Source organism: Lytechinus pictus, chromosome 9 (genome assembly GCF_037042905.1).
Source record: "Lytechinus pictus isolate F3 Inbred chromosome 9, Lp3.0, whole genome shotgun sequence".
NCBI classification, from domain to species: Eukaryota; Metazoa; Echinodermata; class Echinoidea; order Temnopleuroida; family Toxopneustidae; genus Lytechinus; species Lytechinus pictus.
This window is the reverse complement of record NC_087253.1, coordinates 2,264,388-2,336,476: the sequence shown is the minus strand read 5'-3', so window position 1 is coordinate 2,336,476 and position 72,089 is coordinate 2,264,388. Positions and strand designations below refer to the sequence as shown.

The 72,089-nt window shown below is 37.3% G+C and overlaps 3 protein-coding genes and 1 long non-coding RNA gene across 5 annotated transcripts in view; 2 read left to right on the top strand and 2 right to left on the bottom strand.

The window, feature by feature from the left end:
- The window catches only part of LOC135155468 (uncharacterized), a 5,000-nt gene extending 15 nt beyond the window's left edge, over nucleotides 1–4,985 (bottom strand). The window contains exons 1-2 of the long non-coding RNA XR_010294621.1: nucleotides 3,716–4,985; nucleotides 1–1,022 (exon numbers count right to left, since the gene is read on the bottom strand). The exon at nucleotides 1–1,022 is cut by the window's left edge and continues 15 nt beyond it. This is a non-coding gene — a long non-coding RNA (uncharacterized LOC135155468). The remainder of the gene's footprint in view (nucleotides 1,023–3,715) is intronic.
- An 18,672-nt stretch (nucleotides 4,986–23,657) lies between these two features.
- On the bottom strand, nucleotides 23,658–44,422 carry LOC129268012 (gamma-butyrobetaine dioxygenase-like). 2 transcript variants are annotated; one of them, XM_064104466.1, is made up of 8 exons: nucleotides 44,169–44,422; nucleotides 40,228–40,500; nucleotides 38,849–39,004; nucleotides 36,383–36,528; nucleotides 32,473–32,578; nucleotides 30,843–31,042; nucleotides 26,066–26,232; nucleotides 23,658–25,322 (listed from the first exon to the last, which is right to left on the bottom strand). In XM_064104466.1, exons 2-8 carry the CDS (start codon nucleotides 40,489–40,491, stop codon nucleotides 25,141–25,143), a joined length of 1,221 nt encoding a protein of 406 aa, XP_063960536.1. In that variant the 5' UTR covers nucleotides 40,492–40,500; nucleotides 44,169–44,422; the 3' UTR covers nucleotides 23,658–25,140. The 2 variants fall into 2 exon arrangements, with proteins under 2 accessions (XP_063960536.1, XP_063960537.1); XM_064104467.1 differs by lacking the exon at nucleotides 44,169–44,422 and adding an exon at nucleotides 42,493–42,602.
- Nucleotides 44,423–54,622: 10,200 nt separating this feature from the next.
- On the top strand, nucleotides 54,623–64,803 carry LOC129268014 (uncharacterized). Its single transcript, XM_064105023.1, has 8 exons — nucleotides 54,623–54,629; nucleotides 54,881–54,950; nucleotides 56,459–56,511; nucleotides 57,080–57,208; nucleotides 59,840–60,030; nucleotides 60,623–60,700; nucleotides 63,048–63,264; nucleotides 63,967–64,803. The coding sequence occupies exons 1-8, from the start codon at nucleotides 54,623–54,625 to the stop codon at nucleotides 64,011–64,013; spliced, it is 792 nt and encodes a 263-aa protein (XP_063961093.1). The 3' UTR covers nucleotides 64,014–64,803.
- Nucleotides 64,804–68,984: 4,181 nt separating this feature from the next.
- LOC129268911 (uncharacterized) overlaps nucleotides 68,985–72,089 on the top strand; it is a 19,893-nt gene continuing 16,788 nt past the window's right edge. The window contains exon 1 of the mRNA XM_064104465.1: nucleotides 68,985–71,399. Within this exon, the coding sequence (XP_063960535.1) occupies nucleotides 71,213–71,399 (187 nt within the window). The 5' untranslated portion in view covers nucleotides 68,985–71,212. The remainder of the gene's footprint in view (nucleotides 71,400–72,089) is intronic.

Here is a 72,089-nt window from a genome sequence, read left to right as displayed (position 1 = left end):
ATCCGATTTATTGTATAGTGTTAATAATTGTATAATTATAATGCATCAACCTTGTTAAATGGCCATCTAAATGCAACAGTCATCGTCATATGTCTACGGAAAACCAAATTATCAAGATCAGTAGGCCTACACATGTATTTGACTCGTTTAATTGAAAAAAAATACGATTTTACCTAATTGTCTATAATTCTGAAGCCTATATATTCGTCTGCCACGAATACTTAATGAAGTGTTGTGTTTTGTGATAATTCTTGTGTCACTGGAAAAAAAATTGTTTTCATTTGTGTTTATAAATGATATGAAACTTAAAGCCTATCAAATAAATTCGATAGGAGATTTGGATATAAAAAAGTAAATGAATCAGACTAAAATAAACAAAACAAATCATTTAGATCCTTTATATCTTATAATCAAAACACCTTCCATGTCATTTAGCTCTTTTCAATTCAATACAACATTCAAATTCGTTCAAGCGAAAATGTGATTACTATTTATCTGTTTGTTTAAATCATCGGTGCTAGCAATTCCATTGCGAATCGATTTGTACTCCAGTCAGGCTAATCGTTCTTAGTAAAGCTTAACAATTCACATCAAAATTTGAATTTGATTTCATATCAGTGAATTTCACGTCAAACAATTTCAAATGAGTTTTATTCAATTATGATCATTCTATTCCATATCATTCAACGCATTTATTTCTGCTTTATCATTGTGTAAACATGCTGAATAAGAAAAAAAAACAAATAGATCGTTTAACTAGAAAAATTCCTTTGCCCTTTCAAAAAGGGCCCGAAAATAAAATCATTAAAATAAAGAATTAGACACTGTTCATAAAGGTTTGATGATACACCTGCGTTTGTTTTCGGGACACTGATACCCGAAGAGGTTCAAAGGAAGACTGCAAGTATGCGAGAAGCTTATTCCAGTAAATAAATACCTCATCTGGATTTCAACGAAGAAAAGGTGGAAATTTGAAGGTTTGATTTGTTGTGCTTGGTGTCGTGTTCTGCACTTCGTAATATCTGAAAAGAAGAAAAAGAGAGAAAGGGGAAACCCATACTAATAAAAGAAATGAATATGCCTAATTGGACGAAATTGCGTGCAAGCTTTGCTTGAAAGCAAGCGCTTAATACCATGTAACTACACGCAACCCCAAAGAAGTATTTGCTTGGATATTCAGTGTCTATTCTTTTTCTTTCGGAAAGATGGGCAAAAAAATGTATTTCTTTCGATTTATTTTTTCAAGCTAGTGTAATACCAAAGTTGTCAGAAGATCACCAACATTGTAACCATGTGAAATGATTAAAGTTGAGAACACATTCATTTCATAATTTGATGTAACATGATTTACTAGTTTGTATAAGAAAAAAATAACCGAGTAATTAGCCCACTTTTTCATTCCTCATACTAGGCAGATTCAAGTTTCAACAAATGGGGGGGGGGGGGGGAGTCGACTGGCGCCCATGTTTTTATGTATGCGGCGGCGCCTTTAAAGAATCGTGAAACATGATTATTTATCACGAAGGAAAATCAGTGAAGGGAGATACCTGTGTCGTTAAAGGTCGAGTCCACCCCAGAAAATTGTTGATTTTAATCGATAGAGAAAAATCAAACAAACATAACGCTGCAAATTTCATCGAAATCGGATGTATAATAAGAAAGTTATGACATTTCAAAGTTTCGCTTATTTTTCACAAAACAGTTAAATGCACAACTCAGCGATATGCAAATGAGAGAGTCGATGATGTCCATCACTCACTATTTCTTTTGTTTTTTATTGTTTGAATAACACAATATTTCAATTTTTACAGATTTGACAATAAGGACTAACTTAACTTAAGCATAAACTGTTATAATAATGGGAATTCCACATGTTCAGGGAGAAATAAAACTTTGTTTCACTTGACAAGGAGGAGAAAATGAGAATATTTCATATTTCATTTAATAAAATACAAAAGAAACAGTGAGTGGGTGACGTCATCAGTCTGCCAATTTGCAGACCGACCAGGATGTGCATATAACTGTTTTGTGAAATTAAGCGAAACTTTAAAATGTCGTAACTTTCTTATTTCACATCCGATTTTGATGAAATTTTCAATGTTTTGCTTGTTGGATTTTTCTTTTTGTTGGGGTGGACTTGTCCTTTAAATGAAAAAGTATTTGGTTTAAGGAATACAAAAGGGCACTTTTTCACAAAATAGATAAAAATAAACACACCCAAGGCCCAGAAATATAATACGAGGGCGAAGCGGGAGTCAACATATTTGGCCACTCTGGCATGAAACGGAGTTTAATGTATTAACTGATATCATGGCGGTATATCTATTTGACCATGGACCTACTACTTGACTGACGGAAATTGATTGATGCCTAAAATCACTGACCGCGGGAACGAGTGTAGGCCTAAAGAGGGAAACCTAAAATATAGAAGTACGAAAGGGGAGGTTCACCCTCCCAAAGGTTTGTTGTAAATAGAATGAAAACAAAATTGGTGAAGGTTTGAGGAAAATCCGTTTAAAGTTTAATAAAGTTATTCGAATTTTAAATTTTGGATTTGTGACGTCATAAACGAACAGCTGCCCCATACGTTATGCAATATAAAATATACAAATTTCCTTTTATCAAATTGTTCCCGTTGAGTTATTTCTGTTTTATTATAATGACTGGGTGTGAAATTGTTTGTCTATATAAAAAGTATAATAAAAAACATTTTATATTTTCTGAGAAAATAACATTTCTATTGATTTTTTATCATTCGCTGTGTAAAAATGCTGCTCGCATGATTATGATGTCATAAATAAACAAAAAATCAAGATTCTAATATTCTTTTTTTTATTCTTTGATGGATTTTTCTCAAACCTGCAATAATTTCTATTTTTTTACGAACTTTTCTTTAAAACTAGAAGGATTGGGTACAAATTATTTTTACTGCCAATATTTCTGGAATCCATAACTGTTTAAAAAATCGCTTCAAGTAATGCAGAGGACATAAACAATACTTGAAAGATTATTTGTTAGCTATTCACTTTACTTTTTATGTAAAATACGTGAAGAATATATTTTCATTTTATCAGGGTAAATTATGGCAGGATTATCGTATTCAAATTTAATTTGTATCTGAGATGGTATGAAACGATAACATTTCCATCGAAGGCTCTCACTTAATGGCTAAATTCCATCTGCACTCACATTGAATCAAGTATTCATCTGAAAAATTATGTTTAGGATTTGGGTGGTAATATTTCCAGTCAAATACCGAATTACCCCGCGGTTGTGTTTTTACGTGGACGAGATGTCATGGTAGCTACTTGCAATTTCCTACTGAACCAGTAATAGATTTCTTCCGCATTTCCCCCCCTTGTGATTTTGTTTTCATTCAGGACAGTGAATTCATGATTTGTCCTCAGGTTCTTAATATAATACATGTATGAATGGTACCCGTCCCATCAAGAAACCCATCGTAACACAGCTACATGTATGGTAATACAAAGCAGTGAAGCACAAAGATCATTCTACATACATATTTCTTTGTGTTCATTACAATGAATCGGGGAATTCCCAAGACCGCATTTCATTAGTCTTCGACCCAGGATCAAGATTGTATTATTATCTACATCGAACCTTGTCCAAAACACATAAACCGTGAAAAACAAAATCATTAAGACAAAAAATAAAAAGAAACCCGTGCACAATCATAGGACATACGTGTAATTACCGTAACTTTCTTCCAAATATACTTCTATGATAAGTGTAAACCTAGAAACAATAGATGATGTCTGATAACTGAACTGTAGATGAGACGATTGATCGCTTGATGCGAATTTGTATACGGACGATACGCCGAGGTGCCACACGTACACACACAGCTGAAGATCATGGATGATGTAAACAAATGTCGTCATTAGTCAAAATCCAAAGTCCAGCTTGTCATGCAAGGAAATAATAATGTCCCATTAATGCCATGGTTTTCCAAGCTAAGGATATTACCACCGATCGACCTTTCACTTAAAAATTGCACGTCCATACAAAATTCACATAACGTACGTCATCGGCTCAACATAGAAAGTCGATCCCGGGCACTCGATATAACTTGTACGGTTACACTTCGTAATTCCGAATGTTCGTAATTCCGAAACACGTAAATTGCCTATACCTTGATGTTCGTTAATTCGAAAACGAAATAAGATTCGTTGTTCCGAAGGTTCGTTAATCCGAAAACGAAATAAGGTTCGTTGTTCCGAAGGTTCGTTAATCCGAAAACGAAATATGGTTCGTTGTTCCGAAGGTTCGTTAATCATGTTAATCCGAAAACGAAATAAGGTTCTTTATTCCGAAATCCTAAGGTTCGTTAATCCGAAAAATGAAATCCGGGAAAGCAGAGGAAGGGAAAGTGTGGTGGTGGGGGGGATAAACACCGTTGCCGTTCAATTGTTATGAGGATGGAAAGGCAAGGGCGGCCGAATGAATTTTCGTTTTTAGTGTCAATTACTGTTAAAATGACATTATTGCGAGATGTTGCGAGCGTGAATCACAAGCTCAAACTTTAGGGCTCATTAAACCATTTAGGTCCATGAATTAACTAAAGAGTTAACACGAGCGCAAAGCGCGAGCTTAAATATACTGACCGGAAAAGAAACCCGTTAAGGACTGCATTGAATTGACGCGATGTCGACAGAGCGGTAGCACTCTTGAGTGAGCTCCTGAAAACATACTTTATTTTTGGTGGAAAATTACATGCCTACTTGGACCAAATATTGCCAAAATGGACGTTAGACAGAAAGAGTACAATCTACGGGGGCAACCAGGTAAAAAAGCCAACAATACTGGATCTAAAAGGAGGGAAACTGGTCAGAAAAACTTTGGAATCGCAAGCCACGATACGTATGACGCCATGTTGACTCGATCAAGGTGCCATGGCTGGCGCCAATTTCGCCGATACCTCCCGCATGCACGTCCAGCACCAGTACGGTACACGATGTAAATGGACCGCCGACCCCCAACGCGGTACCTACGGAATTAATGTCATTCATGAGCGACATTAGAGACATGTTTGCCAGCTTAACCTCTCAGGTAAATACCAAACTTGATACGGTTGTTAATGAGATAACGAATTTGAAAACTGAAATGGAAGCAACAAAAAAAGGTCATTTCTGACATAGAAAATAGCCTTACAAGTACATCTGGTCGTCTACTCGCCATTGAAAAAGACGACCTGCCCCAGCTACGTAATTACATAGACAAGAAGATTGAGGAGCTTAATAAGAAACTAACCCTTGGTGAAATTCATGATCGGAAACCTAATTTGTTGGTGTATGGAATGGCCCCCAAACCGACGAAAACATATATGACACAGTTCATCAAACAATTTGCTCTTCATGAACATTTCAAAGCAGGAACCTATGCAGATACCTCTTGTAAATGCCCACCGTCTGCCCTCAACCCCCCGAGGAGATCGTAATTCTAACCGCCAACACCCTGCGATTATCATCAGATTCGGCCGCATGATGGACAGAGACCGGCTTCTTCAGGCCTACGAACGACGACCGCGCCGGCAGCCGGACCCCCCTGGCAGCAGTGCATCGGACCCTCCTTCGCCTTTCAATCGGGTTTCCATCCGTACTGATTTGCCTCCCAGCATGGGTGTCGATCACGGGGGGATGGGGGGATATACCCCCAATATTTTAAGTGGGGGGGGGGGGGGGTGGCCTCTATTATCATCCCCCCCCCCAAATAATTAAGGGTATAAAAATTATAATAATGATGATGAAAAAATGAAAAGTTTGATCATGATGATTATAGTGGTGATTATAGTATGCCATCAATCAGTTTGCTTCCCTTGCAATATGTGTATATTGTTATTAAATAAAAACATTCTTTTTTTCAGGACTATAAAACAGGTGGGTGGAGGTTCAAGATGAAAAAGAATGAAATGTTTATGTATATGATATTTTTTAACACATGACATAAAAGGACCCCAACGAAAAACAACTTTTGTTGATAGGGTGTTCCATCCCACCAGTGGTGAATAAATTAATTTTAATAAATCAATTAATTCAAAAGGGTGGACAAATAAACGGTAGTAAAAGGATGGCAAGATAAATCGTCTAAGGAATGACCATACAGCTACTACAGTAATAGCTCTATGGAATGACGGAGAGCCCGATGGCGCGCGAAAAGCCACACAGTTTGTAATTTGTGCTAGTCTAAATTGGTCCGAATCTGCATGTTATCATCATGCATTAAGAAAAAATGAAAATATTTGGGGGGAACATATCGTTTTGCCCCCCTCCCAATAATTCCGCATGTGCAACTAAAAAATAAAATAAGATTGTAATGCTACACTGAAACCAGCAAGCGAGATTGAGATACCACTCGATTTTGATTTAAAATCGTGCTCAAAATGTCTGCTTTTCAGATTGGAATATAAAAAATTTCAGCTGGCGCTTTGCGCTCGCCTCTATTGTTCTTCTAGATACCCATCCTAATCATTGGTACCAAAAATGCTTAGAATATCAAGCTTTTACGTCAGAATATAAAGAAATTTTAGCTCGCTCTCTAGTGAGATACATGTATCTATGCTCCTCATGAGTTACTACAAACAAACCTAAACAGGTACATTTTTCCTGTTTTCATGTCATACTAAAAAATTTCAGCTCGCGCTTCGCGCTCGCATTGTTGGTGAGGGTGAGATATGTGTCGCTTTCTCATGAGTCATATTATATACATATACAAACATCTTAAAGATTCACGTATTGGCTTCTGTAAGGTAACAAAATAATGCTGAAGATAATGCTTTCATTGCCAATAAAGTTTTTTATTGTTTACTCGAATTTTCGACGGTCCTCCGTCTTCTTCAGGAAAATTCGTGTAAACAATTAAAACTTTATTGGCAATGAAACCATTATCTTCAGCATTATTTTATATATATATATATATATATATATATATGTATATATATATATATATATATATATATATATATGCATATATATATATAAAATATAGACCTATGTGTGTAGGGGTGTGTGGGTGAGTTTGTTTGTTTTGTATGATCGAGCGCCATTGGAACGTTGATTCATGATTTTGCCCCCCCCCTTAATCTGAAAAATGGATCGACACCCCGGTGTATACATCATGCTCAATAAACAGATCCCTATGTTCGAGCGACTTTGGAACGTTGATTCATGATTTTGCTCCCCCCCTAATCTGAAAAATGGATCGACACCCCTGTGTATACATCATGCTCAATAAACAGATCACTATGTACATGGTCCAGAAAATTTTTGTCATTTTTCTTTCGTATGAGTTTTGAATAGGCTTACTTGTAACACAAATTGAATTTTCAAAAAAAAAATATATAAGTACAGTACACTACAACAATGAAGGAATTTCCAAGATCACCATGCATATCAATTAGTCCCAAATGTCCTAACTTGTGATTTTAGTGGGGGTAATGTTGAAAGATCCCCATCCACAATAACTTTTGTGTCAATCATCCCCCCCCCCCCCCCAACCAAGAATACCGATCGACACCCATGTTGGTCACGCGTGTGTACAGCAATAAATTTGACTGCCCCCGGGAGGTAATAATGGTAGAGGTAAAAGTGACACAGGTAAAGATCATGACATGCTACATCAACAAGGAAAAGACAGAGCCCTTCCAGTTTATAATATCAGCCATCATTGGCGTAAGTAGGGGGCGGGGGCATGAGGGCACGTGCCCATCCCCCCTCATCGGCTGGCAAAAAAAAAAGGGGAATGGGAGAAAAGAGGGAGAAAGGGAGAGAAACGTAGTGGGAAAGAAAAAAAAATATTGTTCATTGTAATGCTTTATTATATTTTAAGCATGTTTTGTTATATTACATAAAAAACATTTTTTCATAACTATATGAAACATAATTTGCTCAGGGCCTATGTTTTCATTGTTCCTGGTGCTCGCACTGTCTGTTTAACGAGATATATAATCCTGTTGTACTAAAACCTCCCGTTTTCAGGTCAATAAACACCAAATATATTTCCTCGCACTTCGAATTATTTTTGTTTTATGAAGTGACATATGCTTCTTTTTCATGACTACTTAAAGTGATTGCCCCATTTGAAGGTCTTAAGATAAAACATTTCCCGTCCGTGCTTACGTTCGCATTAGTGGATTGGTGAGATATGTCTGCTCTTTATGAATCCCTAAAATCCTGGGCCTAATATCAGTCCTTAAAATGTCCCTATTTTTGATCTGAATATCAAAAATTTGCAGCTCGCGCTTTGCACTGGCAATATTTGAATAGTGAGATGCCTATGATAATCATGATTACAATGACTACAAAAAGTGCTTCATGTGTTTACATGTAATACTCACAAAATCAGCATGCGCTTGGCACTCGCATTAGATGACTATGGTGAGATATTTATACACTTAATGGATTCCTAAAATATAGTCCTTAGTATCATGATTACAAAAAAATGCTTATAATGTCCCTTTTTAGGTCTGAATATAAAAAAAATCAGGTCGCGCTTTTTGCTCGCATTATGTGATCAGTGACATACATATCCGTTTAATGGCACTTCCTTAAAATGTCTCTATTAGGTCAGTATATCGGGCAACTGAGCGCGTTTCGCGCGCTAACTAAGTGACTAAATTTTTGTGGCTGGTGCCCCCCCCCATGCCATGACCCACGTTACGCCACTGACAGCCATAATTATTGACCTTGAATGGACTCCTATCGACGAAATGAGCCTTATGGACTGATTAGATATTGTTTAATTTTTTTCATCATGTTAGTTCTATACTTTATCGTTGACATGATTAAACCCCAACATTTCCATACCAAAATGATTTTACATGTAATTAGTAAGTGGTGAAAGGATTTATCTTGGCCAATTCGTATAGTAGAACAGTGGATGTCAGGTTCTTAAACTAGTTTCTAACGGTAACGGTTACCGCATGAAATTGGAAATGTGTAGCGAATCAGGGATTTTATTTCTTATATAGGTACCATTCTATCGACCTGTTTTGAAGGGGAAGTTCACCCTGACAAATGGATTATGGTAAAAATAGCAGAAAAATATATTGGTGAAGGTTTGAGGAAAACCGATCAAAGATTAAGAAAGTTTGAAGTTTTTTATGTGTAACGTCATATACGAGCAGCTTCCCCGTATTTTATGCACCAAAATGTATACTTTTTATTTATTTAATCAGTGGTTCATGATTGCTATAAAAAAAAAAAAAAAACCCAAGAGCGGACGTTAAATAATTTGTATTTTGATATACTTAAGGTACAATAAAAACAATTTTCATTTTTTTGAAATGACACTTCACTTATATTTTTTATTACACCTTAATATGGGAAAAACTGCTCTGTCATTTTTACCTCTGCCATTTTTACCTCTGCCATTTTTACCTCTGCCATTTTTACCTCTGCCATTATTACCTCTGCCATTTTTACCTCTGCCATTTTTACACCGAGCCTAAATATACTACATATAAAAATACCCTCACTAAATTATTGCGGAGTGAAAAACGAAAATATTTCACAAATCAATTAATTCGTTTCAAACACGACATCAATAAAACATGGAAAACAATAAACACTGCATGCCATAAATAAACAAAGCATAAAAGCACGCATAAAAACAATAAAGCACAATAATGTTGAAATTCATGATTCTTTTCGTATAGGTGATATATTTAATCAATACTTTACACAAATTGGAAAAAGTCTTGCAGACAATATACCATTAACACAAAAGAAATTTACGGATTTCATTCACCAACCAAACCCTAATTCTTTATTTTTAGTACCAGTACATAGAAATGAAATAATAGATGTAGTGAATATAATAGACACACATTGACTTTATATGTCGTACAATTTCACGCAATATTGGTGTTATCAACAAAGTTGAGTTTTTTCTTCCAACTTCCTCCCTAAAAATGCTTTATTCAACATTAATTTTACCATATTTAAATTATGGAGCGATTGGGAAATACATACTCAACCTACCTAGATAGAATATTGCTTTTACAAAAGAAGGCATTGCGTGTTATTTTCAACTTGTCCTGGAGATCTCACACAGATGAGTTGTTTTTTAACAATAACATTCTAAAAATAAAAGCGCTGTACCAATATAACTTAGGTCAATTCATGTATCAGTTAAACAATGATATGTTACCACCCATATTTTATTCTTCATTTAACAAAAACAAAACTCTTCACAAATATCCCACACGTCAATCAGATGAGTTCCATTTACCACTACCCCGGACCATCCTTGCAAAATCAATTTTTACTTTTGAAGGCCCTAGACTCTGGGGAACTATTAATAATAGCATGAAAGAATCACCAATCCTTAATTCTTTCAAATATAAGTTCAAAAGAATTCTCCAAGATAACCATTGAATTTATCTCTTCATCACTCAAATTCTTTTTTTTTTTTTTAATCAAACATGATTATCATGTCACGTACATTTTTCCATCAGTCCATCTCTTTCGTTTTCCTGTTGATCGGCGAGGTCCGTCTGTGAGTTCTGGGGCTGGATTCTGGAGACCTTTAATCTCTCTTTCTTATTTCTTTTTCTATTTTAATTTCCCCTATTTCCTTTTAATTTAACTGGTTCATGCTCAAGTTGTTATTTTAAATTTTTATATGCTGTGCAACTGCAAGATTATTTATTAGGAGGCTGCACTCTACAAGCCCCGCTTTTTAGCAGCCTCCTCCATTTCCAACCTGATATGTAATAATCTTGAATATAATTTTTGTACAGGGATACTTGAAATATGTTATATTATTTATATGTCAAAATGTACAATACAAACTGTAATTGTTGAAAATGGAAATAAACGAAATGAAATGAAATTTAGTTACATCTTTAGGATACATACTTATTTTACCAATCGAATAATGCGAATGCGGAGCGTGAGCCGAAAAATTGTAATATTCCAGCCTGAAAATTAATCTAAAATGTATACTTTAATACTTTATTTTTGGGGTGCAAGTGCCCCCTGCCCCCTCCCCCCGGCGGATCCAACTTTCGCCAATGGGGGGGGGGGGCGAATTTTTTTAACCCATAATTTCCCCGACCGGCAGCTCATTTTTTGTTGTTGAAAATATGATGGGCAATATGTTTGTGATCTTCAAAACAAGATGCCTATGTAACTATACACAACAAAAAAAGTAAGTCCCCCCTAAATCAAATTGCTGTAACTTTTGAACGGAATTATTTTGAGATATGATATTTCTTAGGTGGTTTTTTACACTCATTAAGCAACTCCTAGGGGAAAATGAGATTGATCGGTTGAGTCATGCATGAGTAATTAAAGATTGAATTAAAAATGACCATTTTTAAAAGTCACAAGAGTCGTTTTTCAGATTGTGCAAATACAAAGTTGGGCAAAAGTTGTTGTTAGGTGAATTTTATGATGTTAAGGCTGTTTTACTATCCATCATTTAGCCACTCCACACACAATTTTGATATCGTATGTTCATGGTTGAGTGAGCACAATATTGCAGGGGCCGCAGAAGCGGGGGGGGGGGGGGGCTGGAGGCCCCCCCCCCACTTTTTTTCCAAAAACATGTACAAAAATGTAAAAATGACAATAGGATTGTGATTTTTTGCATGGTCAGCCCCCCCCCCCAAACTTTTGGCTAAGCCCCTCCCGCTCACTTTGAAAACCGTTCCGCGGCCCCTGTATTGTGACGTATCATCATAGGTGTCTTTGGTAGTATCCTCTACAACCTGTTAGGTCATATTAAAATTTGAAAATCTTGGCGGCTCCCCCGATTATAGGCCCCTCCCCCATTTTTAAATTCTGGATCCACCCCTGATTTGTCCATAAAATAAACTGATCATGAGAAATTGTTAGGAAAATAATACATTTATGCAGTATAAAGAGTATTCATTCCTAAGTTTTCGAATGTGCTCGCTCAACCATGAAAATGTTAAAAGTTCGGAAAGTGTGTGATGATAGAAATGATGGATGATAAAAACAACAGCAATTAAAGGCACATTTGAAACCGAATTTGCCCCCAATATTCACCTTATTACCCTTTAAAATGAGTCGGTGACATTGAAAATACCTATTTTCCCACTTTGATGCATGCTCACTCATCCATAAATAAACAACTCGATTTCATTTTGGCACAGAATTCTGCCCATAGGTTGATAAACATTACTGCCAAATGATATTGCTAAAGACAGCCTTGAAAAAAAGTTCCACCATATTGAGTAAGGGGTTACTTATTCTTAAACATATGCACCCATAATGTACACAAGTCTATGAGAGAGGAAGTCAACATTTTAACAAATATGTAATAAGGGTTTGTTTCATGGACGGTTTTTGTTACTTCTGCCAAAAGTTATTTCATGAAACTTCGCACATGGCTTCAGAGTAACACTATCAAAAAGGCGCGCACACCAAAATAACAATTCGATACGGCACAGAGTGGGGCCAAGGCCTTGAACTTCCTTCTCATTTGCATAATTTTTTAATATTGTGTGCTCAATGATGCATTAAACATCGGGATTTTCATAAAAATCAAATCAAATGAACCATGCAAGGATGTTTGTGACAGATATCCATAGTTACAAATTGCATTTTTTCCAATAACGTAAAAAAGAGCTAATCATATTCCACATGTTCATTCAGGCGTGAATGTTTAATTAAAGGCCTTTGAATCATTGAAGCATGTTAATTGGTCATGAACATAACGAAAAAGTTGATAAAAGATCAGTTTCAGTTACCAAAATGAAACGATACTTGCCTATGATATTTGAAAATCGTATTTTTTTGTTTTAAATAAATGTTCATTCAACCGTGAAACGATGAATATTGTTGAAGATACTCTTCCCAAAAATAACTGTCATAATATTCTATCATTTTTATTGATAAAAATGTGTAAAAAATCAAATTATAGCAAATTTGGACTTGTGTTTATTCAACCGTGAAATTTAGCCTAAAAAGTTGTATCGTCTTTTAGAAAGTACCTTTTACAAGCCTTCTGACTATTTATCATGATGAGAATGTGGAATCAGTTCCAATAAAATGGATTCAAAGTCATAAAATTTGGCTTGTGACTTTTGAAAAGTGACATTGGACAAAGCCAAAAAAGTGCACTTATATGCCAAAACGGGCATTTTGGTGCACCATGAGGTTATCATTTGTGTAAAGTTGTAAATTTTGACGTAATTAAGTTGAGCAAAGTTTTTTTTATTGATTTTTGATTGATAAGATAAATATTCAGGTTTTATTTTCGCGAGCAAGCGTAGCGAACAAGCGGTTTTGAAAAAAAACAAAGCTGAAGTTGTAAAACTCGCTTTTTGGTCAATAATATACCTAATTACTGTTTAAAGGGCATCCTTGCGAGATATTGCAAGCGAATCACGAGCTCAAACTTTGGAAATTTCATGTAGGCCTAATAAGACATAATAATAATGACAATAATAATAATAATATTGGTATTATCTACCAAGGGAAGCCACTTCAGTTCTGAAAACTGTTCTCCCAGCGGGCCCTGCTATTACCCCGGCTTTAGCTGGGCTGCCGAGGCGCCCAAAGGAAGGCATTTAAATAATTTCTTCCTACTGGGTACCCATTCACCTCACCCGGGTTGAGTGCAGCACGGTGTGGATAAATTTCTTGTTGAAGGAAATTACGCCATGGCTGGGATTCGACCTACGACCCTCTGTTTCATAGTCAGAAGACTACTCCACTTGTCCACAACGACCCATATAAAAAGTAAACATTCCGAGAATTTTTTGTAATCATGAAAAAAGATCATTGTTAACACTAGGCGTAACGATCAATACAATTTTATTAACATATAATTATATTCTTTATCACCATTATTATGATCATCGTTTGGGATTATCATGATCATCATTAGTATCATTTTTATTTTTATTACCAGCAGAAGCTCTTATTAAAAATTGCATCCCCTCCAATACCAATCCTATTATCTAGAGGTTACTCGCACGCGACCATTACATTTAATCCCCTGCATCTTTAAACCATTTGCTTGGGCAGCAATTGCTCAGATAAAATCGAAATTAAGCGCATGCTTGATCCGGCCGCCTATTCTTAATGCAATACATTTTTGGCCACAACACACACATAATGTATCATCGTTCGTTATTTTATTATTGCACAATATTATGTTTTCTTGTAAGGACAACACCGTTCTTTTTACCAAAATGAATTAATTTCATTATCGGAAATACGAACCTTATTTAATTTTCGGATTAACGAATTAACCTTCGGATTAACGAACCTTATTTCGTTTTCGGACTAACGAACCTTCGGATTAACGAACCTTATTTCGTTTTCGGACTAACGAACCTTCGGAATTACGAACCTCATTTCGTTTTCGGACTAACGAACCTTCGGAATTACGAACCTCATTTCATTTTCGGACTAACGAACCTTCGGAATTACGAACCTCATTTCGCTTTCGGATTAACGAACCTTCTGAATTACGAACCTCATTTTGTTTTCGGACTAACGAACCTTCGGAATTACGAACCTCATTTCGTTTTCGGATTAACGAACCTTCGGAATAACGAACCTTCGGAATATCCGAACCTTAGGAATAACGAAGCGTCGGAATTACGAATGTATGCGAACTTGTACAGGGCCCGCAAGGTTAACATGGTTAACGTTTTGGAAAAGCTGTAGGTAATGACCAAACGTTTTTTATCAATTACTCGTTTGTAAAAGTATTGTTCTATCCCATTAAATATTTGTTAACTTATATTAATTAGCTTATGGCAGGCCTAGTTAATGTATTCTTCTTCATAAATATATATTACATTATTTGTTCTGTCATTCAATTATAATCGAATAGATTCTTCCTACGCCTGCACAGAGGGTTATATATTTTACAGAATTTATGATTTTCCATACTCCATGCATGCACTTCGATTCAAATTTTCAAGTAAAGACCCCGGGTAAAGACTCTATCTAAATGATTGCAAGACTCGAAATGTTTTATTTTCAAGAGTATCGTGACTGATGTCTAATTAGTTTCCATTCACATCCCCTATATAATAACAATAATAACAATATAGGTATATTTACCCAGGGAAGCCACTTCAGTTCTGAAAACTGTTCTCCCAGCGGGCCCTGCTATTATTATTACCCGGCTTTAGCTGGGCTATCTAGGCGGTCAAAGCATTCAAGGAATTTCTTCCTTTACCGGGTACCCATGAGTGCAGCACAGTGTGGATAAATTTCTTGCTGAAAGAAATTACGTCATGGCTGGGATTCGAACCCACGACCCTCTGTTTTAAAGTCCGAGGACTAATCCACTGGGCCACAACGCTCCACTCATCATCCACTCCATCGTTTCAAACATTTGGAAAATTGAATCTGTCGGCCGAATTTGCTGTTTCCGGAGCTGAATTTATCCATTCATGCCTCGTCTCAGTTTATCAGGTAATCCAGGATCTTGTCTTACAAAGAGTTACGATTAATCCGATCAATCGTAATACTATGGAAATCCAGTATTGTCATAATATGTTCTACAAGAAATTAAAAAAATATATATTTGTAAATAAAAAAGAAGCACACTGAATTGTCAAGAAAAGCATGGATCTATGAATAGCCTACATCATAGAAAATATTTTAACAAACGCGCATTTCAGATGTTGACATTCCTGACTTTCCATATAGTTGTGATTGATTGGATCAATCGCAACTCTTTGTAAGGCGGGGCGCAGGTATCAATGACAATGAATAAAATCAGGATTCACCTTTTCCATGTTTTCTGGTAAATCAAAATTATGATAACAGGCAAGTAGGGGAAAGTGGGGGTAATGACGAACACCTTTCTGATCAGAGCGATAGCAAGAATGAAAGTGAGCCTTATTCCAAAACTAGTACATAATTTGATAAACACACCATATATTGACTCTAACAACGTCTTTTTTCAAAATCAAGCATTCCTTTAGAATTTATAGTACAAAACGCAAATTTTCGGGATTACCCCGTCCCCGCACTTCCGGGCCAGTAATCGCGAACGCCATTCGTGGAAACATTCAGAAAGTACAGATATGTAATTTGGATTCTTTTCGATTATTCTTTTATAATCGGAAGAGACAAGTCAACAGATCCCTGCATGGGAAGTCAGACAACATTCTGTGTTACGGCTATTATATCGTGACAGCAGAACCTCACCTCTCCTAGGAGATATTGAGATGTTCGGGATTACCCCGCGTTCGGGATTACCCCACTCTTCATTCTTCAATGAAGGAAATGTAAAAAAAGCGAAAATCTGTCATATGCATTTTTCCCGACTATTCTTTAATCGGAAGAGACCAGTCAACAGATCCGTGCATAATGAAAACTCAGATAACATTCTGTGTTTCGGCTATTATGCCGTGACAGCAGAACCTCGCCTCTCCTGGAGATATTAAGGTGTTCGGGATTACCCCGCGTTCGGGATTACCCCAATTTCCCCTAAAGAGCCAAATAAATCGAGGAGCAGAAGTTATTAAAGATCGATGGAATGTGTGCATAATTTTAAAAATTCAAATATAGGGTTGTGATAGATTTGATTTAACATGCAGTAAGTAAATGACCTGGGGGTGTCAAGCGCCCCAAGCCTCAATCTATTTTAGTTGCACTATGTTATCACGATATGTTATCATTTTTGTCGCTAGATGGTAGACTGGAAATTAGACAATTATCCTATTTCTATTTCACTCATAATCATAATGAGCATAGGAAGCAACTTAGAATGTGATTCTCGAAAATAAAAATATGAATACGTCTATGACGGCACCAAAAACAGTGATATTGTGTACGTCTAAAATCTGCCTTAATTAGTGGCGCATCAAAGAGGGGGTCGGTCCCGGGTCAGGATCACAATTTTTAACAGGACAAGTCTACCCCAACATAAAAGTTGATTGGAATAAAAAGAGAATAATCCAACAAGCATACTACATTTTTTTCTCAAAATCGGATGAAAAATAAGAATGACATTTTTAAGTTTCGCTTGTTTGTACAATACGGTTTATTGTGTACATATTGGTCAGTGTGCAAATGAGGGGACTTGTGACATCATCAATTCAATACAAAATATGATATACTTTGATTTTCAGCTCTTTGTCACTTGAAACATAATTTTATTCCTCCCTAAACATTTAACATTTTGTGGCTCAGTCAGGTTTGATATCATAGCTGTCAAAATTAAAATATTGTATAATTAAAAAAATAAAATGGAATATAAATATGAGTGAGCAACGTCATCTACTCCCTCATTTGCATATCACTGAGTTGTGCATATAACAATATTATGAAAAATAAGCGACACTTTAAAGTCATGGCTTTTATTTTACATCCGATATTGATGAAATTATAGCGTTATGCTTGTTTGATTTTTCTGTATTTATTCGAAATCAACATTTTTTTCTGGGATGGACATGATTTTTAACTATAGACTGGGACGCAATATGTTTCTGCTTCTAAATGAGAGATGAAAATATGAATATATCTTTATTGTATTTATATATGCTTTGATGCTCAGAAAATATGAAAATTTCTCATAGTGAAAATTATTTTTCTGTTTCTTCTTTTTCTTCTTCCTCTTCTCATTCCTCATGATTTAAAATGACTATAAAAACGACAGCTACGAATTTGAAATTCCAAACTCTGAATGATGAAGTGCTTAGTTAGAACTTACAGAGCTGATATAGTGACTGCACTTTGGAGTTCTGATTTTGTACATGTTCTAGTTCAAATTTGAATTACTAAATCAGAACTCCGAAGTGCAATCACTTCACGTACAATCTCTCAAAGCGCAAAATTAGCCCTTTTTTTTGTATAGCGTAATGGTAAAAAATTGTATAAAGTGTTTTATTCTCTCTTCTTCACCAATTACCAGACACTTTGGAGAAACAAATCCTTCGTTTTCTTCGTTTCCTAATCTTAATTCTTCTCTTGTTCAGCGAACTTTGGGCCCCTCCCCATCTGGAGTAAAGTACAATCAAGAACGTATCAGGAGCTCTTAGCGCAGTAGAATGTATTGTTGAATATTTTCTGTGCCCTAGATTTCAGTGTTGTCATGGTTGTTTACCATCGGTGGACCCGGTCACGGTGGGTAGACTTTGAATACAGTATAGGCACCTCACCCCCTACTGACCTGGGATGCAACATCAAGTCAACGACAAAAGCATGAACCAAACGAATACCCCTGTTGAATAGGCCTGACTTTACGAATATACAAAATGAATTTATGTCGCGCGAAAAAAAATGATATTGTCCCCTTTCAATAGCTACCAGACGCTCTGACTGACCAAGGGGAGTTCGAGGGCGGGGAACCCACTTCAGTGTGGACGTGTGGTGCTCTAATGAAAAAAAAATGACTGCCTCATTGTCCCTTGTGTCTTTAGAATCCTGGAGCCGCCACTGCTATGACTGTCCAAACGTGTAGGTAACGACAGGGCTAAGTGTAATATATAACCAGGTGAATTCGCCCGAATCACTTGATCCATAATTTATATTGTATTAAGTCTCTAAGGTTGGTCATCATGGCGCAGGATAAGAACCTTTTAACTGTGATTCTGGTCTGCTGTTTGCTTGTCGTGAGCATTGTCGCGTTGGTTCTCGGGATCGTCAGCCTAAACTCTCAAAGAGGAGGATGGAGTAGCACCATGACCGATACCCAACAGCCGATAAACATCTACACTCAGTCATCATCAGGTGAGTCGACCTATGGAGTCATTAAAGGGATGGTTCGGGCTGAAAATATTTATATCTAAATAAATAGAAAGAAATTCACATAGCAAATTGCTGAAAATTTCATCAAAATCGGATAACAAATAACCAAGTTATTGAATTTTAAAGTTTATCAAAATTTTGTGAAAACAGTTATATGCACATCGTCACGAATATTCACTAGGTGGGCTGATAATGTCACATCCCCACTTTCCTTTTTCTTACGTTATTATATAAAATCATAAATGTTTCATTTTTTCATACTTGTGTATTTGATGTGTCTCCATTATGATGAAATAAGTTGCGGCACTAAATAACTATAAATGCACTTAATCAGTTTTTCAATCCAATTGTTTAAGTTCTTGGTGGAAAATATTTGAATAAACCTAATTTCACGTAATAAAATAAAAAAGAACAAGTGGGATATGACATCATCAGCCCACCTAATGAATATTCATAAAGACATGCCAAGAACTGTTTTACTGGAATAATGCAAATCTTTAAAATTCAATAACTTTGTTATTTGTTATCCGATTTTGATCAAATTTTCAGCATTTTGCTTAGTGAATTTTACTCTTTTTATTGAGATAGAAATATCTCCAGCCAGGACCATCCCTTTAATTTGGGTTTTCTCGGAGGAGCGCTGGGTGTTTCAATTGAGGCCCAACTTTGATATTCATTAAAGACTTACCTTCTTATTAACCTCTTCTGAACTATATTATTGGAGTCCATTGGAATATAGACCTACTGACATGCTGATGAATAAATGAAATAAAGGATAATTGATAATATTTTTGGATGATGTTTGAAGGTGTGCATGGTGGCGGAAAATTAAGGTAGACCTTTTGGTAACATGGATAGAAATAGAGGTAGAAATTAGATGGAGAGGGGTGAGAAAGAGGACGGTTTCAAGGTAGGGCATTCTTTTTGGAAATTAGTATAGTCTTTTACAGTACCGTAAAACGCAAAGAAGCTTGAGTACTGTTGGAGAGACAAGAGAAGAGTCGACGTCTCAGGCAGGGTGTACGTCTCTTTCAAGGCGGACAGTTAAGATACCTTAAACGCCGAATTTTCTTCTCCTGTTCCTACTCTCAAACTCTACTCTGTGACTCAAGCCAGCCTTCCCTCATCTCTCAATTCGGAATACCCCCCCCCGTCCATCAGTTAAACAGTCGTGGCCGTACGCCGAGAGGTTTATCGTGGGGGGGGGGCAGCACGCGGAAACTTTTTCGAAAAAAAAAACTCAAAAGCGAGGAAGCGAAACGACCGAGATTGTTAGTGGGCACTTTTTTATTTTGAGAAGTGAAATTCAAGGATTTCGCGCATGATTTTTAGTTAATTTTTATGGAAAATTTTCGGTAAAAAATTTAAATTTTCGAAATTTCTGGGAGCAACTGAAATTTTGGTTATGTGATGTCACAGACGAGCGGCTTCTCCGTATTTCATGTGATATAATTTATTTCTAAAATGTTATTTTTCTTCAAAATTTGAAAGAGATTTTTATTTGTGAGGAGGTTATATCGTGAGACATATCTGGGACAAAGCGTTCTGCTCTAACGACTGAGAACACTATATGTATTCTATACCGTTTGAATTTTATTTGTTCCGGATAAAGGGTCAAGAAATGAAAGAAAAAACATACAATACAACATTCCCGATAAATATTTCAAGAAAAACAAAATAGAATGAAATGAAACATAAACACCCAAGGGCAATGAAAAGGAGGTAAAAAAGTGACTCCCGAAAAAGAATGTAGGGCCTAAGTACCTCAAGTACTGCCGACTGCCACATCCTTAATGCTTTATCAAGTGATGAAAAATTATCATTATCATTGTCGTTTTAGTTATAACTTGTGTTAGTGGAGAAGTAGCTGTTGCATTGTTTTATTGTAATTATTATTTGGCTGAATATAAATATATTTCCTGGTTATGATAGTCCTGACTATACAATCATGATCATATAATTATCCCAAGCCAGAGGCGTCGATCCTGGGGGGGGGCAGGGGGGGCGATCGCCCCACCAATGAAAATATTGGGGTGGGCAAACATATCATTTTGCCCCCCCCCCCAATAATTCCGGATATGCATTAAAAAAAAACAAGATTGTAATGTTCAGCAAGCGAGATTGAGATACACAACTCGTTCTTTATTTTCAAATAAATTTTCAGCTCGCGCTTCGCGCTCGCATCATTTCTGTAGCAAAAACCCATACTTTTCATGATTAAATTGGTGAATGTAAATGTCCCGTTTTCAGTTCTAAGCCTCAAAAGAACTGCTTCATTTTGCAATCATCTTTTCTTGGATATATAGCTTGTTCTTTATCAAAAACGTCCAGTAAACTGTCATTTTTTCAGATCGAAATATCAAAATTTTCAGCTCGCGCTTCGCGCTCGTATCATTTCTTTAGCAAAAACTCATACTTTTCATGATTAAATTGGTGAATGTAAATGTCCCGTTTTCAGTTTTAAGCCTCAAAAGAACTGCTTCAATTTGCAATCATCTTTTCTTGGATATATAGCTTGTTCTTTATCAAAAACGTCCAGTAAACTGTCATTTTTTCAGATCGAAATATCAAAATTTTCAGCTCGCGCTTCGCTCTCGCATCTATTCTCTTTTAGATACAAATCTTAATCATTGGTACCAAAAATGCTTAGAATATCAAGTTTTCAGCTCAGAATATAAAGAAATTTGAGCTCACTCTCGGCACTCGTACTATCTGTGTAGTGAGATACGTGTCTGTGTCTGTGTCTGTGTCTCATGAGTCATATATATATGTGTGTGATTGTGTGGGTGTGTGTGTGTGTATATATATATATATATATATATTATATATATATATATATATATATATTGTGTGTGTGTGTGTGTGTGTGGGTGGGTGTTTTGTACGATCGAGCGCCTTTGGAACGTTAATGATTTTGCCCCCCCCCCCCCCAATCTGAAAAATGGATCGACGCCCCTGTCATCAAGCTATATAACCCCCCCCCCCCCATCCCGGTCAGGAATGTTTCTGTTGAACAACACTGAAATCTTAACCAAGGTTTTTTTTAAATATGTCTTCATAGCTTTGAAAGTAGTCGTATATGGACCTGGAGATCATGAAACATGAAACAATCAAGTACGACTGATAATCTTGCATGAGTTTCAGGGCACATGATAAATGAACTCTGACCATGTTTGGGTATCAACATTGACATCTCAACGAAGGTTAAGTTTTCCAAATTATAATAGCATGGACGGAAATCCCACGGGGCAGGGGGACGCTTTTTGGATTGTGGGGACACCATATCAATCTCCCCCCCCCCCACTATTTGTGGAAGGAGCAAAAAAGGGGGATAAAAAATACAAAGGGAAACGAGAAGAGAGAAAAAAAAAAAATAAGAGGAGAGAAAGACGAGTGAATAACATAAGGTGAGGGGAAGAGATATTTCATGTAAATAATTTTTTTTTTTGCTCACGCTTCATGCTCACATTGCCTGTTCTATGAGATAAATATCTTGCTCAATACGCTTATATTGAGCATTAAATATCATGTTTTGAAATCAATATACAAAACGTTTCTCAGACATTAGCTATCATTATTTCGTTTGATTTACAAATTGATTTTTTTTTCTGTAAAATGTCCGTTTTATGTCCGAATATCAACATTTTCGCGCTAGCATAAGGAATCCGGCGGTCCAAAGAATGTTTATAGACACACCCTATCAGTCAATATCCGTATAATATACAGTATGTATATATATATATATATATAAGTACAATGCATTACCACTTTGCCTATATATATATGTATTTACAAGTTCTCGGCTGACTGTAGGTTCAACAGATTTATTGCTACTCAAAGTTTCACGCAACCTACGTGAGGTGCGATGCAGGCAACTGATAAAGCTTTTCAACAATACCATTGAACACCGTAGCACGCATGTAGTAAGCGCAGGATACCAGACTATATATATATATATATATATATATATATATATATATATAATGTGTGTGTGTGAGTGTGCGAGAACAATCGAAAACTCAATTGTGACCCCCCCCCCCACCTTTGAGGGGAGATTTCCGTCCATGCGCAATATTGCATGAAAACTATATTTATAAGAAGGGTAGTCAAGTATTACTGATCCTTTTGCACGCGTTTCGGGTCTCATTACCAAGTTAAAAGGTCATTTAGGGTCAATAAACTTTATATCACTTTATGTTTAGATGAATTGTGATTTTATGAATAATTATTCATCTCAGTTGTTTAAAGAGTCAACACGGATGCTCTATTGGATCGCATAATGCAGGCGTGTCTGCCAAATGGGTGTTTCATAAAGCTGTTCTTAAGTTAAGAGCGAATTTAAGAACGACTGGTGATCCTTTCTTACGTGCTAAACCATCGCCAATGAATATACCATTTACGCAAAGAAGGGATCACCAGTCGTTCTTAAAGTCGCTCTTAACTTACGAACAGCTTTATGAAACACCCACAAGATGCGTTCCACTTTTTATTTAAGGGCCCCGTCTTACAAAGAGTTACGATTGATTATATTAATCACAACTATGGACGGCCAGCAACGTCAACATCTAAAATGCAAATTTGTTCAAAATATTTTCTAAAGTCAGACATTCACCATTCTCTTGAAGATTCAGTGTGATTATTTTTGCTTACTAAGGAGATTTAGAAAATTTCCTGTAAAAAAATATGGTATGGATCGATTTACATAATTATAGTTGATATTGATTGGATCAATCGTAACTCTTTGTAAGACGGGGCCCCGGAAACCTTTTACCCTATTGCCTCTTCGGTTTCTGCACAATTTGATTCTGTCGTTGTGGATCATTTAGTAGCGTTACTTTGACATCTTGAACCATGTCTTGCGGGTTCGATCCTTAATTCCTCAATACATATATAATTTTGTTTTGCTCACATTGCAATTAATACTGCTAAGACTTAGAATTTTGTTTTAAATTATACTTTATTCCTTTAAATAGGAAATTATAATTTCAGATACAATCACATAAAGTCAAGTACAATAAAATATTGCATTTAAAACAACTAACAAACAAAATAATACAATTTTCGATGTGAATATCAGCATAAACAAATATGAAACTATCTCAAATCAACATAACGGCATATTTGAAATCATTTCTTAATGAGGAATGAAAATACGTACAATATGAATTTTAAATCAATCCTCATTTTGCACATAATCTTATACAGAAAAGAAAAGAAAAGAAAAGAAAGGAAAAGAAAAGAAAAATAAGATGATGTTTTTAAAAGTCAAGAACAAACCAGAAAAAAAAGTTTATTGGAACCAAGATGGAAAATTTAAAGAAGTATAGCATCGAAAACTCCATCAAAGTCGGATGCAAAATGATATAAATGACATGCCAAAGTTCCACCCGACTTCCACAAAACAGCCTCATGCACAAATTAGTGATACGCAAATTAGAAAGTCAGTGACGTCCCTCACCATTTCCTTTTGTTTTTCATTGTTTGAATTATACTAATAATTCAATTTTTCAATCAAACAACAAAGTATTAAAACAATGGTAATTCCTAATGTTCGGGGAGGAATTAAACTTTTGTTTAACATGGCAATCAGGAGAAAATAAAATATTTTATACAATGAAATAGAATAAAAACAGTTGAATGAGTGTGTGACGTTATCAGTCCCCTCATTTGCACAGGGATCTTGATGTGAACACAACTGCTTTGCGTAATGAAGGGAATCCCTAAAACGCATAACCTTCCCATTTCACATCCGACCCCGATGAAATACCTAGCGCTATCCTTGTTTTACCCCCCCCCCCTATTCAAACTAATCTCCAGTTGGGGCGGACTTGCCCTTTAACATTTAGATGAAGTAATAAACATTATTTTTTGTTTGTTTAAATAATATTTTACATGTTCCTCTGTAAATAAGATTTCACAGTTTCAGATACACCAAAAAGAAAAAATCACCAAAAAAGCCATGTAAAACAAAAAAATTGATGTAAAACAAAGAAATTAATGACATTAGGTCGATATTACTGTTAGCAGACACAAATGCCAGATCTATCTCAAATCAATATATCAATTAAAAAAAAAAAATTCTTGTGAAGGAAAATAAAAACAAAATATATATGTACATGCATTATTTAAAATGTCAAATTAATTTTCTTTTTGCACAAAAATGCACATTAAAAAATAGATATTTAAGAAATTCTTTAACGTAAATTAGAGGAAGTATATTTCACCTATACCTCCTCCCCCTCCCCCCCCCCACACACTCACCCTTACCCCTAACGTAAGAGGACGAAGGAAAAAATATATGATTTTCATAGCGCCATCTATCGGCCACGTAAAGGAAAGTTCGGATCAACAGAATTGGACCAATGAAGAGGAAGATATGCTAGGAGAGCAATTCAGTTTGTCGTTTGATTGAGTTTACATTGTGGAAGTCTTAGTGGATGGTGATGTCATCAAGTTCTTCGTCAAGGAGTCTGATAGCTGATTTAACGACATCCCATTGAAGGTAACCTCCTTCAAGGTGCCTGGTTTTCTTGCCCTCGTCATACCCCTGTGCCATTCGAAAGCTACTTCGACCATGCATTGCACGGTTATTGTTGAATATCACAACCTCGCCTGGAAAACACAGAGAAAAGAAAACAACGAATTGAACCACTATAGCCCATACTTTAACATACTTTTTATATGCGCATGCTTAGTCCGAAGGAATTACGCATGCGCAGATCGATTTTATTGAATCTACCGTCCTCTGCCTTCCGTCATGTGTTAACACATGTATCAGGATTGGATATGAAAATATATATGTGCGTGAGGGGGGGGGGGGGGGGGTCACAAATAGAATGCCTTAGCAATAATCTGAATGAACATTCATTGGGTTGTTTCAAATGACTTTAAATTAAAAAAAAAATACGGGAAAAGAAAGTCAAAAGCTTTGTGGAATTATCATGGCTTTGTTTTGGACCAAGAAGAACTGTGGCTTGATAGCAGACTGCACCAAACCTTTTAAAATCATTAGTTTATTCTACATTCGTATGAAATATATTTAATTTACCTGCCACCACCCTAATAGCGAGGCCAATGACTGCATGATAACTGAACACGTCCTTGATCAAAATGGCAGTTTTAATAATGATTAAAAAAAAAATACTGTACAACGCCATTTACGTATACTTTCGAATAAAGAGAGTTCACTCGAAAACAAGTTGGAGTCACAAGCGGCTGTGACGTTCACGTGAAACGCACGAACTTTGCGCGCGTGCGAAGAGAGACTGATGTGTGTTTGGTAATCGTAATGGTTTCAAACCCAATTACAAACAGAATCTGAAAAAGACACTGAAATAATAGAAACACTTAATTACCTTCCTTCAGCTTGAACTGTATCATGTTTTCTTTGTCGTTTAACTTCCTATCTAAATAGGCCAGACTTTTGTAGAAGTTTTTGACCTCCTCAACAGGTATGTTCATATAGGGTGCCCTGACAGCATTGTTATGTGATATAGCTTTGAATTCTCCTTTCTCATCGAGCCTTGAATCAACAAACATAACAGAAGAGAATGAAAGATAAATCAGATATTTAATTTACTAATAAAGCATAATTTAAACGAACGATTTTTATTGTACACCATTAAATGATTAGACGTTAATCACAATAATCTTATGGTCTATATTTTAATGACATTGTACCTCTACACAGAGCTGGCCGGATAAGGGCCGATGACAACGATCGCATGTGTGACATAAACAACTCTGCCCGACAGAGGGCAGCAATCCACAATGGCGTGACCACTTTTTCTTTCCCTCTACTAACTTCTTTAACTCTCCCTTCTATTAACTTTCTAAATTACTGCAATTACTCATCTGACATCCGAATAGCTTGTTAACTATAAAATCACGTTTAAACCATATGATCACTTTTAAGCCATAAAAACACAACTCAGCTATTGAGATATAAAGTTTAAACAATAACAGTAACAGTGATGCAAACTGGCCTTCACATAAATTCCACTAAAATTAAATGGGAGAATGCTCAACAGTAAAATGTTTAACTCTGCTAATAATCATTCTCATCTATCATTCAAAAAGCCTGTATCGCTATTACCAACTATAGTGTAGGCCTACATACCAGTTCACCAACATAAAATACATACAACTCAATTGGAATAATACCACAATAACTTTCTCCACCTATTATCCCATCAAAATACACAACATGTTATAAACAAATAACAGCTTACCATGGCAACCTTTTTTCTTCCTTTTTTGCATAATAGGGAACTGAATAAAAGCCAACTTTTTTAACAATGAACCAGCTATGTAAATACAGCAACTATACAAAATCAATTTCCACCTATGCAAAACATGAACCATATAAATCAGCCTAAGTTGTTTGTAAGAAGCGAAAGATAAAATATAAGTGTCTTAATCACCATAAACTAAAATGAAATGAATAACCCTTTCCTTCATACAAATCCTTGGAATAAAAACTGTGCAAGGGGCATGTAAACTGATACCCCTCAATCTCCAAATATGATTACAGTAATGAGTCCAAGACTCACCAAATGCTATAACATATATACAAGGAAAATAAAATCATCCATAAATCATACATAAACTGCCACTTTTGACATATAACAATGATGAACGAGTACAAATCACCAAAACATACACATATTTGTACATAACTCCCTATCTGTAACATGAAAGAAAATACACATAAATAATAAAACAACTGTCCACCCTAAACTTGTACAGCCGATAAATGACAAAGATAAAGGTATTAACTGATAAAGTAATATACAAAATGACCACTCTCAATAAAACCATCAGTCGAAAGGGAGATATGCAAGCAATTCACAATAAACAATACTGAAATAGCTAGCTTCATATAGCTGTGAAAGATAGCAATCCTGACCATACCAAAAAATAGTCACAAACAATTAAGGGCAATAAACTGGGGGGGGGGGGTACACCAATCAAAGCTTATCAATGCAAAATACATGTATCATACAACAATGCCATTGTCATGATATATAAAGTTCAAATGAATGAAACAATTTCACACACCCAAAATAATTTCAGCAAAAACAAAGGAAAAACAGGCATGCATTAAAACATACTCATACCCATGCATGGTAAGCATCTGTTAAAAATCTCACTACATTAATACAACAAATTAAAACGAGATCATACACATGTCACATAATTACAAGCAGCCATCAAATCAGTTTCTGTAATAAATCACACCACTAAATACTAAATATATATGCATATGAAAACCATATTCATATAGCGACTTTTAATTACCAGGGTTATTCTAAACCCAAAACGAAAAGTCCATACAAACATAAAAAATACATAAGGCCATCAATTATACACTAATATCAATAAAATCAAATTACAACCAAGAACAAAAATATCCATAATGACATCAAAATTAACGGAAACCAATTAAGCAGTCCATTAGTTGGAAAAACAAAAGCAACCAAATCCTGGGTAAAGGCTAAGAGTCCATAGTTCATCCATTATGGTACATGGGAATAGCATGGTCCAAATGTCCAGAGAATCAATCATGGGTAGCGATTATAGATGTAGTCCGGGGGGCGTCCATGAGGGGGTCCCAATCTCAAGCTGAAAGGGAGACCTGGCCGATTACGAGCGATCAATGGAAGGGGCAGGGCAAACCTTCTTACGTCAGACATCATGGACGTAATAGAGACCATCCTGGAGTGCACATGGGCAGGGATTGAGGCCAACAGTCCAAGGGTAGTAGTAGGAGTCCTATCAGGGGGGCGTCCTGGTGGGTACTCAACCTTCAAGGCACAGCGAAGGTTTGGTTCGCCATTGAAGTTGGTGACTAAGGAGCAATCCCCGGGCTTGTGAGTAGGGGACGCATCTGCCAGAGAATCACCAAGGCGGCACTGGTCGGTATCTGATGGTACTTGGGAGGACAGACCACCGGATTGAGGTTCCGGTTGGACTTTGGTGATTTCGCTATCAGGATGGACTTCAAGAGCAGTGGAGGTACCACCAAGGTTGTACGATCGGGGTATCTTAGGACAAACTGCATCCTGACGGGCATCCACAGCGACTTGGTTTCTGGTAATTATTGGCTTGACGTGAACGTGAGCCTCTTCATTGACGTTGCAGCTGGAGGAATTTGTCTCCACATTGGCCAGAAGATCAGTGTGAGGTACCTGAGATGTAATGCTATGTTCGCCAATGGGAGGAACGACTGACGAGACGACAACCGAATGCGCTCTATCGAGACGCGCAGGGGCCGGCGCTGGGCCATAGGTGTAAGAGGACTCATTAGCAATCGTGACCGAATGCCGAGAAGGACGGACAGAGACATCATTCACTTCTAAGAAAGGGATACCAGCTCGGGCTAACTCAGTATCAGTCTCGACGACTAGGCCTTCAAAGACGAATTTATTATCATCCCTTGTAAGTACGGCGTCTCTCCAACAATTACATAAGGCAGGCTTGAACTATCGACATAACACGTACCTGAGGACGTGTCAAAGATATCAGCACCAAGACTCAAAGCAGTTGAGTAACCTATGAAATTCTGTGATGACCCACTGACTAAGGTGACCCGGACACACTGCTGACCATGATACAGGTCAATAAATGGAAGTATCTTGACCTGCCTAGGCACCACAGATGAGTCAGCCACTGGACAATGTGGCAGAGAATGGTATCGTTGATGTAATCCATCGAACTTCGATGAATCGTCATTGTCATTAGTACTGCTGAGAGCAACTTCAAGAACTAGAGGCGACTCGTCTGACTTCGACGAGTCAACAAGGCAACCAAGAGGACTGTCCCAACGAACATGTGACTGACGACTGATTCCAGAAATATCTGGATCTGCGGTTAGAGCACTACCAGGAACTTTGTCACAATCAATACTTGACAAATTGTCAAAATCACTATCATAATCTAAATCACTGTCACAATCTGACAAATTCTTGTCAGACTCACGATTATACTTTTCGTAACAATCATTCACTGTGAGTTTTCTAGTGTATCCTAGTGTACTTGCTGCTTGGCGAGCTTGCGCAATGATATTATTCTCATGTTGAGGGAGGTATTCACAGTCACTGATGTGGTGGTGACTTGGGCGCTTAGCTGCTAAACATAAAGGGCAACTATCTAGATCAATAGGACCTAGACTAACATTTGGCCTACTGTAATTGATACTAGTATGTAAAACCTTAACTGAGGGAGGATGATTGTTAGGAATGGGATTGTCCCATATGGGCTCATCATCAAACTCAGACTCATTGTGATTGTAATCAAACTCACACTCATTGTGATTGTCAAACTCAACTAACTCAAACTCTGACTCTGAGATCTTTTCTCTACAATCACCATCATTTAACTTCTCAGCATAATCATCAAAATCATCATAATCATAATCAAGACTGTTATATTCATTCGCATTCTCAGTCACTCTTTCATTCTTTTGATTTGTATTAATGTGTAAGTTATAGTGATTAAATAAATCTACGTGAGGGCGGCCGCGGGTTGGGGCCTGGCACTGGGGGCGAGGTTGAGGGTGCAACCTCTGTGGGGGTAAAGCCATAGCTTAGGCTATACATGGGACTACAGCTACTGCGAGAGGTACGAGCCAAGACCGACAAATTAGGAAAGATTACCTATCACGACTAGTTTTGGCCGACCGACTGACTGCTAGTTTGAGCAAATGCCATCATAAACAGGCAATGACAGGGTAGATCCCAGCTGTCACCACACCATTAAATGATTAGACGTCAATCACAATAATCTTATGGTCTATATTTTAACGACATTGTACCTCTACACAGAGCTGGCCGGATAAGGGCCGATGACAACGATCGCATGTGTGACATAAACAACTCTGCCCGACAGAGGGCAGCAATCCACAATGGCGGTAATGCTACGCACAAAAGAAATGTACTCCAGACGAATACAATGTATCAGTTATTTTGAATACCATATCCTGGGGTAGTTTAGAGTCCGTTTCGTTCGTGTTAGTGTACTATTAATATCACAATGCGAACTATTTGTTATAGGCCTATGTAATGGTTTTTTGTGAAAGGTGTTAACATTTTAAATGCTTGGATTTGCCATGCTATATATTACGATACTTACTCGATGATCGGTCGGGCATGCTGGTAGTGATAGGGGATGAAGTCTTTCCCGCGCAACCGGAAGTCAACTTTGACCCGAGTGAGGGTGTCGTAAAACTCTGGATCGGATTCCTTGAGGTCGTTGGTGACTTTCATGGCGTCGCAGAACTGACTCTCACCTCCGATAGTCTCACATTGCTTGATGCAATGGAGCATTTGGATCTACAATTGGCCAAAATCGGGAGATTGGTATTTAAGTAGCAATTATGTGGACTTCTCTGCTGAAAAAAACATACCATTACATTCTTAATTTGCATGTATAGTTTCACTATTTTGAATGTACGAGTTAATATTCGTTTCAATTATTTTATCTGTTTTTGAAATATTTATGACTTTTGTCTTAAATGTTGGGTTAACGTTCAATATAAAGGCCGTTTGTTCTTTAATTCTTGGTCCCGCATTCTCGTCTATATGATTTTGGCATGTTTGTGACAATGTTTTACTTATTCACCTTATTTTTTTCCGTTTTATTATTATTATTTATAATAATAATAGGCATCTGTATAGTGCCATCTATCAAGAAACAATCTATTCCGCGGTGCATTGTTATTAGTATTACCCCGGCTTTAGTTCGAGCTGCCTTTCAGCGCTCGTGCATTCAAGGAATTAATCCTGCCAGGTACCCATTCACCTCACCCGGGTCGAGTGCGGCACAGTGTGGATAAATGTCTTGCTAAAGGAAAATACGCCATGGCTAAGATTCGAACCCACGACCCTCTCTTTGAAAGGCGAGAGTCAGAACCATTAGATCACGAGAATGTTAATCAATTGAATTATAAAAACAGTGTTTCACGGGATGTCACCAAGTGAGCTTACAGTGTGGAACATTCATTATCTTCACACTGCTAAACGTTATCAACCACCATATACACTTGTAAGTCCCAGGGAATGGTTCTCTGTAAATGGCCAAAGTAATTGGTCTCCAATAATTAAAAAGATTATTTCAAAAGGTGAGTTCTTCTTCTTCATACTGTCAAAATTTGATGCTATAAAGATAATTTAAATCGATATACGAAATCTTCTTTCAGATAACCTTTTTTTGTGGACTTGAAAGTTTCACCGAATTTGCACAGTGTATCACTATAAAGATTAAATGATCCCTCAGATATCAAACTTTCTTTTCTCCTCATTCTTTGAAGTTTTCATTGAATTTCTTTTAATGATCAATTTTGACAAGATATATGTTTAAACGTATTAAAGTTCATTTTGGGAGACAACCCGCCCTTTCACACGTAAAGATGTAATTTGAATGATGATTCCAGTAAAGTCTAATGACGAATTTTTAGCACGCGTAAAACCAAACTAGAACATGATTAGAATCACGAACGCCTGCAATCATCATTAAAATAGTGACTCAAAAATCACTTGTTTAACGGCTTTTATAAATCTTATCAGGGTAAATAACATCTTCACATAATCGTATATGTAAACACACTGATCTGTGAATACACCCCGATAGGGTTGTCTACTGAGAACCTTGGATTTAATTATAATAAGTTATCACAACCCCTTTAAAGTATCACTTTAAATTCCGTTATCTTGGCTACTGTTCCCGCATGCATGTTCACTTCAGTTAAATAACGACTACTTACAGAGGGAGGAATCTCATACAATGGAAGATCCACATGCAACCCAAGTTTCAACGTGGTGTAGGCAAGGTTACTTGAAGACGCAATCGCAAGGACTTCAAACGTTTTACTGGAAGAAAATAAGATATGAAACAATTAACAACCTATACAAAGTTTGAAGGTTGGACCTTTTTTTCCTTTTTTTGACAGCTATATCGAGTTGGTTTCCTGGCAAAAACTTTAAGAGTTACCAGTCATCCCCAACCAGCAATAAGTCATCTGGAAATGTTCTCTGTAAATAGTCAAAATAGTAATTTGGTCTTAAAAATCGAAAATCTGAAAATAAGCTCATCTGCAAGGTGATTCTTCGTCAAACTGTCAAAATTCCAAGTTGTGAAATTGAATAGAAAACAAGATGCATGACTTTCTTTGACACAAGTACTTGCCGACTGTTTTGAAGTTCTGAGATCCGAGTCGGCAATCGCACATAAGCAAATCTCATGCTTGATTGAACCCGAACTTCAGACGTTGTTTTCTACTAATATTTCCTATAGCTCGCGCTGAGTTCAGTCAAGTAATTGGTCTAATCATCATAGGAGTTGTTTGTTATTAGCCAGAAGCCTAATAAACGTTTTAAGCAGCATGCATGTTTTGTCTTGGTCTTCACTATAGATTGACGGCATTAATCCGTGCGGAATCGGATGAGAACTTGTTAAATAATGCGCACTGAAAGCAGTCAGAGATGTCTTTCCGCCCTTTCACACGGTAAAAAAAAATCGTAATTTGAATGATGGTTCCAGTGAAAAATAGGCTAATAACGAATTTTTAGCACGTGTGAAACCAAACTAGAATCACGAACGCTAATCACAATCACATGAATTCAAATTCTACTGCGGAGGTGAATTCCACTAAGTTTCACTCAAATTACGGTACGAATTTACGTGTGAAAGGCTTGACCTTCAAAACATCTTTGGGGGGGGGGGCGGAGCTGTGTCCGTTCAAGCACTTCCGTAGATAAAACAATTGTCATGCACTCGTATCCATGCAGTGCTTTGATTGACAAACCACCAAGGACACATACCGCCTTCGCTCGGGAATTCGAATTCAAATCACAGTTTTCGAGTAAGCGTGTGAAGGTCCGATGATTCTAAAGACAAATTGCAATCATCAATACAATGATGATTCAAGATTCACGTGTGAAAATGCCCAGGTTACAGACAATGGCAAAAAGACGCTGGTCACATGACGCAGCCTCGATTTTGGATTTTACTAGGAAGTTTTCGCATAGCGAAGTACGTATGATTGTAGAATAGAGGAAATGTAGGCCCAATAGAGTAACAAAGCGATGGCGTCAGTTGCCATGGTGCCATGGCGGCCTGGTTCTAAACAAATGAACCATAGGCCGTTTTATAGCTGTTGTTAGGAGAGACTTTAAGAACGACTGATGATCCTTTCTTTTGCGCTAAATAATCAACAATGCATATTTGATGGTGAACACCATTTACCACAAGAAAGGATCACCAGTCATTCTTAAAGTCTCTCTTAACTTACTAACAGTTTTATCTCCTTGGTTTTATGAAATGGCGCGCCGTTTAATGAAGCTGTGACTCTCAGCATGATTGTAACAACCAGGGACAAAACACATCGCCATTTTTGCAAATACAAATGTGTATAGACGAGCGTGCAGCTGCGACTCAGTTTAGAACCAGCCGGTTTGTTGTCATGACACCGTAACGTCACACTTCGGTACTCTATTATAAATGCTCGGTAAATGACAAAGAACAGCTGGTAGGTCTTTGTCGAAAATCGGTGAACCGGAACAGCAGTTTCGTCTTATATTTCAGAGCTGAAGAATTTCGCAAATATGTTGTTTGTCCAGAATAAAAAACTAAACTACAACGTTTTGATTTACAAATTTTTGACAAAGACTTCTCTATTTTCATTTGGCATGACGGGCATTTGACAATAAACTTTGTATATTAAAGAATCCCCCGTACGTCGCTTGGCGAAATCTGTATATGTCAGTCGTCCAGGCTAGAGGAGGCATGACCTCTTTTTTCTTCTTTACATCTACAATGTTTTTTTTTTGTATGGTTATTTGTCAATTCGAGGGCGCTGATTCCAAATCTGAATGATACCACTCGCGTAAATTTGCCCGTTTTCCGCATTGGCATAAATCCAAAAATGGCCGCCAATTTATGCAAATTACCCATGGAAATCACAAAACTGCACCCACATTGAATGTAGAGTTTCTGTAATTGTGGCCCAGGAGTGAAATAATGTCTCAAAACATACTTTTAAACATTTTTTTTTTCATATTAAAAATGGCTGCCATAGACCCCTGTATACTTACTCATAAACAATATAAGAATGGGCAAAAATAATTTTCAGAAACGTAAGCACTAAAATGCATAAAATTGTCATGTACGAGTGAAGAACTGACTGAAAACATGATTACTAATGAAATAATTATATCACCACATATGTCATGTATGTGATAAATGGTGCATTGTGATATTCCATATGGCTGCCATACATCCAAAATTACGTAATGAACAATTTGAGCGGGGATAAACAAAAATCGACAAAATTCTGTTTTGCTTAACTACAAAATGCCCAAAATTGTGATTTAAGAATGAAATAAACTGTCTGGAAACATGATTTCTAAAGAGATGTATCATTTCTTTTGCATGCTGTATTTTGAAGTTCAAAATAATCGTCATAGGAAATGAAATGCATGTAAGTTTGCGCCATTTAAAACAAAATTAGATAATCTGCGCATCATAATGCTATACAAATTATTATCATACTGTCCAAAAAACATGATTACTAACGAAATAAATCACTCATAGATCACAATTACATAGCTTTTAGTGCTCACCCTTGTGAAAATTATTTTCCCCCTTCATATTGTACATAAGATAGTGTACATGGGTCTCTGTCGGCCATTTTGAATATCAAGAAAATTATTACTTTGTAAAAAATTCATTGTTTCACCCAGTGGGTCACAAATTCAGGCATTTTATAGTCAAAGTGTGTGCATGTTTGTGATTTCCATTAGTAATCTTCATATTTTGGCGGCCAAAGTGGATCATTTTGGGCCGATTTGCATAAAATGTTCAATGTCACTTGAATGATATTATTCAGATTTAAAATCAGCACCCTCGAATTAACAGGAAACCATAAAAAATATTGTAAATTTAGAAAATCAAGGTTCGGTCCATTTACTATGGGCCTAGCCTGGACTAGTATGTGTATGTGGTAAAGTCATTCGCGATTCCTATGTCGGGCATATGTGTTCGGTGCTAATCATGTCATCGATGTATGTTTTATTCATACCACGAAGGGGGGGGGGGCAATTTTAAAATATTATGTTTCAAAAATTAACATTGATGTAGCGCACTTAAAGGTCAAGTCCACCCCAGTATTTTTTTTAACAAGTGCACACCTAATTACTAATAATGCACATAGCATTTCCATTTATTTGAAAGCAGGATAAAAGAGCAATGTAGATTAAATACCTTGCTCACGGGCATAGGTGACGCGGTCGGGGATGGAACCCCGGACTTTACATGTATAGCCAGGCGCCTTAGACAACTCGGCCACGGCAATGTTGAATTGAATCGATGATAAAAAATATTTCATATATTGAAAAACAAAAGATATCGTGGGGGATTTTTATCTTTTTATTCAAGTCAACTTTTTATTGGGGTAGACTTGTCCTTTGAAAATGTGACCCTGTATTATTTCAAGTCACATCGCATCGGTCGTTTGAAGTCAAACTCGTCCGTGTGATCGTGACGCAGTTGGGTAATCATTACACTAAATTACCTTCGGAGATAACCGGTATCGTGCTATCTTCGTTGTCTGTTGTCTATTCCAATGTCTGTTTGGTTGTATTGATTTTTATTGTTTTTTTGTTTGTTTGACTCACCCATACATAGTAGTCCTTAGGTGACCCACGCGTTTACCAATCTCTTCAGTTACCCCCTGTTCCTTTGGTGCTCCAGTCAACACGGCAATACCACTCACGATTAGACTCCTCAAACAGTCCCGTAGGACTCTTGAGTCTTCCATTACCTGTGGCCAACGGTAAAAAGAAGGATAGTATGAAAAGGGGTTGGAGCAAGAATAAGAGAAAGAGTAAAGATTGGTCGTGTGGTCTAATATTTAGATCATTGGACTCACACCCGTAAGGTTGTGAGTTCGAATCCCCAATTCTGACATTGTCTCTACTTTGATAAAAGATCCGAGAGTAATTTATGTCGTCTATTCTGGTAAGCCACACTGAGTCAATTACTGATTGATTAGACGAAAAACGTTTCATAGGTAATTGGTTATATACCAGCTTGGCATTATACCAGCAAAATGATGTGCTGCCGAGTTCTGTTACCATAACAGCATGGGCGGAAATCCCAGGGGGACAGAGGGGACGCAATATCAAATGTCCCCCTACACTGTAAAAACTGTGGTGTTAAAACTGACACCAATTGGTGTTTATAGAGGACCACACCCTGAGGTGTTAAAATAACACCCTAGAGATTGAACATAACACCAAAGAGTGTAAATGTAACAACCATAGGTGTTGTAATAACACCTATAGGTGTAAAACTAACACCACCAATCTAACACCGGTGTAAAATAACTGGTGTGGTCCTCCATGTACACCGGTTAACACCACAGTTTTTGCTATGTACTATATCTAATATTTTATGATGGCAAGAAATTCATCATTCAAAATCGACATGGTCGAAATAAAACATGTATTTTAGGACGAGTTGACCTTACTTTTGGGGTGATAAACTTTTTTTTTTTTGCTTGTCAAATTTTCCAGCCCCTTGTCCCCCATACCTTTGGGGGAAGATTTCCGCCCCTGCATAACAGTAACAGAAACATAAAACATCTTGACTATGGTTTCCTAAAGAGGAGCTGGGAGGTTGTTCAAGTTTGCATTACTTTCCGTACCCTGCCGGTCGGTGCAAATTAGTTTGGTTTCATTTTTCTCTGTGCTTTGTATTAACTCTTGTAATAAACTTGTAATTTTATTTCTTACAATGCATTCATGTTTTCGCTTTTTTTATCTGTAAAAAAATGTACAATCAGCACATCTTATCTAATACTAAGAATCCATCTAGAAAATAAAGTATGGTTATGATTTATTGTCATTTTCTTACAAGTAATAATATAATAATAGGCAACTGTGGTTAAAGCTTAAGTCTGTGTGAATACGAGCTTTTATACATCATCATTTTTTCCGAGATACAAGAATTGAATGCTAACAATACATACATTCAAATTCAAGTTAAATAATATAGCGAACTTTTTATAAACTCCTCAAAAAAAGTTTGGAAATCTGACTTTGATCGATAATCACTCCTCGGTATAAGTAAATATCAACGTATAATTGAAATCAATGAATATATAATTTTATTGTCTTTAAAATGATACCCTACATGATATGATTATGGTTCACATGGAGGTGCAGTGCCTTGAAATGTGGGGCAAGGTCAAAATTCAAAAGTTGCAAAATTACACAATATTGAAAGTCACTGTTCTTTTTTCCGTGGTGATGAGTGAGTTTCTCAGCGGCTTCTTTTGACTTTGATCGATGATCCCTCCTCTGTTTCAGTAAATATCAATAAGTAATTAATATGATTGAATAGATCATTTGATTCTCTTTAAGATGATACCCTACATGATGTGATTATGGTTCACATGGAGGTGCAGTGCCTTGAAATGTGGGGAAAGGTCAAAATTAAAAAGTTGCAAAATGACACAATATGAAAGTCACTCTTCTTTTTTTCTGTGATGATGAGTGAGTTTCTCAGCGGTTTCTTTTAATTGTTTTATGCACCTTAACATCAACATTAACATGGAATCAAAGACACCTCTGCACAAGCAAACACATAACAAACAAATATTCGTGGGTATTTTAAACCACGACTCAAACTCTAATTTTATCTTTAAAGGTATGGAATTCACCGTTATTAGTGGGCGCGTCGTGGTATAGTGGTTCTTACTCTCGCCTTTCAAACAGAGGGCCATGGGTTCGAATCCTAGTCATAGTGTTTTTTCCTCCAGCAAGACATTTATCCACACTGTGCTGCACTCGACCCAGGTGAGGTGGATGGGTACCCGGCAGGATTAATTCCTTGCATGCACTGAGCGCCGGTGATGGCAGCTCGAGCTAAAGCCGGGGTAGTAATAGCAGCGCTTTGTATCCTCTGGTAAAAAGCGCTTTATAAATCCAGCTATTATTATTATTATTTTTATTATCATTCTGCCCTTGTCTATTCTTCCCGCCATTTCTGTTTGTACAGTGTATTGTTAGTTTAACAAAGGCTTAGCTCTAAACCATGAAAACGCAAGTACGAAAATAAAACAATTTGAAAATACTCACTTTCTTATAATCGAACTTTGGAAGTTGGTTGATCATTTCCGAACCCCAAGGCTTGGGCTTGATATCTTTCACTGAGTCATACTGTACCTTGTCAAAGCGATTGTGATAGAGCCAACGGGATGGAAACGGACTCACATGTTTATCAGGCCAATATATCTGGATGAAAATGACATGTAGAAAATTGAACATTTATACAAAGAAAAGTGTACATGTTCACTAAATTTGGCCTTTTTATTGATTAATCATGTTTTCATTTTTCACTTAAATGAACTTGTTCTATAATTCATCTACTTATTCTTTTTTGTATTGATTTAGTTTCCCTTCTGACGTTCAAGCATTAAATCAATATAATTATGTAAACAAAGGAAATAGTAAATGTAAGCATTAAATAGGCCTCACGCTCGTATGGTAGACGATAAACGATAAAGACAGAGTTGCAATCTAAGTTAATTTCGAATATCTTAAAATGATACAAACCTTTTTTTTCTTGATGGATATTAGTTTTTTATGCTTTTGTGCTGACACCCCCCACTTCCAAAGTTATAGCAAATCTCGATCATATATTCTTAAAGGAAAATGAAACCTTTGAAACAAGATAGCCTGTGTTAAAACACAGAAATAGAAGAGACAGATCACCAAAAAATGAGAAAAATTGAATAAATAATAGGTAAGTTATGAGCATTTGAAGTTTAGATCATTATCATAATGTAGATCCTCGAGTTAGCAATGTGACAAAGATGTGTGATGTCACATGTGAACAACTCTCCCCATTATTTTTTTATATATTTCTCTTAAACTGCCTCTTTTATCACATCTATCAGTAGATCATGTATTCTTTCTATAAGAGGGCATGTAATACAGGTTTTTAAAAAATACATTATGGATAAAGAGTTTGTATCACCATTAAAAAAAGAGCAAAATGTGACATTTTAGGGGTATTTTATAGTCCCTCACAGCATAGCATAGCTCTATGCTCACAGGAAAAGTTGTTCACATGTGACATCACACATATCTTTGTCGCATTGCCAGTTGGAGGATCTCCATAGCATTAGTGATCGCAATATTCAAATGCTCATAACTTTGTCATTGTTTGTCCGATTTTTCTCAAACTTTCTTTGATCTTATTCTTTGATTTTTCTCTTTCCACACAAATCCACTTGTTCCAAAGGTTTCATTCACCTTTAAATAATCTATATCGGTATATTTCTTTATCCGTTCATTCTCAGTAGTAACTATCGAATTAAGTATAGGTTATGATTTTGCGTTTTATGTATAAATTTCTTTTTATGTCGGAAATGAACCATATAAATTCGAAATATGAATGTAATCAATTTCAATTAAATACAAATTGGACTAGGCTTTCTTATTCTGAAACACACCTTAAGTTCTTCGCCGTTGTCGATGATCTCCTCGCTCTCCGGTTCCATTTCGACGTCGATGTCGCATAGCAAAACACACCTTTGCTTCGAGCTCGGGTAGTAGCACAATGGACATCGACAGTTATCACGAAGCCAGACAAATGGGTATCGACCCGTGTACCCGTTATTCCAGTGCACTTTGTACCATTCGCTTGACCGCCTGACCTCAACGATTCGTGGTTCCTCTTCAGCGGTGTCCATTTTCTGTCTTTTTATCCCCTTCATGTTATCTGCCTAAACAAGGACGAGATTAAAAAAGAAAATAGAGAACGATTTTGAAGAAACAAAATTTAAAGAAAGACTTCATTCATTTTTTATCCACAAATCATATAATCAAATGTACAAAATGCATGTAATACATAACAAACAATTTTACAAATATAGAAAACCCAAAATTTAAATAAATTCCATATTCCTGGATCCATAAATATATTTTAAAAATATTGATTGAAAACCGTTTTGAATATCATAAATATCGTTAATCCTGTCGATATTTAGAATGAAAACCTTATACACAACATCTTCGTTGCTTGCACGCCGTCATGTGTTAAAATGTTTCTATAATGCCAATATTAATGGATGCCACCAATTTTTTTGTTCTCATCATGGCACTCTTTCGAGTGAGCAAAACAAGCGAGCCCCAACGGAGAAAAGAAAGTGTCGCCACTGAAAGGAAAGTCATTTTAACATTTTTCTATCATCTAAATAGAGATACCGAGCAAGGGCAGGTGCACATCCTGGGGAAGTGGAACTAAAGTGGTATGGGGGTGCACATCTTCGGGAGGTGGAACTAAAGTCGTATGGGGGTGCAGATCTTCGGGAGGTGGAACTAAAGTGGTATGGGGTTGCACATCTTCGGGAGGTGGAACTAAAGTGGTATGGGGGTGCACATCTTCGGGAGGTGGAACTAAAGTGGTATGGGGGTGCACATCTTCGGGAGGTGGAACTAAAGTGGTATGGGGGTGCACATCTTGGGGAGGTGGAACTAAAGTTTGGAAAACAGCTGTTGAAAACAAAAGAAGGGGTACAAATTTCGTTTTGCTTGCCAGTGTCGGAAGTATTTTGCCTCAGAGGGAGGACGGTGCACGTGCACCACCCCCCCCCCCTCCCCAGCATACGCCCTTGCTGAAACTTGTGAGAGACGGCATAAGCGTATCTTAATCATGGATATTGTTCCCAGTAAGTTTTTGCATGTTAGGATGTATGAAATTAAATGGTCAGCATCCGAATTGAGAGCCACTCCTTCGTTTCAAGATTGAAAAAAGAGTACACCAACTGGTGTATTTTGGCGACAATGGGGTACTTGCCTAGGTCAACACAATCACGGAGGGTGAGGGGTCAATAAGGCATTTCAATTCAATTCAATGCAATTCAATTCAATTCAAAATTTATTTCAATCAATCAATCATAACAATACAGGTACATACAAATTTGATAAAAACATGGGATCGGGAGCCCCTGGGAAGTTTTTTCCTAAAAAAACAAACTCGTGGGTGGGGCACCACCGTGATACAATTAAATACAAAGCAATATAAGGCATACATAAGAGTTAACAACGTATAACAATGAAATACAATGCACAAAACAATGGGCTAATATAGGGGAAATAAAGAAACAAACAGTAGTAAGAATTAAAAATCATAGTGACCAACAGTGTGCTATTGGCAGGATTTTCATACTGAGAGGAAATTCAACTTTCAGAAGTTTTTAAAACTTATTTAGCGTTTTACTTTGTTTGATATGATTATTCAAATAATTCCATAGCTTGATTTCTCTACAACGTATAGAATTTGGGGTAATTTTAGTTTTTAGTAAGTAAGATTGGCGTGGCAAAAAAAAAATAGGAATGGGGGGGGGGTCTATCAAAAGTACCATCAACCGTACAGCATGAGGCTTGACGCGACCAGGTACACGTACCTATTCGTAGTAATTTTCTATGCGTCGTTTGCCTATAGCATGCAGCCAGTTCGTAGTTCCACTCTGCACACGATCAGAATATTCTGCGCATGATCAGAGGAAGGTCATTTGTACTACAGTGACATGGTGGTTTAAAATTTACTGAGATAAGCACCAACTTCGATGTCTTGATTATTCTTTTGAATTGTGTTTTTCATTCACATCCACAAAAAAAATTGCGTCCATGAATGACTGGTATATTTCACAGTTTGCCAAGTACATTGTACAACATCCTCTAATATGCATTTAAAGTAGAAATGCAGCAAATACCTTCTTAGAGTGTTCATTGATGTGCTATTCTAGTCACTTGGTCTATTCAATCTCTTCATCCCGCTATGTAAGGCATGCATACGTAATATCTTGCTTTGAAATCTGCCTATCTTAATGAAAGAAATGAAAGGTCATTTGACCATATTTGTCCATGAAGTAACTTGGGTGTGAGAGCGATTTCGTTCTTTTATGGGCGTGTGTGGGGAGTGAGCTCTCGAACCCTTTCCGTTTTTGTTTTTTTATATTATAAATTTCATTCAGTTTAATCAATGTTGAGCAATCAACTTTCTGCATAGCTATTGTATGATTTTGTGAATTTATATTGGTTAATGTTTGTTACTGAATTTATCCACTGTATATAATATGTTAATACCATGACATGTACGATTATTTGTATTATGGATATTTATTTGTCTTTTGTGAACAGTGTTTTGTTAATATTGATTTGTAATATTTTACAATGTACCATTACTTTGACCTGAATGATTAATAAATATTATTACAAAACAACAAAAAAACTACGAACTGGTCTATTCTACCCACATGACCCAGGGTAGCATTATTCAGCTCCACTGGACTGTTCTCCCACCGGGCCCTGCAAAACGAAACTGCACGGGATTTGGCTGTATTTGAAAACTGAACCTTAGAAAACAACAATAGATGAATATACCATTGGTTATGGTATTTGAACTTATTTATGTGTACTTACTAGAATTACCCCCAAGCAAAGGTGATCCACTTAAAGGGGCGGATCCAGCTTTCGCCAATAGGGGGGCGAATTTTTTTTCACCCATATTTTCCCCGATCGGCCGCTCAAAGTTGATTTCTGTTTGTTTCTTTGAAAAGGTAGTCCCAACAGTCAATTCTTAGCTTTATTCTTATAAAATCATTAAAAGGATGGGTAGTTTGGTATCTTCCTACATTGAAAGTGCGAGCGCGAAGCGCGAGTAAAAAATCCTTGATATTCTGATCTGAAACTGGATAATTATAAGCACGGTTTGAATAAAGAACAAGCTGCGAATCTCAATAAACAAGCGTGTGCCTGTTTTAAATTTAGACTTATAAAATCTGGGCATTCTGAATATATTTTTTGAGCATGAAAAGCAATAATCCGAGCGCGAAGCAGAAGCTGCAAATATTTGATATTCCGATCTGAAAAGAGTAAATTTGTAAATTTTAAGCAAAATTTCAAGCTTAACTTGAGTTAAACCTGGTGATCAATTCATGGCCAATAATTTTGTCGGAAATACTATGACATGAGCGAGCGACGAAATCGAAGTAATAAAAGTTAGAAGTGTGCCATTAAAAAAGAAGTAAACATAATAGACAATAATCCGATTATTATCCAAGGTTATAGGTATACCACTGTTAGAGGTATACCTAGGGCAACTCAGTTCGGTTGGATGCGTGTTTGATATTTTTTTTCCGATAAATCTATTGCCTGTATAAATATAGATGGCAAATAGACGTAGGCCTATATCTAATGCACGTCCTACCGGTCTAATGGTAGCGCTTGTCTTCCACACTAAACTCCGATGTATATAAAAACATAAACATTTAACTCAGGGCTATACCGGCTATGGCAAATAACAATAAAACACGTTATTAAATGCATGTTTTATGCAATGAAATTAATAAATGATTCAGTTTTAATGTTAAAACATTATTGATGTTACCTTAATCGATGGTCAACCCTATGAATTGATTCCTTCTGGAAGAGAAGTGTATTTGCCTCCAGTACTTTCCTCGTAATTTCCTATTCTCCACTAAACTGTATAAGGAGCGGTGCATATCAATTTATATGGACGAACCTCGACCAACGAACAGATTGGAACGCTCGCCTGACCCCAGCTGATCTGATCTACATACAATTGATGGAAGCTTCTCATAAATATTTGTCATGACGGTTGCGAATGAGAATTCTAGGTCTGCTTATGTTTACATAGCCTATGGACCTATAAGAAAAAAGACTTGTTCCGGGCATCGTTCAGATGTAAGCTGTTTTGGTCGCCGTAAATAAATAAATAAATAATAAAGCATTTGTATAGCGCACGTATCCACCTTGCTAGGTGCTCAAGGCGCTCTTATATTACCCCGGCTAAGCTAGTCTACCGATTCTGGTGCGCACAGCTTTTTGAGGAATTACTTCCTGCCGGTACCATTTACATCACCTGGGTCGAGTGCAGCACAGCGTGGATAAATTTCTTGCTGAAGGAAAACACGCCATGGCTAGGATTCGAACTCACCAGCCTCTGTTTGAAAGGCGAGAGTCGGAACCACTAGACCACGACGCCCCCACACGCCCCAGTAATGTCCTAGGAGGGTCGGAGGAAGCCCGGTGGGAGAAAGGTTGGAGGAACTAAGGTCGCGAAGTATAGTGCCCGTTTGCACGACGATATCATGGCCCTGGTAAAGCACTCCCAGGAAATGTGATAGGTACACTGTAAAAAAAAATTAAAAACGGAATCAATAGTTAACACCTAATGTATGTTACTATAATTTGTAATTATTTTTCGTTTTTCAGTAGTTTTAACTTGTCTTTTGATTTACTTGAATTATTTGGGTTCAATCTACATTTCAGAATTTTTTTTTTTTTTAAAAACAAGTGCACACCTAGTTACCAATAATGCATATAGCATTTCCATTTATTTGAAAGCAGGATAAAAGAACATTGCAGATTAAATGCCTTGCTCACGGGCATAGGTGCCGCGGATGGGGATCGAACCCCGACTTGTTGCTAGCTTGCTTCGATTGAGTAAATCTAACTCATTTAGGCAAAAATGATTATTATTAATATAAAACCATGTTGAATGTACTTATATTTTTAAATTTACGCCTTATTATAAATAATGCATGAATAGTCATTAGAGCAAGTAATTTTTTTTTTATAACTGTCATATATATTTGTGTTAAAATTGTTTTGGATAAGGGTGTGCTCACTATTTTATTATTTTGTTGAATCAAAGAAAGAGCACTAATAAATAGTCATTTAGCATAACATTTCAGATTTCGTTTCAGGTTGTCGGAAAATGCTTATGTTATTCTCACTGTTTTTATTTGTAAGAATGCAACGATCGCGTATGAATATCAATGTCAGTACCTATACATGTACAGGTAAGTGACAATGTACAAAGTCTAATATTTGGATAAAAGAAGTCTGAGATGAAAATAATGTCACTAAAAGTGGGAAGATTGGGGAAGCGGACTTTTGAATCACGAAATTCCACTCCCCCATTTATTTTTTTCAAATATTTTAGTTATTGTTTTACTTAATTGAATTAAGTTAGTGTAACTTAAATTTCTTGAGTAAAATGAATGCACAGAACATAGGTACATTTTACTTAAAACTGCCAAACTCATACATACTTGAAAGAAAATTAAGACAATTTTTTTGCCAGAATTTTATTGAGTAATTTCAACTAATTTTTGTTTACAGTGTACGATAAATGCTCTAACCATTTAACCACTCGACATGCCAGTGAATTCATTTATACCTTGGTCACATTTGCTCTACGTCTGCCGTACGGCGAGTCGAAAACAGCCGTTTTAACATTTTTTGTACCAACTACATATAGGTGGTTTGAAATAAAATCAATAAAACGGCTGTTTTCGACTGGCCGTACGGCCGCCGTAGAGCAAATGTGACCAAGGTATAACTAACCGATGATTGCACATCTATCACTTTAGGTTCATGCTCAGACCCTAGGCCTCAGTACCCATTGCAGAGGCCGCGGAAGCGCTGGGGGGGGGGGGCTTCAGCCGCCCCACACTTTTTTCCAAAACCGTGTACAAAAATGTAAAAATTACCATATGATTGTAATTTTTTGCATGGTCACCCCCCCCCCACTTTGAAAATCTTCCCGCGGTCCCTGGATTGTACCGTGGACCTATAGGTCCATGATTGCACGAACTATCGAAGTGTGAAATGGAAACCTTAAATGCAACTCCCAAATGATGCACTGTTAAAAAAAAGGCCGAAGGCTGAGTTCATATAGAAGTACATGTATACGGTATAAGGTATTTGCTATTCGCTATTCACTATAGGGGCATGGTGGGTCACATCAGGTAGCCCGCGTGTCCTATACTTTTATAATCTTTTGACGCCGTCGGGATGGATAACTAGGATGATGAAGATTTGGCTCTTTTTTCATTAAAAATAACCCCCCCCCCAAAAAAAAAAAAAGATCATTTATATTATTACTTACGTGAAATCGTTCCTGTATTTCTTTTTTTTTTTTGGGGGGGGGAGTTATTTATCTGAAGTTAAACGTATGACAAATAAACATTTTTCCTACCTGAAGTTAATATCTGTTAAAAAAAAGGAAAACACCCTCTTTTATGCATGCCATTATTTATTGATATTCGAGATAAACTTGTTTTGGAATAGCTTCAAGCATAGAAATCACCTCTGAAATTTATGGAATCTCATTTTAACACAACTGTTAATGATTTTTTTAATGTGGTCAGTTGATAATGATGGGGTTATTTGAGTTATCTGATTTTTACACACCAAAAACTAAAATTGTATTTATTATCATTTTTTTTTTTTTATGGGGGGGGGGGGTTGTGATTGGAAATACAATGGTTATGTTTCAAAATGTATGTTTTAACACTTCAAACATGTATCAGCGTAATTGATGTTTTCAATTATTTCTTTTATTGCTTTGATGTCGTAATTTTTTTACGGTGGGTAGCTTAATTCTACTCCCCTATCCCAGCTCTGTGATCTCATATCAAAAGTGAATAATGACGATATCATTTTTTATGAATAATGTTTTTTTTATTAGTTATATTTATTCATAACATTAAACTTATTTAAAAAATGATTGAATAACTATAAATGGCTTAACTATGTACATAATTGCTGAACTAACCCGCGTTGCTGGTAAGATTGTAATCCTAAAGTGCTGGATATTGTTCTACTCCGTTCGAGGAATGTAGAGCGTTCGTATGAAAGTCGCTTTTCAAAAGCCAGAATATGCACTAATATACGTATTCAGTCAATGTTTTGCTTCATTGGTAAGACAAGGGTGTTGAAATCTAGACTAGTTAAAATCCAATGAGGACTTAAGCGTGAGGTGTTAAAATTGAAACCCCAGAAATTTAACAAACACCGTATATAGTGTTAAGCTAACAACCAAAGGTGTAACTAATAACGCTCATTGGTACTGACCTAACACTGTAAATTAACAGCGGAGTGCGTTCCTCCATAATACACCGATTAAACACAACAATTTTTGGTGTGTTCCTGAACTTTAGGTCATATATGTTTCTTCTCAACATGCTCAATGCCATCATTCAGGACGTCCGTTTACGTTCATTTTCTAAAGTAAATAATATTCTGATAAAGTGATATGAAAATACACGTAACCATATTTGTTTAAATATTCATATCAATATACTTAACTAGTAGATTTTGACCCATTTCAACATTCACCCTTCAATATAAATTCTCGTCTCCCTTTTTCTTTATAGGTCAGATTCCGGTAGTCTACGTCTTCAGTCAGTGTTATTTAGTTTCTTCAGAAATTAGCGAAGGTCTATTGTTGTTATTGTCGTTATTATTTCCATTGTCCACAACTTGATGTTCTGTTGGTATATTAAACAGCAACCGGACTTCTTCCAGAAATCTAGGGTTATTGTTCTATATTCTATCAAATGGGTCCTCTTCTCATTGTCACTTCTCTTTCTAATTCAAGACCTTCCGCAAGATATGAGCTGTTCCAAGCAAGCTTGCCTTCTGTATCGTTTCAAAGGACACCTCGACTCCTAGAACAGCCAGAAAGCTTCTGTGTCTTGTTGTCACTGTTCCTAGGGCTCCGATGACTATTGGTACCACCTTCGTCTTCACCTTCCATATCCTTCTCAGCTCCCATGCCAGATCGTTATACTTCTGTATCTTTTCCTCCTCTTTACGCCAAGCTCTGCAGTCTCCCGGAATCGCAATATCTATGATGATACATTCCTTATCCTTCTTCTTCAAGAGAACGATGTCTGGTCGTCTAGCTTCAATGACCTTGTCTGTCTGGATATTAAAACCCCATAAAAGTTTTACATCGTCGTTCTCTACTACAGGCGCTGCCCGATGTTCGTACCATTTTTCCGCATGGGGTAAGTGGTACTTCTTGGCCAGACCCCAATGAACTGCAGCTGCTACTCTGTCGTGCCTTCCTTTGTACTCAGTCTGTGCCATTTTGCTGCATTCACTCACCAGATGAGACACCGTTTCGTCTTTGTCATGACACATTCTACATGAGGGAGATGTATGCTCCTTTTCAACTTTGGCTCTTCGGTAATTTGTTATAATTGCTTGGTCCTGAGCAGCAACTAGCATACTTTCCGTCTCCTTCTTTAAACTTCCTCGTTTCAGCCACTGCCAACTCTCTGGTCCAGCAAACTCCTCTGTCTGTCTTAAATGCTGCCCGTGCATCACCTTCTCTTTCCATCCTTCCAGTCTCATTTTCCTTTGATGAGCCTTCAGCTGTTTCGCTGTCATATCCTTTCCTTTCCTCATCGACTCTTTGACTGCCGTCATGATGGTATCCATCTGGCCTTCAATATAGCAGTATAGGCTTTGTTCCTCATATCTTACAGTCTCCTCTATTCTAGCCAGACCACGTCCTCCCTTCTCTCTTGACACATAAAGTCTATCTACATCAGACTTTGTTGTTATTGTCGTTATTATTATTATTATTACTATTATTATTACCATTATTATTATTATTATTATTCCTCTAAACAGGATCAAGTCCGTATTTTTTTCTTGAATAACTTTGCTCTAACAAAAAGCACCAAGTAATTTCAAGTGCAACTAGGAACTTTACACTACTAATGTCCGAGAGTCTTTCTTATCAATCTGGTTGTACCCAAGATAGCTGCCTTCTGAATGTCGTACATCCGAAGGTGAGGAGAGATCTTGGTTATGCAGGCTTCCATTCCCTTCTTCACCATTCCTGAGTGACCAATGATGACTGGTGTGACCTCTGCTTTCACGTTCCACATCCTCTCGATCTCAATCCTTAGGTCTTGATACTTGAGCCGTTTGTCTCTTTCCTTTACAGCAATGTTGATATCATGGGGAACAGAGACCTCAATGATATTTACTACGTTGTTGTCTCTGACGATGATGTCCGGCTTGTTGCAGTTGATGGTTCTATCCGTTAGTATGCCACAGTTCCAATATATGGTGCTGTTATTGATCGTGGTGATCGTTTGTGGCTGATGTTCCCAAGCGTGATCACAAGTCATTTTACCGCGATCCTTCAGTAGTTGCCAATGGATAAGTTTGGCAATATTGTCATGTCTTGTGATGTACTCAGTTCCAGCAAGAGTCGAACATGCTGATACCAAATGCATGATTGTTTCGGTCTCTTTTCCACACATCCTGCAAGTGTCGTCTGTGTCTCTTCTGAGGATAGATTTTTCGTAGGCACGGGTCCTCACCACCTGGTCCTGAATAGCATAGACGAACCCTTCAGTTTCACCTCTTAGTCCCGCCGACTTAAGCCATTGATGTGTGTCTTTCTGGTCTACGAACTCCCGATGCGTCTGTTTTTCATGGTGGCCATGAAGTCGCTTGGATTTAAGTTGCTCTTGAAGTTTCTTGTGAAAGGAGCATTTAAGTCTTGCCTTCTCTTTTTCACCGTAGGGTAGTGTCAGTCGATGTTGTGCCAATAAGATAGATGCTTGCTTGTTAATGGAGTATATTGCTTGACATTTATCATAATCGAGGGATATACTCGTCAGTATATCAGGTGGATTGGATAGGTAGTTGGCGAGGTTCGTTGCTTCCATATTCCAGACCATCTCAATTTGTTGTAGACCTCTTCCTCCAAGATCACGGGGAAGGTACAACCTTTCGATTGCGGCCTTTGGGTGATGTAATCTGTGCATCGTTAATTGCTTTCTGGTCATAACATCTAGGCCACATATATCAGCTAGTCTCCAGTTAACAATACCAAAACTGTATCTAAGCACAGGAATGGCTAGAGTGTTGATCGCTTCAATCTTATTTTTGGCATTCAGTTCGGATTTGAGGATCAGCCTGAGTCTTCTTTTGTATTCTGATGTTGCCTTCTCCTTCATTGTGTTATGGCTAATGACATCATTCTCAGCTATGCCTAGGTATTTATATGTCGAATCATTAGTCAGTTCCTTGATTGATGTTTCCTCATCTTGCACAAACATGTCGCCTGTATTTACCCTCCTTCCTCGTACAAGTGTAACTTTGGCACACTTGTCTATACCAAACGACATATTGATGTCATCGCTGAAATGTTTAACTACTGCTATCATCTTGTGAAGTTCATCGTCATTTTTTGCAAAGAGTTTGATATCATCCATATATATCAGATGGTTTATTGTCGTAGATACATCTTGCCCTTTGTATCTGTAGCCATAACTCGTAGCGTGTAAGAGAGAGCATACTGGATTGAGAGCTAGGCAGAATAAAAGAGGAGATAAGGAATCTCCTTGAAATATTCCTCTCTTGATTCGGACCCCCTCCACTGTCATCGAACGGGTGCCTATCGTAAGCGAAAGAGTAGTGCTCCATTGTTTCATGCCTGCTGATATGCACTTGACTATTTGTGGATTGATGTGATACATCTCTAGAACTTTGATGATCCAACTATGTGGTACGCTGTCAAATGCCTTCCTGTAGTCTATCCAAGCCATGGATAGATTGGTCTGTCTTTGGCGAGCATTACCGATTATTGCTTTATTTGTCATTAGGTGATCTTTACAACCCTTCTTTCCTTTCCGACAACCTTTCTAAGTGACCTCCATTATGTCATGATCATCGATGTGTCGTTCGATGTGCATGGCAAGCGTTGATGTCAGCAGCTTATACATAGTATTAAGGCAAGTGATTGGACGATAGTTCTTAGGTTGTTTTGGGTCTTTGCCTTTGTACAGTAGATAGGTCCTTCCAATTGGCAGCCATTTCTCAATAGTCCTGTTCCCTCTGATAATGTCATTGATGATTTTCAGTAGATTAGTATGGGTGCTACCAAACCTCTTTATCCAGAAGTTTTGTACACCATCTGGTCCAGGGCTTTTCCAGTTCTGAGTGTTCCTTATGATATTGTGTAGTTCATGTAAGGTCAGGTCTACTAGCTGCTGCGCTGGCACATTGGACCATTTGTCTGCTTCCGACTGAATCCAGGGAGTTTCTTCGTGAGTGATATCATTATCCCAAAGTTCTTTCCAGTAGTTCTTCATATCATCTGCCGATGGAACATCTTTCGTCTCAGTCATCTTTGAATCCAGCTCACGAAAGAATTTCTTTCTGTTTCCATGGAAGAGTTTATTCTGCCGTTTGAAATTGTTACTCTTTGTGTATCTCTTAACACGGTGTTTGAGAGCATTTATCTTCATTTTGAGCGTTTCTATAACAGTTGTCCTAGTACGGGTCTTATCGTCAATGCGATATTTCTTCTGAAGTCTTTTGGCATTGCTCTTCATCCGATTGGATTTGATGTTTCCCTTATCTACTTCTCCGAGTTGAGCCACGTCTTTATGTAGTTCTGCTATCTTAGTTTGTAGCCTTTTCTTCCATTCAGGAGCCTTCTTCTTATGATTGGTAGAGTGGTTTGATGAATGAAGCTTGAGTCCCATATGTTCTGTTACAGTTTTTGCACCTGCCCAGATAAGACAGTTTATCTCCAACAAACTGGAAGGACTAGATTGCACCTTTTCAAGCATTTTATCTACTTTGTCGATCACGCTCCTAGTAGTACAGCACCTTGTGTCGATCTTGGGAATTTGTGGTCTATCTGATATTGATATTCCCTTCACATATTCAAAGTTGCTCCACAGTGCTGATAACAGCCGTTGATCGGAATCTCTGTCTTCATTTGTCGAGTCTTGTGATACAATCGCATCTCTCTCGGGTACAGATGATTTGATATTACCCGATACGTTCCTTTCACATTCTTTATCTTGTTGAATGTGAGGCTCTCCGCCGCATATAAAATGGGCAACATCGTCCCCATGTTCAGTCTCAGTAATTTCTTGTCTTTTCTTAGCCTTTTCTATTGCTGTAACCCGAAGAGTACGAGATTTCACTGTAGGTTGTTGCAAGTGCTGGTGTATGTCTACATGTGAAGAGAATCCAGTCTTATAAGAGCTGTTTTTTCTTCTGTTCATCGTTGATCCCTTTCCCTCTCCACCAGCGGGCTTGTTGTCAGATGTGTCACAGTACTGAAAGAAATGTGCTCCTCTTTGGTATTCGGCCTCAATCTGTGTGTCTACCGTTTCGATTTCATCTAGTTTTTGTAGAAGAGACAAGGAACACGCCCCAAATTGAGCGATGTAGTCATTTTTCTTTTTTTTCTTCTGAGCACTGTCCATATCAAGACGATTCATACGTTGTTCTTGTGATATTCTTTGGTTGTGTTCTCCATCTCGTAAGCCCCTATCACTCTGCGTCCGAACATCCTGTTGATTGTTGAATATAATCCCCTCGTCAAGAGATATATTCACTGTATTTCCAGAAACTGTACTTCCTTCATCATGGATAGAATTTCTCACCTTCTCAGTGTTGGTGATTACCGAGTTTTCTCCTTTTCCCGATCTCTCTCTATCATTGTTGGTGTCGTGCAATTTGTCTACTTTATCTGTTATTCGTTTTCCCCTGTCATCTTGATTCTTTGTTGCATTACGCTTTCGTTCTCTACAAAGACTTTGGGCATTTTCCTTTATTCTCTCTAATTCAATGTCGCTGAAGTATTGAGTACTAATGATACTTTGTTTCATGTCCACTAGACCTTCTTCCCCAATGGATGGGTCACCATTATTTACAAGCCACGTTTCTCTCATTCTCTTCCTGTAATGTCTAGTTTTATGAGATACATCAGTCGCAAAGTAGAAGCAAGTCATAAGATTTTCCTTCTCTTTATTTGACCATAATTTCTTTTCTCCTTTTCTTCTCACTTTGTTGTGTAGTGATTGTGTGTCTAGAATCATCGATTTTCCTACTTTGGCTTCGTCACCATTGGCACTATTGTAGTCAGAATGGCCATAGATCTCGTAGGCATCATCATCACCGGTATTTTTGTCATCAGCATCATTATGGTCCTCGATGACATCATCATCGGCATTTTTGTCATCACTATCACCATGGCCATCGTTGGCATCAACAACATCGGCATTATCATCAGGGCCATTATTGGTATCACCAGTGCCGGCATTGTCATGATCACTGTCCTTAGCATCCCCATGGTCATCGATGGTATCGTCATTACCGGCATTATTGACTTCTCTACAAAGTATGTGTGCCTCTTGCTTTATTCTCTCTAATTCAATCTCGCTGAAATATTGAGTACGAAGGATACTTTGTTTCATGTCTGCCAGAGCTTGCTCTCCAACGGATGGATCACCATTATTTACAAGCCACGTTTCTCTCATTCTCTTCCTGTAATGTCTAGTTTTATGAGATACATCAGTCGCAAAGTAGAAGCAAGTCATAAGATTTTCCTTCTCTTTATTTGACCATAATTTCTTTTCTCTTTTCCTCCTTACTTTGCTGTGTAGCGATTGTGTATCTGTGATCTTCGAATTTTCATTATAATTGGCTGGCCATGTCGTATCATTGGCATTGGGTGGATGTCTTGATAATCTCTTGTCACACGTTTCTACTCTCCCGTCTTTATTTGGTTGGCCTCCTTCGTTCCTGCCTTTATGATACACATTCTTACCATCAATATCGGCATCATAGTCATCATCAGCTGTGTCATTGTTCACAACATCGCCATGGTTATCGTTTATAGCAACATTATTATTATTATTATTATTATTATTATTATTATTATTATTTCCATTGTCCACAACTTGATGTTCTGTTGGTATATTAAACAGCAACCGGACTTCTTCCAGAAATCTAGGGTTATTGTTCTATATTCTATCAAATGGGTCCTCTTCTCATTGTTCACTTCTCTTTCTAATTCAAGACCTTCCGTAAGATATGAGCTGTTCCAAGCAAGCTTGCCTTCTGTATCGTTTCAAAGAAAAAACACCTCGACTCCTAGAACAGCCAGAAAGCTTCTGTGTCTTGTTGTCACTGTTCCTAAGGCTCCGATGACTATTGGTACCACCTTCGTCTTCACCTTCCATATCCTTCTCAGCTCCCATGCCAGGTCGTTATACTTCTGTATCTTTTATTATTATTATTATTATTATTATTATTATTATTATTATTATTATTACTATTATTATCATTATTATTATTATTATTACTGTCATTATTAGTATTATTATTATCATCATTATCATTAATTATTATTTTTATGTCAGTTTCGTTCATCCATCGGATCGTGAAGGACCCCTATAAAGGCCCTTTTCAGTTTAGTACACGCATTAATGATTCGCATTTCCTTTTTTTTCACAGCATCAAGTAGCAATGAAGATAGAGTCTGGTTATTCGCCATCGGCCACTACGATAACATTGTGGAATATTTGTAAGTGTACAATAATTTTAGCTGACGAAACACAATTGATTCTAGAAGAGATATGGGGATGTTGTCTAAATCAAATCATATCGCCCAAGGTTCTGCCAAAGGGAATGAAACCACATAAAATGATTGCTGATGATTGTGTAATGATGAGGAGGAGCATGAAGAGGGTTGTGTTGACGACGACGATGACGATGATGATAATGACGACGACGATGATGATGATAATAATGATGATGTTGATGATGATGATGATGATGATAACGATGACGATGATATTGATAATGGGGATAATGATGATGATGATGAAGACGGTGATGATGTTCATGATGATAGTGATAAAGAAGAAGTAGAAGGAGGTGATGATATTGATGTTGATAATAAAAGATACGTGGAAGCGCTGTGGTGTAGCGGTTCTGACTCTCGCCTTGTAATCAGAGGGTCGTGTGTTCGAATCCCATCATGGCCTAGTGTCCTTTGGCAAGGCGTCAATCCACAATTTGCCACTCTCCACCCAGGTGTTAAATGGGTACCCGGTAGGATGCGAAAGCCTATGTAGTATGCCTAGCAATTGAGTCTTGGAACTCTTGTTGGAATGCTCCCCAGGGAGTGGAGAAGGTGCATACATTGTATGCGGGCATGCAAGGATCCGATGACCGGGGTAATAATATATCTGTAAAGCGCTTAGAGACGTCGTTCCGATATGTTAAGCGCTATATAAATGCGGAATATTATTATTATTATTATAATATGGTGATGACGGTGATGGTTGATTATAACGAACATTAAGATAGTGGTGATAATATTGATGATGGGGATGATGATGATGATGATAATGATGATGATGATGATGACGATGATGATGTTCATGATGATAGTGATGATAGTGATATAGAAGAATAAGGTGATGACATTGATGATTATAGTATGGTGATCATGGTGAAGGTTGACTATAATGCACATTAAGTTAGTGGTGATACTATTATTGATGATGATGATGATGATGATGATGATGATGGTGATGATGATGATGATGATGTTCATAATGATAGTGATGAAAGCGATTATGAAGAAGAATATAATGATATCGATGATGATAATATGGTGATCATGGTGATGGTTGATTATAATGAACATTAAGATAGTGGTGATGATGATTGTGATGATAACGATGATGATTGTGATGATGACGATGATGATGATGGAGATAATGGTGATGATAATATGGTTATCATGGTGATGGTTGATGATAATGAACACTAAAATGGTGATGATGATGATAATGGTGATGATAGTGGTCCATCTAATGAGGATGACATATAGAGATTTAAAATATATTTGTGGGGAGGATGTTCCCAATTTTCAATTGTGATGATTAATTTGGGTATTGTAGTGATATAGTGCAATAAGAACTCTGATTCCACTCGAATGCAATGTTTTTATTATTTCCTTTTGGGACATGTGCAACGAAACATTATGAATGACGAATGTATTTTGTTTTTTTATGGCAACAGGGATCAAAGAACGAACACCATCAAGGGATTCGGACCAGACATAATAGACGGAGGTAAGTTAAGCGGTTAATCTAACTAGATCACGTGAGCTCACTCGTCCATGAACACCGAACAGACCATACTGCGCATGCTCGTAACTTCGGGAACATATCCCGAAGCGTATGTTTCGGAGCGGTGTGAATGCGAAAATAATTTACTGGTATTATTTTGCCTGAACAAGTTCTCGTAAGTTAACGGGGATTATTGTGCTCGAGGCGGTTTGAAACCACATCAGAGAAGCAAATTATAAAATAAAATAAAAATAAAGAATGTCACATTAATTCATTGTACAGTTACCAGTTGTGTTACTATGAATGATAATGATGATGATGATGATGATGATGATAACGAAAATAATGATGATAACAGTTGTAATAGTAGAGCAATACTGATAATGAACAATGATACCAATAATAAAAGTATTCATAATGAAAGTAATAATGAGAATAATAATACCGATAATATATGAATACTGATATTGATGATAATGATAAAGATGATGATGACCCTGTTTAAAACCATATAACTCATTTTTTGGTTCCTCTTTCTTTGTATTCTCCCATTTTTTCGTCAATATTTCAGTTTGTGCGATAGCAAATAAAAATTGTGAACTGGTTTATGATATCTACGAGAATTGTTGGGATAGCCAAGCTGGTGAGCGCCCCCGGGGAGGCAAGGGACTCATGGGTGGATGGTACGACGGATGTACAGGTAATCTTTACAATTTATTCGTGATAATATGCACAAACATATATATATATATAGTAATAGGGTGGAGCGAGTCGCTTATATTTTAGTTGTACAGACTGTTTCCCCCCTGAGGGTTCATCAGCAACTAAATCAAATTTAATGCTATATAAATTGTTATATATATATGTATATATATATATATATATATATATATATATATATATATATATATATATATATATATATATATATATTGGTAAATGAAGAGGCAAACAATGGACAGATGATGGAAAACGATATACGAAATACATAAAGTACAATAAAAATAATGAATAAGAAATATACTAAGAATTAACAGAATCTAACACAGCGATTAGAAGCAATTGAATTTTGAAAAAAGAGGACGTTTCGTAATGGACAAGGGATGGACAGACAACGATAGAGAATTGTCCTTGTTCGTTTTGTTACGCGTATTTAAAATATTTTGTTTGCTTTGCTTTGTCATGTTTGAAGTGCAAACTAAAAAAAACAAAAAACATATGGAATTGACCTGTTTTCTATTTTCTACTACATGGCCATTACTGGTGAATTCTACGAAAAAAAATATATCACCTCTCCACTCATTTTGCTTGGAGTTGTAAATATTTTTCATGACATGTACATGTATTTAGAAGGGCTGTATAGGTTGCGCTTGCTGGTTGGCGATTTTCACCCCCTATGCAACAGCGTAAAGATATAATCATGCACGTTCCGTATTATGGAGGGCAATGTGTTCAAGGATAACCCCAAACCCTTGATTAAGGGTTATTACATTTACTCCGCGCAACCCGGGGGGGGGGGGGGCACTTACATTGACGAGAGGATACCATGCGCGACCAAAAAAATACGTAAAAATTATGTCTTTTTCAAGATAGGGCACGTAACGTAATAAGGGTGTCAAAAACACCAAAATGATTAAAAAGGGGTATCTATTTCGCTAGGAAAGCTACGTGTTTAGGGTCAGATTTGCGAAGGTATAAAAATCAAGACTAAAATGTTTCATAAAGGATGTACTTTTTGCCACAGGAGTCAGCAAAACGTGTTAAGAAAACGATTTGCGCGAGTTGGGCTGTACTAAACTCAATCATGTACGGCAGGTAAAGGTAAAACCGACGACCGACGTCCGTGATGACATAACGTTGAAATGTCGCTGTACTTGTTTAGGGGTTCAATTCAGGGAATACTTGCCAATAGTATTGTTTTGTTTCCAATACTTGTTAAGGGTAGGGTTTCACACGCCAATACTTATTAAGGGGTGCATTTTCAGAATATGGAAAATACGTTTTTAGGGTGCTTTTTGAGATCTCATGGTCGTGCGTGGTTCCACTCGTGATTGGAAGTGGCCCCCCGGGGCCGCGCAAACATCAAAAGAACACCTGAGAGGGTGCTTTGCTCGGCAGGTGCTGGGTTGCACGTGAACATACAGAGCAAAGTCCTGATGTAGTTTCTCTCTTCATTACACGGTATTGGGACAAACATAATTTTTCGTGTGAAAGGGTTCAAATTTGATAAAAGACGCATTTTCAGGAGGTTTATAGGATAATTATTCCTCGAAATTGTCTGATAATCCATGTTTTTTGCATTTACATTAGAGACGTTTGGATTTCCGTGGATTTCCGTTTAAATTCTATCATCATCATTTTGCTAGATATCTAAGCTTTAAGTCGATATCAAATTTAGCTGCCCGTTTTTGCCCGTTCTCATGTTACAGCCGATTTTACTTGACACAACACCCCCAAAACCTGTTAAAAAACGGTCATTTTCATACCGCGCAGCCATCGCAGCCCTTCCATTCCATGAAAATGACATGAATTCCGGGCTTAATGCAAACAAAATAAAGGTTGACAACGCATATTAGGGCTACCTGCCCTCTTCCAGAGATTAAAGTTACTTGTAAAATAATTTCAGCCAAAAACCCTCCTCATAGTAAAACATTCGTGGTGTTATATACTCTGCGTTTTACCCAAGTCTACGCCGCTTGATAAAGCACGGTTAATATTTTTCAGATTTTTTAATCTAATGATCATTTCGATGCCATAAAATTATTTTCAGGATCTCATACACACTTTTGAGGCATGTGAGAAGCATAAACCAACATTCACTCTGGTCAATCTTAACCCATAACACAAAGTTTATATATTGCACATTGTTTAGCGTAATTTGTCTTTTCGCAAATAGGTTTTAAGTAGCCAATCAAAATTTGGTATCAAAGTGACGTCATATCGGCTTTAAATTATGTTCAGTGGATTGTACGCCTAAAATTACCCTTAATCAACCTGTTAAAGTGAAAATTTAACACGGAATATAATTTTGGCGCACTTTCAACTCATTCTGGCCCACTGTGCGCCGTTTGCCCAATGACGTCGATAACATCGTAAACATTTATCGAGCAAAAAATTTATTTGACTAACAGAGTTTTCCCCACAGTTTATCAGTCGATAACAGTTTTGTTTAGAACTAAAAAAATATTATATAGCTCAACAAACAGTGTTTATATACATTTTTGGCCAAAGGAAGCGCCATACTGACTCCTACCGCCTGCCTGACAGTCAAGAGACAATATTTTGTTGATTCCACTCAGTGTAATTTTGCAATGAATGTGTTTTATTCTAGGATGGTTCCAAACCTTGAATCGTCGCCTGACGTTTTACTTCACAAATCCATATAAGAAAGCGAATACAGTCGCCCTCTACGCCAAAAATGACAGCACAGTGACGTATAATGATTTGACCAATCGGAAAGTAGGATTTATAGATGGCTGGAATTCGGATGAGTTTTGCCTCGCTCGCTATACAAACATCGCGGTAAAACATTTTTTTTTCTGATTTTGTTAATGCAAAACTTATAAAAATCTGATTGGAAGTGTTAGATATTCACTTAACAGCATGTGTTTTGGCCGGCTTGAGAAAAGGGGGTGGGTGTGTTATGTTTGATGATTGTTGCCCGTTCTTCAAAATATTCAAAGAATCAAAGATGCAACCGTTTGTGATATGAAAAAGTTGGTAATCCAAAGACTTAGGGAAGGTCACAATTCGTAAAGTTAGGTTTTTTTTTCATTCTCATTTTTATTTTGTCTGTCGATATAATAATAGCATTTAAGCGATCACTTCACATATGCTTTCTATAACGCTGAAAATCTTTTGAAAAAAAAAACTTTTATAACAAAGCAGCTTTTGTCGAAGGAGCGGTGACTTTGGACAAGCGGCATATTTCCGTTTTCTTGTCCGGTCCGGATAATACGACGATGTGCTGTCCCTGTGTCTAACAACTTTCGACATTAATAACCTATAGTCTGTCAATTGTGATTTGACGGGAATTCTCAATAGATTCTGAACGTTGTAGAAAGCGCCTACGAAATGGTTGCTAAAATACGCTACTATTTCACATTACACACAGGGTTCTACGCTTGGCCCAAACCAGATATTTCATTACCAATCAGCCGAACGATTGATCGACGCCATCTTGAACGGAGATGTAAGTTATTGTCTTCACTTACTTTGATCTGTTGATAGTTAACCGTACAAACATACATGTAGATGGGGAGTTTACGATTTATGACGGGAGCTAGAACGAATAGTCTTCAGGCACAGGCCTCTGACATTGTTGACTTTACATAAGTGTATGATGTAAAGTCTTAAGAAGGAGACTAGAGCAACTCATGTACTGTTGCTACTTCTTACCATTTGTTACACACATAAGGTGGGGAGTCTAGTCTCCATTCTAGGCTTAGTATTGTTAAAGTGTCAAATTTGAGTTTGTGAGTACTTCCAGACCAAGCTCGTACAATGTTACGTGTCGGTACAACATGTAGGTAAATCATTCGAACCTAAATAGGTAATTTACGAGAATATTGTACATTTTTCCACAAACAGGTTTGTGAAGAATCTAGTTACCATATGGTTTACTTGTTTTCTTTATCGATCCAACGCTATTTCGTCAATAACCATTCCAGTACAAATGACGGAGAAACGTTGCATTTATAGACGTGGATGAGTGAAATCGTCTTGGTTGACAAGTTTATTATAACGAGTTTTCTCACCGCCACGCAGAACATATCCAAGAACACAGACAAAATAATGTACTGTCCGATGCCCTTCTTGACAGTAAACAACCAAGAAGTCTTTGTCGAAAATTGGTGAACCAAAACAACAGTTTAATAATAATAATAATAATAGATGCTTATATAGCGCATAATATTCGACAGAATCTCTATGCGCTTTACAAAAGAGGTAATAAGTCTAATACAGGTCTACTGAGAATAAAATACATAAATACTAAACAAAAAATAACAAAACATTGTAACATACATGGTATTTTTACTAAACAAAATAATCTAACATGAGAACAAGTATGTTTTTAAAGATTTTAGAAAAGTGGAAGTACATGTGATGGCCCTCAGATTATTGGGCAGTTTATTCCACAGTACAGGTGCTGCTGACTGAAAGGCACGATCACCAAATGAACATGTTTTAGACGTTGGTACAGTTAATAAATTCTGGCTAGAAGAGCGGAGATTTCTTTGTGGGACATATTCAGTAATCAGATTATACAGGTACAATGGGGACTTACTAACTAATGTTTTATGACATATTGCTATTATCTTGAAAACAATTCTCTTCTGTACAGGCAACCAATGCAAGTGCGACAACAAGGGCGTAATGGGATCTTTACCTTTAGCACGCATGATAAGTCTGGCTGCGCTGTTTTGCACTATTTGTATCTTTCTTATATCTTTTTCAGGCAGGCCATATAAAAGTGAATTGCAAAAGTCAATCCTGGAAGAAACAAAAGCGTGAATTAACATTTCAGTGGTCTTTTTACACAAGTAATTCCGAATTTTTGCAATTCTTCTCAGTGAACACATTACAATTTGAGTCATAATCCTAACATGTTCTTTTAATTGAAGGTGTTGATCCATGTGAACGCCCAGGTTGCGTGCTTTGGTTGTCTCATGTACATCCACTCCATCTATTTCAATACAAGCTGGTGTTAAAGCAGGATTAAACCTAGATGAAAAATGAATCACTTCAGTCTTCTGTGGGTTGATTTTCAAACTATTTCTTCCGGCCCAAGACAGAACTTAAGCGAGACAAACATTAATCCTGCTTGTAACATTCTGTAGATCACGTGGTTTGAATGCTAAATACATTTAAGTGTCATCAGCATATAGCATTGTTTCCAGGCCATGGGACATGATAATTGCTGATATTGGAGAGCTGTATAGCGTGTAGAGCAATGGACCAATTATCGATCCCTGAGGCACCCCGCATAAGTCAGTGATTGGTTTGGAAACAGCTTCCTTCACCTTTTCGTCCTGGAGTCTAGACAAACGACATATTTGCAATTTTTCGTTAGCTACCAAACTTAGGACGATCTGCTTTTCCTGTTCACCAATTTCGACAAAGACTTTCCAGCGGTGTGTTGTCATTTTGCGGGCATTTTCATTGCATTTATTATATACTAGAGATCGTTCTGTGTGTCCAAACTTCCCTAGCGAGTCCTTACTATTCCTTGGTCACCTATAAATAAATGCAAGTCGGAATAAGAATTAGAGGTATGCTTGAGGTATCGTTCTTATTCCATTGTGACTATGTCAAGGACCAGTAAGGGCGTGGTGGTAGAATCCTTGCCCGAAAAGCAGTAGATGACAGGTTAATACCCATTGATGCAAATCCTCTTGCTGACTTTTAATATTTTCAGATCGAATCTGCAACCTTTTCTACTCATTGCCAGACAGAAATTGTGTCTACCGTAACAAAATATATTGATTTTTAAACTTGATGACAAACTAATGTTTTATTGCCCATTTCCTTCGTCACAGATTGACGTTGCGTTCTGCTCAGCCCTTGCTCAGTTCGAAACCACGTTAAAACGCATATCACCTACTGGTTTTATCAACAACTGTTTAGTCGGTGATGCCTCGATCATGACCCGTCAAACAAACCGCAAACTGGTGGATTGGTGGAATGACGCATTCAAGCGGCTGGTCGATAGAGGGGGCTACAAGAAAATCTGTGAATCTCTTCACGACAATCACGGTACTAAGTCATTATTCATCCACAGATCTGCATTATTAAATCATGACATTGGTTTGAATTGTGTCTTAGTTTTTATACATTTGTCCCACCATGATAAATGAATTAGTTGAATGAGCTAAATATCATCTACAGCTTGGACCCCACTAACATCAATAATGTATGAATGACGCAATACCATGGACAAATTGCGATATAGAATGCGTATCAATAAGTTACATTATTGCAAAAGCTGTCAACATTTTTTTCTGAATAAGCATTTTTTTTAATTAATAGATGCTGCGAAATCTTGTATATTAGATTAAATGAAACGATTTTTTTGTCCATGCATTACCAAACACTGACCCCTTATTTGAATTATGGGTGTCAAAAATTGTTTACGCAAAACTGAAGGAAAGGTGGACAATAAAAACGACCAACTGATAGTGTTCGTAAATAGAATTAAAATCTTTGCATTCCCCAGTGAATACGTTAGATCATATTTTCATGATTGTAATATTCTATAATATTGTTTAATTAAGCTTCCACGGGAAATTCATTAAAAATTACCACAAACAATGAATATGAATTTTGCAAGCTGCAAAATAAAAGTGGCATCGAAAAGTCGACTTAGTTTAGAACTTAATGACTCAGTATCGCATAAAATGGATTTTATGTAGTACGTAGTTAACAATCTGGACCTTTTTTTTCCTTTTATATAAACAGGTCATATCCCCGGTCAAAACTACACAGAGATATGTTTGGGGTACTAACACGCTGGACGGCGATTGGTCTACTCCGTCTCACGTGATCCGGGCTCTTTCGGAAATAATCATCGATATTCATGTATTCAAGCAACTTTGAGGATGATCGACATATATTGATGAATCATCATTTGGTACAGAACGAGAAAGAGAGAGGGAGAAAGAGAGCGAGTGAAAGCTATAGGGTGTTGGGGAAAGAACGTCATCATGAAGAAATATATGTCAAAATATTTAAAAAAAAACATCATCATGGAGTCCTCAAGACTAAGACTAACCCACAAACCCTAAGAGCTAGAACCGTCTACAGTCATTTATGTCGTGAATGGGGTAGATAACACTGGTTTTCCACCCACCCACACACACAAACACCGAACACCCAACCGTACACACATTACATCCATTCACAATTATGATAAATGACACTGGTCCCATACACAAAATTAATAAGGGATGTTACGCATACCCACATCCACACTGCTGGACACACACATTGACGCCCAAACCCAGAGCGGGGGAGGGGGGACTTCCATTGACAAGTGGATACCAACTGGGCCCCGTTGTACAAAGAGTTACGATTGATCCGATCAATCGTAACTATGGCAAGCCAGCAAAGTCAACATACGAAACGCATGTTTGTTCAAAAAAATTCTAGATATGAATGCATATCCATAAATTCATTGCTTTCTTGACAATTTGGGGTGGTCTCCTTTGATTACAAAGGACATTTTGCAAATTTCCTGTAGAAAAAAATATGACACTGATGGATTTTCATAGAGTTACGATTGATCGGATCAATCGTAACTCTTTGTACAACGGGGCCCAGGTGCGACCAAAGAAACGCGTAAAAAGGATCTCTTTTTTTAAGATGGGGCACGTTGCGTACGTAACGTAATAAGGGTGTCAAACCACTAAAATACTGAAAAGGGTATTTATTACGGTCGAATTTGCGATGGTATTGAAAACACTTAAATGTTTTATGAAGGATGTACTTTTTGCCCCAACACTACGAGTTTAGGGTCTGATTTGAGCGAGGTGTGGGAGGTGGGGTGGTACTAATAAACCCAATGTAATTACAGGTAAAGCCGACATCCGTGATCATATCCGTGGCACAAAAAAATAATGTACTTGTTTAAGGGTCAATTCAGGGAATACTTGTCAAGGGTACCTTCTTTTTTTCCCAATATTTGTTAAAGGTATATATAGAGTTTCGCACGCCAATATGGAAAATACTTGTTAAGGGTGCTTTTCAAAACACCATGGTCGCGCCTGGTATCCACTCGTCAATGGAAGTGCCCCCCCCCCGGGGCTCCCAAGACATAACGCGTTTATTGTGATACGAAACTAGCCTCCAAACAGATTTTGATACACACGTGCACATGCATACCAAAATATTGTCCATTCTCGTTTTTTTCCTCACTTTCAACTACAGGTATTAAAAGTGATAGGAACCCATTTTATAATCATTAGGATAATATAAATAACAATAATGTCATACTTAACCCAGGTTTGCCTTTTCAATTCCGATTTTTTGTTCTCCTAGCGGGCCTTGCTTGACATGATAGTTGCCACCTTTCGCAATCCTCACGGATGCTAATATTTGGGTCCCCTAACACAAAAGTTGACGCTTAATCATACACTTGATTTTTAAGATTGATTGTACATTATAGTCTATAGAATCAAACGTAGAAAAACTGCTCTACAATCAATGCTAAGATTTGGTCATCCCCACCCCACCATACAATTATTTTTGTCATTTAAATAAGTGTCAGTCTCCTCTCCTTCAAGTCTGCCATTATCATATTGTATTCATTCATTCATTCATTCATTGCCTTTTATGCTTTATTTAAATTGTATTAACTTTTGAATGTAGCCCTTTTAATGTATTTTACTGTGGTTTTTACTATGTATTTAATAATGTGCCAACACCAACTTGTAAACATGATATTTCCAGCTTTTGCTGTTTTTTCATGTATGATTGTTAACATGTTTGATTATCAATAAAGACCATTTTTGAATTGAATTGAATTGAATTGAATTGTGTTACAGGGGGGGTTACAGGCCCCACATATCTGCTCTTCGTGTGCAAAATTCTTTCCCGCGACACCCGCACCATACATGCATGTATTACGACTGATGGCTGGAGATATTCGAAATGCAGGACGTAAAATAGAATATGACATGGATAAAAAAGTGGTTTTTCAAACAAATCGAGTACATATTGAGTGAGGAAAAACTTACTGAATTAAGGCTTAGATATAGATCATTACAGTCCATCGAATCGATATTGCATTTAATGTGGATTATTGGTGGATGACTGGCAATTGATTCCATGGGTCAGATCACCTCTCCAGTCGAAACCATTTCGCATGCGTTGATATGTACACAGCGTATGCAATACGTTTGAACATGCGGGTTTCTTTTGTTTCTTTTGTTTACTCCTTCTACACAAACGATACGCCTCTAGCACACGATGTAATGGGCATTATGTTTTACTTTCCCCAGAAAATGAAGGATTAGATTCAAATTCCGGGTAGACCACTTCCATTGATGAGTGGATACCAGGCACGACCATGGGGTTTTGAAAAGTACCCTAAACGAGGGAAGCAAGTCTTTTCCAGATTATGAAAATGCATCTTTTAACAAGTATTTGGCTTGTGAAACCCTACAAGTATTGGAAATACTGTATATCCTTTTTTCAGTACTTTAATCATCGTTTTTTGACACCTTTATAACGTTACAGAGGCCTATACGTAACATACTTACCCACTCTTTCCCTTTTTACGCGTGGTTGCGCCTGATATCCACTCTTCAATGGAAGTGGGCCCCCGAGCGGCCTCTCGAGCTCTGGGAGGAACCAAATGTGGATTTGGAAAGTCGTCCTAAATCGGATATATCGCTGTTACCATAGTAGCAACCAGAATTTTGCACACGAAACGCAAATTGAATGTTTCCGTTCCAGATGCGAAACGAAAAAAAGTATCATGTCACACAATTTGCATTGCAGGACAGAGTTTTACGACCTTGACGACGGGCCCAAAAGTCACTTCCAAAATCAACTAACGTCGTAAATAAGCGTTCGCGTTCTTCCAACGAAATGTCGGGAATGTTGGAGACCAGTTCGTAGTTACTTCATCGACAATTTTTGGTCAAATGACCTTTAATTTCTTTCATTGTGATAGGCAGATTTCAAAGCAGGATATTACGTAAGCATGCCTTACATAGCATGATGAAGAAATTGAATAGACCAGGTGACTAGAATAGCACACCAATTGACACTCTACATGCTCTATGAAAGTATTTGTTGCATTTCTACATCTAATTGGTAAACTGAAGTCGTTCGTGGACACATTGTGTTTTTTTTTGTGGATGTAAATAAAAACAGAATTCAAAAGAATATATGAATAATCAAGACATCGAAGTTGGTGCTTTTCTCATCAAATTTTAAACCACCATGTTACTTTAGTACCAATGACCTTCTTCTGATCATGCACACAATCTTCTGATCATGCGCAGAGTGGAACTACGAACTGGTTCAACCCGGCTTTCTTGATCGGATGCTCGAGCATTCGCGGAATTTTCTTTTTACCAAGTACCCATTCACCTCACCGTGGTCGAATGTCACACAATGTGGGTAAATTTCTTGCTGAAAGAACGCACGCGATGGCTTGGAATCGAACCCATGTCTCTCAGACTAAAAAAGAGACTCATACCCACTGGACCACGACGCCACCACGCGTTGGATGGGATAAAATATCAGTCGGTCATTCTCATATATTCACTGAAAAGTGTGTATATCTTGTTTATTGCCGAAGTATACTTTACCTTCATTTAAGTCGTGATTACCATAGTAGTATAATTGTATTTCTGAAATAAATTTCATTCTTTCTTTCATAAATGTCTGTTTTACTTCTTTTTTCCTGTCTCCGATGTCCATGATGTCCCCAAACGTATCAATTAATTAAAACATGGTTACATACACTCTTAAAAATGTTTGGCAACATACTGTCCACACAACAATTGGTTAAAACTTTATCAAATTCTTGGTAATTTTAAACGAATAATGTGTGCTTTGGGTGAAAACTGCAGTTTTGGTTGAAAACTACCCAGACTTGGGTAATTTTTTAAACCAATTGTTGTGTGGACAGTATAATGCCCAACATTTTAAGAGTGTGCAGACACACAGATATTTCAGTATAGATGTTTCATGACGTGTTGTTTCGTGGACATGTGTTGTTCCTGAAAAGGACTCTATAAACTCACAAACATGCCCACAAAAGAATACATGGTATACCTGAAACATCTATACTAATATTTTTCTACCCCATAGAAACCATCATGGGTAAGAGATACTAGATTTTATCTTAGAGACTATTTTACATTCTAAACATCACTATGCAGCGAACACGAATAAAAAATAAAAGTAATAAAAACGATTAAACAAATTGATGGATTGAAATCTCATTCCATCAGGACGGCTCCCTCATCTCACTCAGAGAGGAGTATGATTATGGGCCAGATAAGCTTCTTTGCCTTTAGAGAGTGGATTAAATATCTTTCAATTATTTCTCTTTCTCAAGAGGGCAACTCTCATTCATATCCTTTAGTTTACTTTTAAGAATTGAAAAATTAATTTTTTTTTGCTTCCAGGGCCTTATTCCCTTCGTGTGATATCATCTGAAACTACTGCAGTGGCGGATCCGGGGGAGGGGGGATGGCACATCTGCCCCCCCCCCCTTTGAGAGCCATAATCATGTTTTTAATGTAAATATGGCATTCTTGCACAGGTGTGCCCCCCCCCCCCCCTTGAAAGATACAAGGCATATATTTTTTATGGGAATATGTCGTTTATACGACATATTCCTTAGTGGTCCATGAACGTCCGAGAGGCTAACGCCAGTTTGGGTTAGTCAAAAACACCCGGCGTCGTACGCCGTTTACTGCCGGATTTGTCCGTGTAGATGTCGTGTTGATATTGCGTGTACAGTTACCCACGCTCATCGACACTCCTCCCGGGTGGTTAAACTACCCAGACCTCCTGGGATAATGCCATGATGATCCGGGATTTGCCGTGTAGATCCTTGATGATCAGTGTTTATATGTGACTGGGACTTTACAAAAGCAGGTACGAAGGGTTGCTTTTCCCAATGGGCAATGTAGGCGCGTACAGCGAAAAGGGTATCACAATTACCATATCAGGAAAAATTGCATCTTCATCAACTTATTGCGCATGAAAACGGATTGTATTTCACCTTATCATCAAATTAGTATACTTTGAACAGCAACCGGATGTGGGCCCTTGTGTGCCCTTATGTGATTGAGTCCACGACGGCATGTGTTCTATCTACATACAGCAACACCCATCCATCTTCTCAGGGCATTCTCCCTTTTTTTTCTCTCTCTCTCTTTTTCTGGGGGGGGGGGGTGGGGTGGGGAAGGGTGGATATTTTTAGGACGGGTTGTTTTGTCCTTTATCTAACTGTATATTTTTGATAACTTTGTATTTATTTTGTGAGTATTTCCCTCTCAGTTATTTTTTTTTATCATTTGGTTATTTGTATTTATACTTTGCTATTTTGTTATTTGTTGTGTTATCTATTTTTTGAGGGGCCCACATTGTACAAGCATTGCTTTTTAGTGGGTCCCTCCATTTCCATCTTAATTTAATTTATATTGAAAAATAGTATACTTATTAATAAACCCTACAATGTGTTGCCCAAATTGTCTAAGTGTTTTTTTTTTTCACAACATATGTATCATTATTTTCTTTTTTCTGCAACGTATACAAATATTTATGTTTATATGGTATACAATTCATGTATGTACAATTGATGGAAGTGAATAAATAAATTTGAATTTGAATTTGAATTTGAACCGCACATCATCAATACCTCCCTGGTGACCCAATCCATGCAATCACAAACCACTTCTTTAAGCTTTGGCTACGTTACTGAATAAACTTAAAAACTTAATCGCACTTTGTGCAGTCCAACTCATTCTTTCATTACAAATCCCATCCGTCAAAACAAAAGTTAGAAGTGATCTCGCAGCTGTATATGTATCCGTCAAACTCTGGAATTGCTTAGCTCTTGATTCTAGATATCAGGGGGGGGGTGTATAACAATTAAAAGCTCTATCCATCTATTTGATAACCCACAAACGCTTCAAGAGCGTTCATAATGCGATGTCGAATATATACGTATAATAGCAGGTAGTGCATGTGATCAATACGCATAATATCAATATTTCTTGTTCTTTAGCACCGGGGACAGACAGGGTAGACTTGAATGCAGAGCATTTGTATTTCATCTACAAATATGAAGTTACTGACCTGGAAAGATGGTGACAATACGATCATGACAATGATAGGAGTTTGAATTGCTGAATGCCTGACAGTAGAAAGAGATGTGAATATGATTTCTAACAATAAAATAGATGATAAACGTGAAAAGATATTTTTCGTTCAGTAGCTTCCAGACCATGACACAGCGTTGGACTAGGGAGGAGCTGGACCCCCTCTTTGAACTGATCAGCTTCTAGTTTATCGTGAAAGTTATTGCGCCCCTGCTTCAGTTAAATGGATAAATCTATCTTCATGGCTTGTCATAACTCTATTTTTTTTTATCTGTACAGAATATCACAATTTATGTGATTATTGTGACAATGTAGTAATAGCCACTAATCTTTTTCTTTGTCCTTTTTAAATTCAATTTTATTGTCCGTTTTCCTAAATTAAGTCAGTTCTTGCCATTTTTCCCCCTTGCAATGCAAAATAGGCCGGGTTTCCAGGCGGTGACACGCGATATTTCCCTGCGACATTTGCTCCGATCTTAACTCGAAATCGGCCATGTCAGTTTTATTGAATGTCATGTAATAAGTCTATCATTGACACGCTAGGAAAGGTTAAGATTGTAACATGTTGGTTTAGAATAATGTAAAGATTAAGGATTATGGTTTATTTAGTTGTGGGGATTAGATTTTCTGATTGGCTTAACGTGATGATTTTCCATCGGAGCAATTGGCGTTGGAGCACGTGACATGGAACTTCCCAGGTCTCTTGGAATGCCCCTATATTTGTGAATAACGCTTGATCCGCCACTCTCCCACCTCCATAACTTACCTGCGTTTACTGGTTTTCAAACAACCTGGAGTGGTACGCCCCAATCTTGTGATCTAGTATCTATCTTCTATTCAAGGCTTGGTTGGCAATCATGGCCCAGGATAAGAATTCTTTAACTGTGATTCTGGTCTGTTGTTTGGTTGTTGTGAGCATTGTCGCTTTGGTTCTCGGGATCATCAGCCTAAACTCTCAAAGCGGAGGAGGAGGAGGAGGGAGGAGGACCAACACGACCGATGCCCAACAGCCGATAAACATCTACACTCAGCCGTCAAATACAGGTGGGTCCCATTTTTCCTTATTTCATCCGTTCTAAACTCCCTAATCATGCAAAATGTTCCACGGACGTAATTACTTCTTTGCCTGAAAATGATTTTATTTGCCGATGTTTTACTCGGAGTAATATAAGAATGCAAGTCAGAAAAAAAAACCACAGAGGGACTGAGGGCTTTGTTCTTATTTCATCGTGACTGTGTCATGGACCGGGATGTCCTGGTGGTAGAGTCGCTGACCGGTAAACAGGGGAGAAACATAAAACTATTAGTCGTGATAATTATAGTGGTAGCGTTAATTCCTTCCGATTTAAACGGTTAAGTCTCTTTTCTCGATACTGCAGTATACTCTTTCCTTTTTCTCTGTTCTCCATGTATCATAATTTTATTTCACTACAAATACGAGGCGATCGTCCAGTCCTATATATTGCCGCTCTTAATTGCAAAATAAACTTAAACAAAGGAGAACGCACCATATTATCAAGAAATCAATGAATTTATGAATATACATCAGGTCTATATTTTTTTGGGGAACAAACATGCATTTTATGTTGACTTTGCTGGCTTTCCATAGTTGCGATTGATCGGATCAATCGCAACTCTTTGTAAAGGCGACCGCACACCTTACGATTGGTCTGCGACCCGGTTTCAGAATAAAACGTAGTAGAATTTCAGGCTAATATTGAGACTTGGAATGTC

Coding starts and splice junctions, on each gene's coding strand:
- LOC129268012 (XM_064104466.1), bottom strand. CDS start 40,491: ATGAAGGGGATAAAAAGACAGAAAATGGACACCGCTGAAGAGGAACCA. Junction 26,233..30,842: donor CATGCCCGACCGATCATCGA/GTAAGTATCGTA, acceptor TGTTGATTCAAG/GCTCGATGAGAAAGGAGAAT. Junction 25,323..26,065: donor ACAGTTCAAGCTGAAGGAAG/GTAATTAAGTGT, acceptor TGTGTTTTCCAG/GCGAGGTTGTGATATTCAAC.
- LOC129268014 (XM_064105023.1), top strand. Junction 54,951..56,458: donor GATAACATTGTGGAATATTT/GTAAGTGTACAA, acceptor TTATGGCAACAG/GGATCAAAGAACGAACACCA. Junction 57,209..59,839: donor ATGGTACGACGGATGTACAG/GTAATCTTTACA, acceptor GTTTTATTCTAG/GATGGTTCCAAACCTTGAAT.